Raw genomic sequence first — 72,089 nt, forward strand, 5'->3', positions numbered from 1 at the left:
CGATGAACAAAATTTGACTTTTGGATTTTTGAACTTTGACTCGCAAATTCTCGATCGATAAAAAGAATTGGAATGTGAAACTTCACAGATAGTTTTAGTGGATGATTCCTAACACAATTGCATATTTAGATTTTTCAAAATCAATCGAAATCAAGATTTGAGAAAAAAAAAAGTATGCTTACGAAGAACAGAACCTGTTTTCTTAATTTTTTTTTTTAAACGCTTATTCAACAGATAAATTGCAGATGTGATTGATAAATGATAATTGATATTTGATAATGAAAACTAGAGTGATTTTTCAACAAACTGAGGAATTTGATCTTTGTAATGAGGATAAAAGTCGACAGTTTTATATTCAATAGGACAGGAAAATAAAAAAAAAAAAAATAACACTGATTAATACTCCTAACCGAATCAGATAAGTTTAAAAAACTTGGAATCAATTTGTACAATATCGTGGATCCTGTCTGTGAGCTGAAGCTGACACATAACAAAAATTCATATGGCAACAAAAACCGAAAAAGTCTGATAGCGAATTTTAATTCTTTATATTATCAATTACTTTATATATAATGTTAATAAATTTACAAATAATGATTTATTAATAATAAAAGGCTATAATATCATAAAAAAATATTAATCTGTTTTCTTAATATATCTCTATTTATTTTCGTAATTATTTAACACATATTTATTTATTTTTATTTATTTATTTATCATTATTTTTGTATAGATTACAATTTATCTTATTAATAAATATAATTATAATAATAATACTCTTAATATTATAATAATAATAATAATAATATAAATCTATGATAATATAATAGTAATGATAATGATAACAATTACTATAAAATGTATAACAATGATATTGTTTATAACAATGATACTAATAATACTAATATTATTAATAGTTATCATGTTAATAATAATGATACTAAAAATGATAATAATAATCTTTTTAATAATGATTATGACAATTATATTTAAACTTGTAATTAAATTTAATATAATACAATTTATTAATTATATCATATTTACTAGTTATCTAATGTATAGGATATTTAATATTTATATAATTTATGTATTTACAATATACGTGTAATATTAATTATATACAGAAATCATACATATATATTTATTCCTATAGTAACTTAACCATTCTATAAATTACTTCACATTATTATATATACTTGTTTTCAAACTTATTTATATATATATATATATATATATATATATATATATATATATATTTATATATATATATATATATATATATATATATTCACATATACATAATTAATTAATTGTTCGTGAATCGTAGCGGATGGTCAGGGGTTTAAATGAATCTATGTAAACAGTTCAAAAATTCTGAGACTCGGTTTAATAGCTTTGCTTATCATGTCGTTTTCATATAAAGATTAAGTTTAAATTTGGTCGGAAATTCCCGGGTCATCACAGAAAACGGGGGGCAGAAATTCGGGCGCCGAAAACGGGGACAAAAACGGGGGGCCGAAACCTGGGGCCAAAACCGGGCGTCGAAAACGGGTCCGAAACCAGGTGCCGAAATCGGGCGCCGAAAACGGGGCCAAAACTTGGGGCCGAAACCGGGGACGGAAAACCGGGGGTCAAAAAAGGGGGGCCGAAACAGGGCTCCGATACAGGGTGCCAAAACCGGGTGTCGAAACCGGGGGCCGAACACGCGCGCTGAAAATGGGGGCTGAAAACGGGGTGCCGAAACTGGGTGTCGAAAACGGGGTCCAAAAACGGGGGCCGAAACCGGGCGTCGAAAACGAATCCAAAAACGGGGGCGGAAACCAGGCGTCGAAACCGGGGGTCGAAAACTGGGCGCTAAAAACGCGTGCCGAAAACGGGCGTCGAAACCGAGTGTCAAAAATTCGCGTCGAATAACGCTCCTTGAACTCGCACTCTGAAATCAAATCTTTTGAATTAAACCCATTTGGACCCATTTGGGTCCTTAAGTAATTTTCTATAATGTGATTGGACCCATTTGGGTCTTGGAGTAATCTTTGATATTGTGTTTAGACCCATTTGGGTCTCAAGTAAACCCAATCAACTCATTTTTTAGACTTTGGGTCTTGTTTGCCAGGTCTAGTTTAAAGGCTTAAATTGAACAGATAAAAGGCACGCATAAAGCTTTTTTTAGCTGCATTGTTTTTTTAAATTTTTATCTCTTTTTCTAATCACTAATTAATAATACAAAAATATTTAATTATTTTAATTAATTAATTACAAATAATGATGTAAGCATCATATCATTAGGATGTGCCATGTGTTCTTGATTATTTTTTAAAGTAAGGTTTTAATTATAAAATGATGTTATACAATTGTTATTTTACTAGTATGTAATAGATGTAGGTAGTGGATAGACTTTGTGCTACTATTGACCAGTTCAGCCCATTTAGCCTATTTACTTTTCAGCTATATTGGAAACTTTAACTGTTAACTTATGTAATCTTCAATTAATGGATTTTGTACATATATTTATTTCTTAATAATCTTTGAGTTTCTCTTCAACTTTTCTTTAAGTTGTTCATAATTGTTTTAATGTATTTTTTCATTCGATACTTTTATTAAGGACAGTCCTTATCGTTCACTTCTTTCACTGAACTTATCTTTTTCACATCAGCGTCACATCAGAAAAACACTTTAATATTCCTTTCACTAATACATCCCTATAATAAACTCCACCATCTAACTTTACTCATTTTTAATTATTTTTTAGTTACAAAATATATCAATAAATAAAAATAAACATTACATTAATTAAAATAAAACATTACATTGAAAAAAAAAAACAGTACATAAATTAAAAATCGATTACACAAATAAAACTACTATTACAGAAAAATAGAATGCGATAAAATAACTTAAACTACGATTAAAGAAAAACTAAAATACTAGTAATTAAACTTCGATCAAACGGTATAATATGCATTCTTACTATGATCAGTCTCGTGAGGAATGTCGTCCCAAATATCTTTGGTATACAACGTGATATGTGTCGAGTTTATTATTGCTTTTCCGAGTAGTTCGGCCCATTTATCATTGTCCTCAAGCCACTTGAACACCTCCTCGTCTTCATCCCGATATGCAAACTTGGACACCTCGCAATCAATGTTCCGTCTTTAAAAATCGAACAAAGTAGATACATAAATGTTGCTAACAACAACATTCAACGTATGGACAGTTCCACCGGAGTGTTGCTTCACATCGTCGGAAAAAAACTCACCGGCATTAACATCGAAGATAACAATGTTGGTAAAAACCATGTTTGTAAGATAAATTGTATAAAAAATGAGTGATATCTGAAATATGAGAGTGAAATACGAGATTAAAATATGAGAGTAAAAGTGAAGTTGTATAAAAAACGAGAGTGTTTGAGTTATATTTATATCGGGAATAAGTAGAATTTTAGAAAGAAAAAAAAATAAATTCAAACGGCTCAAAATTGAACCGTTTGAAATTGAGTTGGGTCCCACTTCCATCGTTACTGCATCATTGCAGGCTCCACGAACGCTAGCTGTGGCGATTCGCTGCCTATGGTTGTCACAGGGTGGCGATCGATGGCGGCTTCTATGACGATCGATAGGCTATGGCCTAATGAAATAATAATACATGGGTCCTTTCAAAGAATTTGACCCTACACAATTGTCCACTTGCATATGCTCTAAAAATTTGACCCTGCACAATTGTTCACTTGCATATCCTCTAAAACACTCCCGCTAATAGGCATTTTCGAGTCCATCTTACTTACTTAACATTGCACACCGTCTGTATAAACATTTTTACCTTTTGATAATGTTATTTAACCAATTAAATTTCGAAGTATATCTTGGGTAGTTATCAATATAACTCAAAATTAAATTAATTGTTGCCATACTCTTCATAGAATAAACCCATGAATTTGCATTAATTAATCAATGTATAAATCTAGGATGCATATATGTAAATATGTAACTAAACAACACTTTCAGACCATGCCACACTCATGTGCCATCCAAATAGCATGCCCATAATAAAACTGTAGAACTCGTCCCAACCTCTAAAACACATTTCTTACCGATATCTTATAAGACATATCTAATATCTATAGAATTTGTGGCTTAATTACAACCATGAAGTACATGTGCGGTTGCAAAAGTACTAACACAACGACCAACAATCCACAAAAAGTTTTTAACCGCTAAAATTGCCCTAGAAAATGAAAATCAAAAGTTATAATTAAGGTTGCGTCTAGAAATAACGATGATAAGGTGTAATTAAGCTAGGAAATATTTAAAACTTGGATATTCACATGTTCTAAGTTGGGAGTTTAAAGATACAAACCACATAATATGTTTGCATCACATGGTTCCAAAACAAACATTTTCAGTAGCATTCAACTAAACAAGAAGACAGTTAGAAGGCATAATCAATATTTTCTACATTGCCTAACTTAGGTTTACACTTACAAAATTTAAGGTGGTCCAGGGAAAATATCCTTAAAAATGAGGGCCAGATCACCATTAACAGCATCAAAAGCTACTATCTTCTCCACAGCATTCTCCCAATTGTTTCACAGTTTTAATTAAAATTATTGTGAAAAACAAATTGTCTCCAATTGAATGCAATATATAATATATAATCATGATGAATACAGCACCTTATAGTGGTCATCTTGAGCTGTTATCATTTTATTACAAACTCGGTTGATATCAATGCCTTTGATAGTATAATCCAAATAATTTCTTGAGGAACACCTGAAAGGTAAGATAATACTGAAGGCCTATAAAACAATATATAAATTAAAAAAGTAATTAACAATGGGCAGGTTCTGCTGGTATTAGACAAGTTGTAGTACACTTCTAGTTTTGGTTTTCTATAAGACAGGATGCATTTAATTTATTTACGTGGTAAACATGTCTAGGCAAAGTATCATAATCTTAATCGTAGAAACTACAAAATGATAAACAGAGTTTATATTTTGAAGTGACATGGTTGAAACATACCAGCACAATGGTGTCCTGCAAAAAGAGAATTTAAGTGACATTAAAAAAAAACTTTTTTTTTTTAACTCACATTGAATAGCTAATACCATTATACTAACTCACCATAGCTGAGAAGTGCATGTCCAGGAACCAGCCTGACATATACAAGATGACAGATGACATTAGTAGTGGTGCAAGAAAACTTAAAATGGACTAAAAATTTGAATTCGAATACTACTTTTAGGCCTATCTTTACCTATATAGATATACAATTTCATCAATGTTTTCACTATTGTCGTCGGGTCTTAGTATGCTCACCGTGTAATATTTGACTTTATCCGACTGATATTCATCAATAATTATAATTAGTAACTCATAGTACTTGGATATGACTAGAAGCTTTCATGCTTTAAAGTTGTTAATTTGTTACCTGAAATTATATATTTATCAACAAATATCTGGGTCAAGTGGGTGCAAATTAGAACCTGCAGCGTATGTTTACGAGTTTACAGTTGGTCAACAAACTCACCGAGTTTAAACTTGAAAGTTGTGGATTACTTCATAATATGCAACCATCTATATCTAAATCTTATTTATTAACATTAGAAGATTTTGATTTCAGCGCACTAGTTGAAGTGTAGGTGCAATGCAAGTGTATGGACTTGGACAACCTACAGGAATTCAGGGAATTAGCAGGTGATGGGTAAATGAGAGTTGAGATCAGTTTTACTTTTTTTGAAAGGAAATTTTACAAAAGGCAATCAATCCCACATCGGAGGACTGAAATATACAAAGGTGAATGGAGTGGCTATAGAACAAGAGGCCCAAGAGAGGAGTAACCATACCTTTCTCGGCCTTTTGGCTAAGATCAAGTGTAGTATCTGTTCTTATCAGTTTAATATCTGATATGTGGGCTATTGGCTCACGCGATATTAATCTTATTTTTATGGGGGGGTCTTTGAGTGTCGCCTTGGTCTTGCACTACCACCTTGGTTGGCGCACCCCTCCAATTCTAAGTCATAATTTTTCATCTTCAACATTATTACTGTAAAATTTATATATTATTTTCATAAGTGTTTGCTTAAAGGTTTTATTAAGTCTTTCATAATGGCACATATAGTTTGTCTCAATATACACCCAATAAGTTATTTTTAAACCTTTGGAGGATACATTGAGATAAAATGTTCAATTGTTCCACCAAGGAGTCCAACATCATCTAAAAGAGAAGGAAAAATTTACAAATACATAATGATTGACATGTTTACATTTATAAACCAACCTTCAGTTAGAGTACCCTTGCCAAATTCATCCAGCAAACATAATGATCTTGAAGTAGGATGCCTTGAAATATATTAATATGATTATGAATATCAATAAATTAACGAATGGTTACAGTTCCTTGCATTTCATCGTTGTGGACTGCTAAGAATTCACTTAACTTGGTGCAGATCAATCATAAATGTTGATTGTTCAGCTGTCATAAGCTTGCTTCCCATAGCGCTGAAAATTTTGTACTTGTCATTAATCATTGACAAATACCGAGTATATATTAGTAAAGCAATTCAAGATAATTATGACTGTATATTAAAAGGGTTGAATCTAACCTATCAGTTAAACTCACTGTCGCGGAATGTGCTGGTACAGAACTTCCAATGTGGGCAAGAAAAACAATCAGTGCTACCTGCAATGTTGAATGACAGTGAATCTGGTGACTGGTGCTTTCGAATAATTTTACGCACATAAGACTGAGAATGTTCATGAGGCTTTGTAGGACTGTATATGCAAGTTTATGACGAAAATATTCTGAAACCATACATAAAGTGAACTTCCAGGTTTTAGTTGGCTCAATTCTGGTGAACTTGTCATACCCATATTTTTTTAAATCTATTCTTTACATAATCGTTTCGAGCATTTATCCGAGCTTGTTGAGGAGCAACATGTACATAAGAAAGATACAAACCACCACCAAATAGAAATGAACCACCAAGGAACAAAGCCACAGTTGTCCAAAACCTCTTAGGAGTCTAACCTCAAAAGGTAAGATCAACTAAACGTGACCTAAATCTGAAACATAGACCAACAAAACAACACTTACGATTTTTGGCAGGAGAATATTTCATTAAATTCTCCAAATCAGTTGCTCAGTGGTGAAGCATCAACTTTGATCAATTATATTTTTGTATTGTTCGCAAAAGCTGCACATTGACATCCAGCAGCTTAAAACTACAGAGCAAAGAACACGACTGGGTTAGATTGAAGAGGTGACAATCTGGACCCAAACATGACAAAGAAACAGACCAAGAATTTTACTAAATTACAGACCCGTGCACATCTGGAGTGACGAATGAGAACCAAAACACGGTTGTACTATTGACCCACCCAGATTTGATTTCCATTGTAGCCACTCGATTTTATGCTTTTTGTATCGTCTTGAATCCACTAGAAGTTTTTTAGTTGAATGAGTAATCGCAGTTGTCCAACTTCTATTTTTGAATACTTTTTGGTTTCGGTTCTTCCAAATCAAATATGCACATGTCCATTCAACCGCTTGCCAAAAGAACGATCCCGTCTCTGTTAATGTAATGGGGCCAGTTTCCAGTACAAGTTTCTGCTAAGCTTAAGTTCATTAATCAAATACTTTTTTTCTTAAGTTTTTGTTAAACCTCCAATGCATCCTTGCAAAAGAATAGGGAATGATGTACTGTCTCAATGTCATCATCATAAAAATTGGGCACCGGATAGATCAATTCCTCTGTTGTATAATTCAAAACGTACGGGGATCCTTCGTTTCAATAATCTCCAAATAAAGACATTGAATTTTAAAGGAACTGTACTATATACAAGTTAAGTATATGTTATGCTACACTACATTTGTTCTCCGTAAGAAGTTTATGTTTCACATTTGATTTCAAACCTCTAGTACATTTGTAAAAGCTCAACTTATATGGGATTTTGAAAATATAACACCAGATCATTTTTTTTTTCCTTTGCTTCTAGCGATATGTACAGGTAAAGCTCAAATACATACGCGCACACACGCGCACGCGCACACATACACACACACACACACACACACACACACACATATATATATATATATATGGAGGGATCCACTAAGAACTATTCTATTGTGAGAACCTGAGAACTCAAATTAGAGCAAAAAAGTGACGCGGCCGAACAATTTTGAATGAAGTCGAACAAAAAATCAAAAGCACAAAATCAATTTTCGTTCTACATTTCTGTTCTACATATTTTTGTTCTAATTTCTTAATTTTTGTTCGAATTCCTCCATGTTCTACAAAAATGTAGAACCTAAAATTGTTCGAATTTCACAAAATTTGTTCGAATTTCCTGTTTTTGTTCGGTTCTACAATTATTTTGTTCGGTTCTACAAAATTGTAGAACAAAAATTAGTTCGAATTGAAGCATTTTTGTTCGAATCACACATTTTTTGTTCAAATTTCACCTTTATGTTCCAATTTCACCCGTTTTTTCAAAATCAACTTTTTTTTTTTTTTTTTGATTTAGCCCGATTTAGAGTTTAGGGTTGAGGGTTTAGGGTTGAGGGTTTACTGAGTAAACCCGAAAACCCTAAACCCTAAACCGTTCGTGTAAAAAACTCATTCTAAACCCTAAATCTAAACCCTAAACCCTAAAACCCTAAATCTAAACCCTAACTTAATTTGATGAAAATTGATGTAGAACAAGTGTAGAACAGCATGTTCTACATGCTGTTCTACATCATGTTCTACATAAAATGTAGAACCAAGCAAACAATGCATCTAAAAGACAAAAAATAAAAATTGTTCGACTAGAACAATTTTTGTTCGGCCGCGTCCCAATTTTTGCTCGACTAACTTAGTTCTCAGAGTTCTCATTCTAAAAATGGTTCTCATTTGATCTCTCTACTATATATATATATATATATATATATATATATATATATATATATATATATATATATATATATATATATATATATATATATATATAAGTTTAAAAATTTACAAGAATCAAGAAGTTTGCAATCAAAGTAGCATCAACATCAATGCAGCTGGAAAATTGGAATTATATATTTAAAAGATTTTTAATTCTTCACACTAATTGAAGTATAAATGTATGGACTTTGACAACCTGCAGGGAGATTTAGGCCTTTAGGGAATTAGCAGGTGATGGGTGATTGAGAGTTGACATCAGTTTTATGTTTTCTGAAAGGGAATTTTAAAAAGGCAATGAATCCCACATCGGATGACTTAAAAATACAAAGGTGAAGGGAGTGGCTAATAATAAAATATTGTAAATAAATTGTAAATTTTTAAAAAGAAATTGAAAAAATTAACCACGTTTGGTTAAAAAAAGGAAGAGATTTAGTCACATATGTATATACAAAATCACACATCTATACCTATTAAATAATAAATTTTACATTATAAAGAACGAATTTAATATTTCAATACGTACTCAATTGTTACTTCATATACTTACAGTAACAAAATGGTTGATTCTTGCTACTAACTTTTATGACCAAAATACCACGTAAAGTTTTTAGCCACTGAAATTGCTTCTAGAAATAACGGTAGGAAAGATTCAAAATTTGTATCCTCATATGTTATATGTTGCGTGTTTAAAAATACAAACCACATATATGTTGAGATTGAGAATGATATGGTTTCAAAACTAAAATTCCCCGTAACATTCACCTAAAGTAGAAGATAGTTAGAAGGCAAAATCAAAAATTTGCTACAGTACATTGCAACTAACTTTGTTTTCCACATGCAGAGTTTAAGGTGGTCCAGGGAAAAGATCTTGAAAAAAGAGGGCCAGGTCACCATTAACAGTATCGAAAGATAACATCTTCTCCACAGAATTCTGCCAATCAATTCATATATATGGTTATGGTTATAGTTTATATGAAAATACAAATTACAAATAATCACCAATTGAATGGAACACATAACCTTAGTGAATACAGCACCTTATAGTGGTCATCTTGAGCTGTTATCATTTCATTACAAACTCGGTCAATATTAATGCCTTTGATGGTATGATCCAATATTGATGCAGATCTCCTAATAACCTCTTGAGGAACACCTACAATAAAATACTGACAGCCTATAATAATATATTATAAAAATAAATTAATAAATTAAGAATGGGCAGGTTCTGCTGGTATAGTGGTATTACACAAGTCTTAGTACACTTGTAGTTTTGCTTTTCTATAAGACATGATACATTTAATTTCTTTAGATGCTAAACATGTTAGGAAGAGAGGATCGCCTGGACATTGGGAGATACAAATTTGAGAAAAAAAACAACTCTATTACTCACAAGAATAGATTTACAGAGTATTACAAAACTCTTATAAAAAAAAACTCTCAAACTCACACACACTCTCAAGGTTGTGATTACACTTCTCTGAGTGATTTGGGATGATTTACAATGAAAGTTTGCATCTCTATTTGTAGCAAAAATTCTATGGCGGTGGAATGGTGTGAACGAGGAAGGTGGGCGGCCGTCATCGTATTCAACTTTGCTACTTCCGTATGAGTTGTTCAAAGCTGCCTTCTTTGAATATCTAGAAACAAATCTTGATTACGGCATCTAGAAGGTGAAGCTGGAATATGGCTGGAAACCATCAATTCTCCCCCTCCAGCCGAATCCACGAACATTCCAGTTATGTCTCTGCATAACTCCAATTTCTCTCGAGTCACCACCTTTGTCAACATATCCGCAGGATTCTCCTTTGTATGGATCTTTACTAGTCTCAATAGTTGTCGATCAATTACCTCGCGTATCCAATGATAGCGAATATCAATATGTTTTGTACGGGAATGGTACATGGAGTTCTTGCTCAAATCTAGAGCACTCTGACTGTCACAATGTACCTTGTACTCCTTTTGCTTGATTCCAAATTTTTGAAGATAACGCTTTAACCACAACATTTCTTTTCCAGCTTCTGCGGCAGTAATATACTCTGCTTCAGTTGTGGATAATGCAACACACTTCTGTAGTCTTGACTGCCATGAAACAGCTCCCCCTGCAAAAGTGTAAATGAATCCTGAAGTAGATTTCCTACTATCAGGATCTCCGGCCATATCCGCATCTGTATAGCCTTCCAAGATTGGATCAGCTCCCCCGTAACAAAGACATAGATTCTTTGTACCTTTAAGATATCTGAGAATCCATTTTACTGCATTCCAATGCTCTTTCCCGGGGTTGGAGAGAAAACGACTCACTGTTCCCACTGTATGAGCAATATCGGGCCTTGTATACACCATCGCATACATCAAACTTCCAACTGCTGAAGAATATGGTACTGAAGACATCTCCCCGATCTCTTCCTTGGATGAGGGACAAGAACTCTTGCTTAACTTGAAATGGTTGGCTAATGGAATGCTAACAGGTTTGGCATTGTTCATATTGAAACGTGAAAGCACTCGTTCAATATACTTCTCCTGAGATAGCCATAACCTTTTATTCTTTCTGTCTCGGGTTATTTGCATTCCCAAAATCTGTTGAGCCTGTCCTAAGTCTTTCATGTCAAAAGACTTAGAGAGTTCTTTCTTCAGCTGGTTGATCTTCGTTGCGTCTTTCCCTACGATCAAAATATCGTCTACATATAGTAGAAGAGCAATGAAATCTTTTTCTGAAAACTTCTGAATGTAGACACACTCATCTGCTGCAGTTTTCTTGTACCCGTGACTCACCATGCATGAGTCAAACTTCTTGTACCACTGCCTAGGTGCCTGCTTTAAACCGTACAAACTTTTCTTCAGCTTGCGTACGAGGTTATCTCCTGAAACCTCAAAACCTTCTGGCTGCTCCATGTAAATTTCTTCATGTAAATCTCCATGAAGAAAAGCTGTCTTTACATCCATCTGTTCAAGCTACAAGTTTATACTTGCGACCAATCCAAGTATGACTCTAATTGAAGTCATCTTGACTACTGATGAAAATATCTCGTCAAAATCAATCCCTTTCTTCTGTTGGAATCCTTTGACTACAAGTCATGCTTTGTATTTCACCACTTTTCCACTACCATCCTTTTTCAGCTTGAACACCCATTTATTTTTCAGTGCCTTCTTCCCGCGTGGAAGTTCTACAATCTCATAAGTTTGATTTTTCTGCAGAGAATCCATCTCATCCTGCATTGCGAGCAACCATTTTTATTTGTCCTTATGAGATACTGCTTCATGAAAACTCTCTGGTTCTCCATCTTCAGTAAGTAGAAGGTACTCGGATTCCGGATATCTACTCGATGGAATCCGACCTCGTTCAGATCTACGAACTTCTGGAATATACTGAGGAGATCCACCATCATCTTCGCCTTGTGATGGTCCTGGAACGTCTGACAGATGGGGTTGTGGCTCCCCCTGCTCAGCAACATCATTTTCCTCATTATCTTCTACTTCTGGCATTTCTTCCTGCACTGAAAATTCATTTCTCATGAATGATTCCGTTGTTGCCTCTGGCACCTGAGCAGCAACATTTGACTTCTGAGATATTGTGGGCTTTTCAATATCTTATATTGACTGACTTTCATGGAACACCACGTCCCTACTTCTGATCACCTTTTTCTCCTTTGGATCCCATAATCTGTATCCAAATTCTTCATCTCCATAGCCTATGAATATGCATGGAGTGGTCCTTGCATCCAGCTTCTGCCTGAGCTCCTTGGATACATGTGCGTATGCCAAACATCCAAATACTCTTAAGTGAGAGTATGATGGATCCTTTTCAGACCAAAGTTTATCCGGAACTTCAAAATTCAGTGGTACTGATGGAGATCGGTTGATCAAGTAACATGCGGCTCTGACTGCTTCTCCCCAGAATGGCTTTGGCAGCTTAGCCATACCGAGCATGCTCCGAACATGTTCCATGATTGTTTGGTTCATTCTTTCTGCTATACAATTGTGTTGAGGGGTACGTGGAACTGTCTTCTCATGTCGGATGTCATATGATCTGCAATAGGCATCGAACTGCCTGGAAGAGTATTCACCTCCATTGTTGGATCGAAGACACTTTAACTTCTTTCATGTCTCACGTTCTACCATGACATGGAACTGTTTGAAGTAATCCAACACCTGGTCCTTCGTCCGCAAGAAATATACCCACACCTTTCGAGAAGTATCATCGATAAACATCAGAAAGTATCGGTTGCCGCCAATTGATTCAACCTCCAAGGGACCGCAAACATCAGAGTGTACCAGATAGAGTAACTCTGATTTTCTCGTTGAAGAGGAATTAAACGAGACTCTATGCTGCTTACTAAACAAACAATGATTGCAAGGATCTAGTGCAGCGTCCTTGTCTACATTGATAAGCTCCTTCTTTATTAGGGTAGACAACCATTTCTCACTCATGTGACCGAGTCTCTGGTGCCATAAATTTTGTGAAGCCTCCTTTTCTGCAACATTAATGCTGTCTGTGCAGATCTTCACATGAGTCTTGTACAGTGTGCCACAAATGTGTCCTCGAGCGACTATCATAGCGCCTCTTGACAATTTTCATGTGCCTTTACTGAAATGACTATCATAGCCCTGTTTGTCGAGAGCTATCCCAGAAAGTAAATTCAGCCGAAGATCTGGCACATGGCGGACATCCTTTAGAGTGCTTGTGCTCCCGGAACTTGTCTTTATCCTGACATCTCCAATTCCGACAATCTCAGCGGAACTGGAATTTCCCATCTTCACAACTCCAAAGTCACCAGCTTTGTATGTTGTGAAGTATTCCTTGTATGGAGTCACGTGGTAGGAAGCTGCAGTATCTACCACCCATTCTGTTTCTTCTCGTGAGACGTGAAGGCATGTCTCATCATGGGTTGAACAATAAGCGACTTCACCAGAGATAGTCACTAATGTTTCTCCACCCTTATTCTTCGGCTGTGAACTGCTTTGACCTTGTTCCTCTTTCAATCTATAGCAGTTCTTCTTCATATGTCCCTCTAATCCACAATGATGGCATTTATATGTTGGTTTTCTGCCATCAGCTGACCTGCCCCTGCTCTTGCTTCTGCCTCTACATTTATTTTTGCTACTCATTCGCTGTCTCCCCCGATTCTCTGTGACAAAGGCATGGGTCTGATCTGTGCCCATGTCCTTTCTCCTTGCCTCTTCACTGAATAGGGCATCCTTGACCATTGACATGGTAAGTTTGCCATTCGGGGCTGAGTTGCTGAGTGTTACTACCAGCGTTTCCCAACTATCGGGAAGGGAACTAAGTAGCAGTAGCGCCTGAACTTCATCGCCAAGCGGCATCTCTACAGAAGATAACTGGTTGACCAAGCTCTGGAACTCACTGGTATGCTCGGTAACTGAAGTTCCACTTTTGAGCTTCATGTTGACTAAACGCCTCATCAGCAGGGCTTTATTCCGAGCAGTCTTGGCCTGATACATGTCCTCCAACTTTTTCCAGAGGACATATGCGTCTGTCTCTTGTGCAACATGGTGGAAGACACTATGATCAATCCATTGACGGATCTGACCAATAGTTTTTCGGTTTGATTTCTTCCACTCTTTCTCTTTGGCAGAATCAGGGTTTATACCCTTCAATTCAATAGGATCGAACAAATCCTTACAGCTGAGGAGATCTTCCATCCGAGGTTTCCACAGCGTGTAGTTTGTGGCTGTGAGCATAATCATAGCTCCGGAAGATGATGTTGACTCTTCTGTGGACATTATCACCTTACAAATAATTTTTTAACACAAACGGGGTTGAATTGTAGAAACCAGAGATCATCGTTACGTCCGGAACGGTTGAAAATGGTGGAATAGACACTTCACGGCTTAAATTTCACTTACGGGGCAAAATTATAATTTTTATAAACTTCAGAGACCAAAAATGAAATTCTGAAAATTTCAGGGATCAAATTGTAAAATTTCAGTACTGCTACAATACTGTTACAGGAACTTGCTACAGTACTGCTACAGGAACTTGCTACAGTGCCGCCAGCTGCTACATTGAATTGCTACAGGACTGCTACAGTGATCGTCTTCTCCGGCGAAAATTCCGGCACCGGTCGTCTTCTCCGGCGAGATTCCGGCAAGTTGACCAAACTTTGACCGCGTTTTCTGGGCTTGTTATAACTCCGTTTAAGTCGCCGTTTTTTGCGTTGGACTCGGTTCGACGAGACGAATCCAATGGTACACTAAAAATTGAATTTTGAGAAAACTTCAGAAGACCCAAAAACTCAACCAACGTCTCTAACCAAGCTCTTGATACCACTTGTTAGGAAGAGAGGATCGCCTGGACGTTGGGAGATACAAATTTGAGAGAAAAAACAACTCTATTACTCACAAGAATAGATTTACAGAGTATTACAAAACTCCTGTAAAAAAAAAAAACTCTCAAACTCACACACACTCTCAAGGTTGTGATTACACTTCTCTGAGTGATTTGGGATGATTTACAATGAAAGTTTGCATCTCTATTTATAGCAAAAATTCTATGGCGGTGGAATGGTGTGAACGAGGAAGGTGGGCGGCCGTCATCGTATTCAACTTTGCTACTTCCGTATGAGTTGTTCAAAGCTGCCTTCTTTGAATATCTAGAAACAAATCTTGATTACGGCATCTAGAAGGTGAAGCTGGAATATGGCTGGAAACCATCAAAACATGTATAGGCAAAGTATCTTAATCTTAAGCGTAGAAATAGAAACTAATAAAATGATGAGCAGCATTTTTATTTTTGATGTGACATGACATGGTTGAACATACCGGCAAGAAGGGCACAGTAATGTCCTGCAAAAGAGAATTAAAGTGGCATTAACAAAAAATTTCTTCTAAGTTCTAACTCGGATTGAATAGCTAATACCAACTCACCATAGCTGAGAAGTGCATGTCCCGGAACCAGCCTGATATATACAACATAACAGATGATATTAGTAGTGGTGCAAGATAACTCAACAAGGATTTGGAATTTGAATATTAGTTAAGGCCTTGTCGATTTACCTATATAGAAATACAATTTCATCAATGTTTTTAGTATTCTAGTCGGGTCTTAATATGCTCATTGTGTAGTATCTGACTTTATCCGACTCATATTCATCAACGATTATAATTAGTAACTCATAGTGCATGGATATGACTAGAAAAGCTTTCATGCTTTAAAGTTGTTAACTTGTTACCTGAGATAAATCACTATCAACAAATATCTGGGTCATGTGAGTGCAAATTAGAACCTGCAGCGTAAGTTTACGAGTTTGGGGGTTAGTCAACAACCTCACTGAGTTTAACCTCGGAAGTTGTAGATACTTCACAATATGCACCCATCTATATCCAAAAAAATAATCTAAATCTTATTTATCTTATTTATTAACATTAGAAGATTTTTATCTCTAGGCACTAGTTGAAGTATATATGTAATGTATAGACTTTTGACAACCAACGGAGATTCAGGAAAGTAGCAGGTGATGGGTGATTGAGAGTTGAGATCACTTTTACTTTTTTAAAAGGAAATTTTGGAAGGCAATGAATCCCACATCGGTTGATTGAAATACATAGAGGTGAAGGGGTGGCTATAAAAGCAGCGGCCCAACAAAGGAATAAGCATACCTTTCTCGGCCTTTTGGCTAAGATCAAGTGTAGTATCTGTTCTTATCAGTTTAATATCTGATATGTGGGCCATCGGCCCACTCGATGTTAATTTAATTTTTTTTGGGGAAAGGCCTATCACAATAGCTTGCTATTGGGGTCTTTGAGCGTCGCCTTGGTGTTGCACTACTACCTTGGCTGGCGCACCTCTCCAATTCTTAGTCATAAATTTTTATGTTCAGCGTATTTAAACTTAAAATAAAAAGCTACTTTATACTTTAAGAAGGGAGTGTTATTAAAACGGTAATTGTCTGCTCAGAAAGTGAACAAGTTTTTCAAAATGGCAAGTTTTTAAGCTATTTGTTTTAAATACACATCAAGCTTACTTTTTAAGGAACTTTCGACGGGCAATTGTGTCTGCTCATTCATCTTGCAAGTTTTTTAAAAAGGCAACATTTTAAGCTGTTTCAAATATACATCAAGTTTACTTTTTAATGATTTTCAGCCATGGTAAGAGAAACAAACCCAAACCTTTGGAGGAGAATACAATGCGATAAAATGTTCAATTGTTCCACCAAGGAGTCCAACACCATCTATATATAAACAAGGGAAGAGGGGAATGCTTAGCAAATCATAAAAACATAATACCTATAAATATAACATCTTTTACATTTTTAAACTAACCTTCAGTTAGAGTCCCCTTGCCAAATTCATCCAGCAAACATAATGATCGAGAAGTAGCATGCCTTAAAATATTATAATAATCATTATGAATATCAATAATAAATTAACTATAATTATATCATCAGAAATTTCAACAAATTAACTAAGAATTCACTTAGTTACACCAAAATATACCTTAGCATCATTCCAACTTGGTGCAGATCAATCATAAATGTCGATTGTTCAGCTGTCATAAGCTTGCTTCCCATAGCGCAAAAAATTCTGTACTTGTCATTAATCATTGGAAAATACGGAGGATATATTAGTAAAGCAAATCAAATCAAGATCATAAGAGTGCATATTAGAAGGGTTAAAGCTAACCTATCAGTTAATCATTGATAAATATGGTAAAAATATAAGCAATCCGAAGATCATTATGATTGTATATTAGAAGGGGGTTAAAGCTAACCTATCAGTTAAACCCACTATCGCAGCATCTGCGGGTACAAAACTTCCAATGTGGGCAAGAAAAACAATCAGTGCTACCTGCAATGTTGAATGACATTGAATCAATCTGGTGCTTTCGAATAATTTTACATACACAAGACTGAGAATGTTCCTGACACTTTGTTGGACTCTATGTGCAAGTTTATGAAAAGAATATTTTCTAAACATACAGAAAATTGAAACAACCTGCTTTATATAAATGCTTTTTCCGGAATAATTAGGCCCTGTGATGATATGAATACTCCCTGAGAAACGTAATTCAGAGAACCAACAAATGAATAAACATGATGTTTGTGAATTCTTAGAAGCTAAGTAAACAAAGAAACATTCAATAAAAATGACGCGCCATATACCATGATCTGTTAGTACATAATTTGTAATCCCTAGTTCCATGAACGTTAATGTATTATTCGATCATGTAGTAACCTGTAATATTGTTAAACGTTGATTGTCGATTGCTACTTTATATATATGTAAACGTTTAAATGTAATGTGTAATGTTACTCGACAGTCGGCCGACTGACATAGTCAGTCGACCGACTGTCAACCACAGTCGACCGACATAAGATCTGGGATATTTAAGCCAAGTTAATCTCCACTAATTTGGTTAATCACTTAATTAATTTTACACACACAAACAGTTCCAGGTCCGGTCTCTCTTAAACTTTCATGTCCAAATACCACAGAATGTCAGTCTAGACTTCGTGTTTATCAAGATCTAATCTTGGTTTGACTCGTACGAACCCGAAAACCCATAGATATTCGTTTAAGCTCGTTCTAGTGTTATTCCGCCTCTAGATCGTGTTAGGTTGATTCTAAGGTCCCTTTTCAGCGTCTACAAAGTGGTATCAGAGCCATGGCTTGCTGAATCAATTGTTTTAAACGAGTTCTTGTTATATTTTTGGGTCAAAAATTTGGTTTTGGATTGAATTTTGCATACTTTTACGTTAAACTTTTGGTTTTAATTGCTTTAGAGTGTTTACAGAAGTCATTCTAAGTTGTTTAAGGTGTTGGTCAGTGTTTTTAGTTCGTAAATTGAGCTTGAAATCGTTTAGAAGTCAAAAAACCTGATTTTTGGATTCTAGACCTGACAGAAATGACTGTCGACCGACTTACGTGTCAATCGACCGAGTTATGATACAAATCGACCGGTTGTAGTTTATTTCGACCGATTGTAATTAGTTCGACCGATTGTCCTAAACCGACCTACTTTAGTTCTAAACCGACCGAGTTAAACCCTAAACCGACCGACGGAAATTCTAAATCGACCGATTGAATGAACGTCGACCGATTGAGAAAAGTAATACCAATTGACTTAATATAAACAGAACTTCGACCAATTAATCTTTGACAGTCGACCGACTGTAATTGTTCATCGACCGACTGTCATTCAATCGACTGACGTTGGATCAGATTAAACCTTAATTAATTTTAACGATGTTTGATCAGGCAATGGCAATTACTTCCGGCGTTCAAAATATTTTACTATCTGATAGTGAATCAGGCAGTGCCAATCGTGCTCCTAGACTTGATAATACAAATGATTACATTAGATGGAGGTCTAGGTTTATGAATTACATTAGAGGCCTTGATCCTAGAATGTGGGATTTGATACAACATGAATATAAAGAGCCTTTAGGTACTGATGGTACTAGTAAAAAGTATGAAGATTATAGCGTGACCGAAAAAGAAACATATGCCTTAGAATGTAGATGTTATGCTCAATTGACTCAGGGTTTAGATGGTGATATTTATCATCAATATCAGATGCACTTAACATCATATTCTCTTTGGAATGCCATAAGGATAGGTGTAGAAGGAAATAAGGCGTATCGTGAAAAGAAAGCTAAAGTAATCAAAAGTGAATGGAAAAGGTTTGCTGCTCTAAGTCATGAAACTTTAGAGGAGACAATCATTCGTTATCGTCATCTTGTCTCTGAATTGGGTAACTTAAGTGTAGAAGTTACAGAACAGAAAGCTATCAAACAATTAAAAGATGGTTTACCACACAAGTGGGATGTGTTTATTGAACAGGTAGAAGACAGAGCTTTGTCTGCTGGTGAATCACTTACCCTAGATAAATTCACATCAAAGTTGATGGTAAAGGACTTGGATATGGAAACCAAGAAGAAACGCCTTGAGGGTCAGCAGAGTCCTATAATCTGCAAAGCTGGTGCTTCTGGATTGAGTAATGTTCATGTTCCCTTGCAAACAGCTTTTGTTTCTAGTGATAGTGCTGTAAAAAGATCACAACCTGCTAAAAATGTGACGTTTCAAACCCAAGTAAATAAGCCTATTAGTACAGGTCAGTCCACTATTAGACAGGAACCAAAAATTGTAGTTCTCAACACTGAGAATCTAAGAACTAGGCCCCTTGCAGTTGTAGAGGAAGATATGGCTTTAGTTGCTTTGGTAGTTAATTCTTATAATGAAATGGTTGGTGGTCAAATTGGTAATGCTCATTTAGAAGCAGAAGATTATGAGCAGATTGACGAGGATTAACTTGAAAAGATGGATATCCTCTGGGCTATGGGTAGTGTGATTAGAAGAGCAAAGAAGTTTCTGAAAATGACAGGTCAACGGAGCTTAGGTGTTACTAGAGATACTAAGTTAGGTTTTGATATGTCAAAAGTGAGATGTTTTAATTGCAATGAGTTAGGACACTTCAAAAGAACATGTACCAGGCCACAGAAAACTGGTTTTCACAATCCATTTCACAATCAGCATAATAAGACAAAAGTTAATGTGCCAGGCCAATAACTTGCACATCCATCCATTGACCCTTTGATCCTGATGGATCTTTGGACTTGTCAACAACCTTTGTCTCGGTTTTAGGTTTCCAAATGATACGTTTACCAACAGATTTCTTATAATAGTCATTCGTTTGAAAATTTGTGTTCATCTTTGACTGTACCTTTGGACAGTATTTGCTGATGATGAAAATCATGCTAATGTTGTTAGAATGCCTAAGACCGAAGAAGAAACTGAAAGTGAGAAACAAGAGAGAGAGAAAGCTGGTTGTGTTGGTACTGCGAATGAATGCATGTGTTACGTCTGCAAGATGGAAGCAAGAATTGAGCGAACTTTTGTCTTATTATGCTGATTGTGAAAAGGCTATAATGATGTACTTAAATCAACTTGAATGTGCTAAGAGAGAAAAGGAAGAGTTTGAGATTAAGTATGAGTCAGAAAAGGCTAGAAATGACACTTGGCAGCGAATGTCATATGTCATTGACTATACTGTCTACAACAAGAATGATGGTAAAAAGGGTTTACGTTATAAAGAGTGTCCTCCTCCTCTTAAGAATGAGTACATTAATAAACCTTCTGATTCTTGCCTTAGTGAAATCCTAAGTGTTCAGCCTGTAGAGAATGAAAAATCAGCCAGTACTAAGCCTGTTGTTGAAGGCTTAGTGGAGGACAGTAAATCTGACTCAGAGAATGAAAAAGTTTCTGAGATTGTAACACCAAAATCCAAACCTATCACTATCCTGAAAAATCCATTGAATGCTAGTAAGGCTAGTGAAAGCAGAGGACCCACACCTAGAAAACAAGTAAACTCTAGGAACTCTAATGGAAAGAAAACATTTCAGACACCTGTTAAGTATCAGCAGGGACTCAACCTAGATAAAGAATATGTTCTTACACAAGCACCTGAAGAACTATTTAATAAGAGGAGCCCTAATACTAACAATGTGCCTAAATATGTGCACCCTAACCGTCGACCGGGCTTGAAACATCAAGTTGAGAATCCTATGTCACCCAAGAAACAGTCTTTGCCCAATAAGAATCTGAGTTCAAACGCACCTACTCAAGGAACTCAAAACTGTAATAAATGTGGGAAAAAAGGTCATTGTGCTGTTAACTGTCAACAGGGTTGGAAAACACCAAACAGAAAATCTGACACTGATACAAAAACTAAACACTATGCTTCTAGTACCAGTTCCAAAGGTACTTCAAGTAATAGTCCAAAAAGTTTTTATAGACCAAAGTCAAATTCTGTTGTTAATTCATCCCCAAGGGTACAGTCAAAGATGAACACAAATTTTCAAACGAATGACTATTATAAGAAATCTGTTGGTAAACGTATCATTTGGAAACCTAAAACCGAGACAAAGGTTGTTGACAAGTCCAAAGATCCATCAGGATCAAAGGGTCAATGGATGGATGTGCAAGTTATTGGTGTCGATGGGAAACCCACTGCCATTCAGGCATGGGTGTCCATCTCAAACTAACTTCTTTTCTTGTTGTGTAGGTCGCCTATGATCCGAGTAGAAATACCTGGATTATTGATAGTGGGGCATCCCGGCACATGACAGGAAACATGTCCTTACTTTCTAACGTCAAGTTAGTAAATGGAGGATCTGTTTCTTTTGCAGGAGATGAAGGAGGTTTTATTACAGTTCAGGGTGTGATTTCTAATGCTAATGTTAGTTTTGATAAAGTAAATTTTGTGAAGCAGATGTCAAATAATCTGTTGTCAGTTTCTCAAGTAGCTGATAAAAAGCATAAGGTTGCTTTTGATGATCAAAGATTCTACATTTTGAAGAAAGAGTACGTAATACCGGAAGATATGATTCTTATGACAGCTCCCAGAAATAAAGATTTGTATATTTTGGATATGTCCACAGTCCATGTTAAAGCTGCAACAGGTCATCAAGCTTTCATATCCAAAGCTACAGAACAAGAGTCAATTTCATGGCACAAGCGTATGGGTCATTTGAGCTTGAGAAAGATGAACAATCTTGTTCATAATAATCTGGTTGAGGAAGTAAATGTTAAGAGTTTTCAAATTCCTGAAGGATGTCTTCCATGTAAGAAAGGCAAACAGACTAAAAAGTCACATGCAACAAAGAAACATCATTCAATTGTTGTTCCTCTAGAGTTGTTACATATGGATCTTTTTGGTCTGATTAATCGAACAAGCATCTCTGGAGATTCATATTGTTTGGTAGTGACTGATGAATACTCACGATACTCTTGGGTAGTGATGTTAAAGAAGAAGTCTGACACGTTTAAAAAGATAAAGTTGTTGATTTTGAAGCTGGAATCTCTGTACAAGTTAAAGGTTAGGAAGACTCGAATAGATAATGGTACTGAATTCAAGAATCAGCAGATGGAGAGTTTCTGCAACGAGAAAGGCATTCAACAACAGTTCAGTCCAGCTTATACTCCGCAATCAAATGGTGTTGTTGAAAGACGTAACAGAACGTTAATTGAAATTACGCGAACAATGTTAGCCGACTCAAGTTTACCAGTTAACTTCTGGAGTGAAGCTGTTGCTACAGCATGTTATACAATGAACCGATTGTTAGTAGTCAAGAGGCATGGAAAGACTTGCTATGAATTGCTACATAAAAGGAAGCCTAACATTAAACATTTCGAACCCTTTGGTGCACCGTGTTCAATCATGATACTAGATACTGGAGGAAAATTTAATCCTAAGGCTGTTCCTGGTATATTTCTTGGTTATGGGAATCCAAACAAAAGAGTTTTCAACACTGTATCTAAACGTGTTGAAGAACATTTCGAAGTAGATATTCAAAGAAATGCTGCTATTCCTGCTGGGAAAGGTTTTTCATGGCAGTTTGATTATGAAGATTTGTTTGATTCTTTTGGTCTTCCGTCTGTTGCTACTGATGATGAAGTTATTGCAAAATTGATGAATGAAATGCATACGTCTCCATCATAAATGGTTCCGCAATCACAAACGGCACCACAACCACACACAGTGCCGCAACAACAAATTATTCAAGATGATGAAGAATCGGGTGATTATCAAGATGATCCATCTTATGATGGATCTGATTCTGAAGAGGAGTCACAACCTATAGATAGTGGCAAAAGTGTTCATAATCTGCCACAAATTGTAGAAGTTCAGGAAGAACAACCAGAACCTGAAGGTGTTCGTAGATCATCACGAACAGTTGTACTACCTTGACACTTAGATGATTTTATTGTTGATTCGAAAGGAGTTTCTGGAGCACCATCAAATGATGCCTCAACGTCTGAAAATCAGAAGGCTTCAAGTGAAAATGTTATGCAAGCTTTCTATTCTTCGCTAAATAGGTCAGGCAAACTCTTTTTACATGCATATTCATGCTTTGTGTGTCAAATTGAACCAGACTCTGTTGAGGAAGCTCTACTATATGATGATTGGGTAAATGCTATGCAAGAAGAGCTTTTACAATTCAAGCATTTAGGAGTATGGAAACTGGTGAATCCGCCTCATGGTTGCAAACCTTATGGGCTTCGATGGGTATGGAAGAATAAAAAAGATGAGCAAGGTATTGTAATCCGAAATAAAGCTAGACCGGTTGTGAAGGGATATCAACAGATCCCTGATATAGATTATGATGAAGTATTTGCACCAGTTGCTAGACTTGAGGCAATTCGAATATTTTTGGCATTCGCATCATTTAAAGGCTTCAAGGTCTATCAAATGGATGTCAAAAGCACTTTTTTGTATGGGACTCTCAATGAGACAGCGTTTGTTAAGCAACCACCCAGTTTTACAGATCCACACTCTCCAGAAAAGGTATATCGTCTAGAAAAAGCACTGTATGGGCTTCATCAAGCTCCAAGAGCGTGGTATGGTACGTTGTCCAACTATATGATTGATAATGGTTTCAGAAAAGGTGTCATCGATCAGACACTTTTCATCAAAGAAAATGTGACGACCCGGAAATTTCCGACTAAATTTAAACTTTATCTTTATATTATTCTGATACGATAAGCAATGTTTGTTAAGTTAAATCTCAAGGATTTTAAACTATGTTTATACATTCATTTAAACCTCGACCAAATTCTAATGATTCACGAACCATTAAATGAACATATATGAATATGTATGTATATGTGTATATGTTATAAATTGAAAATGTCAACAAAGTATTTAAAAGTATAATGCTTTATATGAACGTATTTGTTTCAATATGATTATCGACAAAATTAAAAAAAATATATTAAATGATTGAATTATCAGAAACATTGAATTATGATTACAAGTCTCTGTTGAGAGGTCCACTATGATTTGAGAAATCTATTCCTCTTAACGATATTCGGAATAATTTGTAAAGCTATTTATAAATAAAAATAAAAAGTGTCATTTACGAAAGTTAGACAAAAGCTAGTGGAGAATTGGTTTTCATAATATTCTATTAATCTATTTTCAAACGTACAAAAACGTTTTCAGTTTAAAAAGAACTTTATTATTAAAACGTATATAACTTTTATAAATATCTAGAATCACTTTTGACAACTCATTACTTAACCAGTATAATAAATATAACGATATTTATATTTTATTTCATTAAATATATATAACGATTTAAATTAATATTATATATATTTATACGCGTATTATACATACATAGTTTTTATACTCTTACTATACTTTAACTTTACCTTTACTTTACTTTTACTTTACTTTAACTTTAATAATTTACTTTAATAATTCATACTTTAATAATTCACTTTAATAATTCATACTTTAATAATTCACTTTAATAATTCATACTTTAATAATTCACTTTAATAATTCATACTTTAATAATTCACTTTAATAATTCATACTTTAATAATTCACTTTAATAATTCATACTTTAATAATTCACTTTAATAATTCATACTTTAATAATTCACTTTAATAATTCAAAAATCTATTATAAATAGAATTCAATAGGTTTCATTATTTCATAGAAACTTGAAAATATATTTCTCTAAACTCTCTCAATTGATTTACATATATATATATATTTGCTCTGTATTATTTCAAGATATTATTAGTATACATAAAATATTACGACGGAGTGATGTCCGAGTGATTTCAAAATAGTTTTTTTGAATGAGTCGAAGCTAAGGAAATTATGGGTTATAGCTATGGAGGTGATGGGTATGGTTCATGGGTATGCTCGTGAGGTCAATCTAGTGTTTATCATCTCCGTTGCGTCTACGTACTTTCCTGCAATATTGAATCTCAATATTGATACGTGAGCACTCATAACTTAACTTTTATATATCAATAGTGTATCCCTGACTAGTGCTCGAGTATATAGGATTATGCATACTTGTACATTCGATATTGTCCTTAGATAGGTTTGTTGAATCCTGAATTAGATACATATGCTACTGAGATAGGGTATATGATATGCATGTCATTGGAAAGCTAGCGAAAAATTAAAAACTTTTCATTTAGATATCGAATGGTTTCGATGAACGGATTTGAAGTTATAGTCAACTGAATTTTAGTATTATTGTTAAAATGATTATTATTACTATCGTCGTTATTATTTTAATAGAAATATCATTGTTATTATAAAATATCATTATTACTATTATGTTAGTATTATCATTTTATCATAATAACATTTTTAGTAAATATAAATATTGTTATTTTTTTATAGAATAATAATAATTATTATTATAAAATAATACAACTTTTACTTATTATTATTATGATCAATATTATTTTATCAAATAAATAGGGGATACAAAGATATTTTTCACCACGCGTAATATAATTACATTAATAATACTTACCACTATAGTTTTAAGATATTAAGTGAACTTTATAAATTTTACTACTTAAGATATATAAAAGTATATTTTATCATATATAAACGTTAATATAAATTTTTATTAATAAATAACTTTTATTATTATAAAATCTAATAAATATATTTAAATATATAAAACGACTATAGTTAAGTTATAAACACGTATAAATTTTAGAAGTCATTTTGGGTCAAGTTGACTTTTGTTGACTTTTGCATATTAGTCTCGAGCATTAGGATTGTGGTACACTATGACTTGACCAAAAATTGTTAGACAAATATTGACCAACATATAAATATATATAATTAATATAGGTTCGTGAATCCGAGGCCAACCTTGCACTTGTTAAATGACGTTATATGTATTTTTACTACGAAATACAGTATGGTGAGTTTCATTTGCTCCCTTTTATATATATTTTTGGGACTGAGAATACATGCGCTGTTTTTTATAAATGTTTTACGAAATAGGCACAAGTATTAAAACTAATTCTACGTGGGTTTAAACCAGAAATATACCCTTAGCTTGGTAACATTAAACTACTTGTCTATGTACGGTAGGCGCGAATCCTAAAGATAGATCTATTGGGCCTGACAAACCCCATCCTGACTATGGGATGCTTTAGTACTTCGAGGTTATTTTAAACACACCTGATCTGGTGTACTTCAGAGGGTAAAACATGAACGTTAAGGCTTGTTACCGGGTGCCTACAATTTATAGAATACTCTTATACACTTGCGAGTGTACATATATTTATAAACGGAAATCTTGTGGTCTATTAATATATTGAAATGATTGTTATGATAAACCTATGAACTCACCAACCTTTTGGTTGACACTTTAAAGCATGTTTATTCTCAGGTATTAAAGAAATCTTCCGCTGTGCATTAGCTCATTTTAAGGATATTACTTGGAGTCATTCATGGCATATTTTGAAAGACGTTGCATTCGAGTCATTGAGTTCATCAAGATTATTATTATGTCAATTATAGTTGGATGTATCATGAAATGGTGTGCATGCCGTCAACTTTCGTTGTAAAGAAAGTTTGTCTTTTAAAAACGAATGCAATGTTTGTAAAATGTATCGTATAGAGGTCAAAATACCTCGCGATGTAATCAACTATTGTGAATCGTTTATAATGTATATGAACGGATCCTTTCAGAAAAGGGCAAGCATATTATACTAGTACAGGTGTACATGGATGATATTATCTTTAGATCTACAGATAAGACGATGGTGGATGATTTTGAGGAGGTAATGCAGAAACGGTTCAAGATGATTTCAATGGGAACTATCAAATTCTTCCTTGGTATTCAGGTTGTACAAACAAATCAGGGTATCTTTTTACATCAGACGAAATATGTATCAGATATTCTGAAAAGATTCAAAATGGAAGATGAACGTCCTGCAAGGACTCCACTATCGGTGAATCACGGGATTACACCGGATAAAGAAGGTGCTAAGGTTGATCAAACCTTATATAGGGCCATCATTGGTTCTTTGATGTATCTGACAGCGTCTCACCCTGATATCATGTTCGCAGTTTGTTTATGTGCTCGCTATCAAGCAAATCCGAATGTACATCATTTGTTTGTGGTGAAAAAGATAATGCGTTATTTAAAGCAAACTCCGAATTTGGGCCTATGGTATCCTTGTGATAATGATTTTGAACTGACGGCTTATAGTGATTCCGACTATGGTGGATGCAAGAAAGATTTTAAGTCAACATCAGGAGGTTGTCAATTCCTTGGAAACAGACTAGTTACATGACAGTGCAAGAAGCAGACAGCAGTAGCCTTGTCCACTTGTGAAGCTGAATACATTGCTGCAGCAAGCTGTGCATTTCAGGTTGTGTGGATACAACAGCAGCTTCGTGACTACGGTTTGAATATTTCTAACACTCCTATTTTTGTTGATAATACTACTGCCATAGCTGTTAAGAAAAATCCTGTGAATCACTCTAAGACCAAACACATAGGGATTAAATACCATTTTATTCGAAACTGTTATGAGAAAAGACTAATCGATGTTGTCCAAATTGGCACAACTACGCAAAGGGCTGATCTTTTCACAAAAGCTTTTGATAAACCACGTTTTGATTTCTTGTTAACTGAGTTAAGTGTCAAAATATTGTCAGATGTCGTTCCTGACGAAGAGACCAAAGAGTAACCTAATTTTATATGTTCTGCATGTACAGATGTATATACTGTGTGATTATATTTTTCTGATTGTTTCTGTGTGTTTAAAATCCAAAAAGCCAAAAGGATTTTAGGTTTTTAGTATTTTAGGGGGAGTAATGATTTAATGATGCAACATCAGAAATTCAGAAAATTAAAAATTAGAAAGGTTTAAATGTGTTTCTAAATTAAAAAACGAGTTTGATCTAAATGTAAAAAATTGAGATACGGACTTAATCATAGAATGAGATGATCATAATCACAATCATGTAAATATATTGATATGGAATTCATGGAAAGGTTTATAGCGGTTGAGGGTAGTCACTTAACTACCACAGGTGCATACTTTAAAGAAAATTGTTCAGGAAATCAACAAAAGGTGAGGGTATCTCCTATCATGACGTATAATCTAGAAACACATGATGTAGAATATCCCCAAGCAAATTCCAAATTGCTGCACCATTGAGTCTCACGACTAATTGGGATATTCAAGCGATCAATAAGTGTTGAGAATGTTCTGATTGACTGTGCATACCGACTTCTATCAAACTTTAATTCTTGAATCGTACCTAAGCTCCAAAATAGTAGGTTTATCTCAATGAGAGTGTCTTTCCTATGAACAGGTTGAAAAGTGTGGTTCTATATTACAGACAGTCCATGAATGAATGAGTTAAGTTAAGTGTTACACAAATGAAGAAAAGAGATCTTCATCGCAAGGAAGTCAATTCGAGAACTAAATCAAAGTCAAGACTGCAATGTGTTATTAAAAAAAAAATGGTGGCACATTGCATATCAGGTTATTATATCATGAAAACAGAAGTGAAATCGTGGAAGACGAAAATATCAAGGTCAAGATAATTGAAATGTCCCGTTCTTATTGATTAAAAATGTTCCATATTAATTGATTTCGTTGCGAGGTTTTGACCTCTATATGAGACGTTTTTCAAAGACTGCATTCATTTTAAAACAAACCATAACCTTTATTTCATCAATAAAGGTTTAAAAAGCTTTACGTAGATTATCAAATAATGATAATCTAAAATATCCTGTTTACACACGACCATTACATAATGGTTTACAATATAAATATGTTACAACAAAATAAGTTTCTTGAATGCAGTTTTTACACAATATCATACAAGCATGGACTCCAAATCTCGTCCTTATTTAAGTATGCGACAGCGGAAGCTCTTAATAATCACTTGAGAATAAACATGCTTAAAACGTCAACAAAAATGTTGGTGAGTTATAGGTTTAACTTATATATATCAAATCATAATAATAGACCACAAGATTTCATATTTCAATACACATCCCATACATAGAGATAAAAATCATTCATATGGTGAACACCTGGTAACCGACATTAACAAAATGCATATATAAGAATATCCCCATCATTCCGGGACACCCTTCGGATATGATATAAATTTCGAAGTACTAAAGCATCCGGTACTTTGGATGGGGTTTGTTAGGCCCAATAGATCTATCTTTAGGATTCGCGTCAATTAGGGTGTCTGTTCCCTAATTCTTAGATTACCAGACTTAATAAAAAGGGGCATATTCGATTTCGATAATTCAACCATAGAATGTAGTTTCACGTACTTGTGTCTATTTTGTAAATCATTTATAAAACCTGCATGTATTCTCATCCTAAAAATATTAGATTTTAAAAGTGGGACTATAACTCACTTTCACAGATTTTTACTTCATCGGGAAGTAAGACTTGGCCACTGGTTGATTCACGAACCTATAATAATATATACATATATATCAAAGTATGTTCAAAATATATTTACAACACTTTTAATATATTTTGATGTTTTAAGTTTATTAAGTCAGCTGTCCTCGTTAGTAACCTACAACTAGTTGTCCACAGTTAGATATACAGAAATAAATCGATAAATATTATCTTGAATCAATCCACGACCCAGTGTATACGTATCTCAGTATTGATCACAACTCAAACTATACATATTTTGGAATCAACCTCAACCCTGTATAGCTAACTCCAACATTCACATATAGAGTGTCTATGGTTGTTCCGAAATATATATAGATGTGTCGACATGATAGGTCGAAACATTGTATACGTGTCTATGGTATCTCAAGATTACATAATATACAATACAAGTTGATTAAGTTATGGTTGAAATAGATTTGTTACCAATTTTCACGTAGCTAAAATGAGAAAAATTATCCAATCTTGTTTTACCCATAACTTCTTCATTTTAAATCCGTTTTGAGTGAATCAAATTGCTATGGTTTCATATTGAACTCTATTTTACGAATCTAAACAGAAAAATTATAGGTTTATAGTCGGAAAAATAAGTTACAAGTCGTTTTTGTAAAGGTAGTCATTTCAGTCGAAAGAACGACGTCTAGATGACCATTTTAGAAAACATACTTCCACTTTGAGTTTAACCATAATTTTTGGATATAGTTTCATGTTCATAATAAAAATCATTTTCTCAGAATAACAACTTTTAAATCAAAGTTTATCATAGTTTTTAATTAACTAACCCAAAACAGCCCGCGGTGTTACTACGACGGCGTAAATCCGATTTTACGGTGTTTTTCGTGTTTCCAGGTTTTAAATCATTAAGTTAGCATATCATATAGATATAGAACATGTGTGTAGTTAATTTTAAAAGTCAAGTTAGAAGGATTAACTTTTGTTTGCGAACAAGTTTAGAATTAACTAAACTATGTTCTAGTGATTACGAGTTTAAACCTTCGAATAAGATAGTTTTATATATATGAATCGAATGATGTTATGAACATCATTACTACCTCAAGTTTAGTAGGTAAACCTACTGGAAGTGACAAGAAATGATCTAGCTTCAAAGGATCTTGGATGGCTTGAAAGTTCTTGAAGTAGGATCATGACACAAAAACAAGTTCAAGTAAGATTTTTACTCGAATTAAGATAGTTTATAGTTATAGAAATTGAATCAAAGTTTGAATATGAATATTACCTTGAATAAGAAAGATAACCTACTGTATATAACAAAGGTTTCTTGATCTTAGATGATTACTTGGAATGGATTAGAAAGCTTGGAAGTAAATTAGTAAACTTGAAGGGATTTTTGAAGTGTTCTTGAAGTGTTCTTCCTATGATGATTATAGCTTGATTCTTGAAGTGATTTTTGATGAAGATGATGATTAACTACTGGAAAAATACGTTCATAATAGTGTGTGTGTGTGTGTTGAGAGAGAATTAGAAAGAGAATTGGAAGTGAAATGGAGTGAATGATGAGTGGTAATTGGTGAGTGGTGAGTGGGGTTAAAAGGAGTTCTAGTTAGTTGACTAGCTCATGGTAGAAGTTAAAATTGATTAGTCATACATGACATAATCAAGAGTGGAATCCCATGCTAGTTCCTATTGGTATATACCCATAGTAAGTACGTTTTGAAGCTGTGTATAATACGGGTAAGAATACGACTAGAATTCTTGATGAAAGAAAAGAATGGGAAAGTAACTGTAACCATTTTCGTTAAGTATGAGTGTTTTGATATATGTCTTGAAGTCTTCCAAAAGTATTTTAATACATCTAAATACACTACATGTATATACATTTTAACTGAGTCTTTAAGTCATCGTTAGTCGTTACATGTAAGTGTTGTTTTGAAACCTTTAAGTTAACGATCTCAATTAATGTTGTTAACCCATTGTTTATTATATCTAATGAGATGTTAAATTATTATATTATCATGATATTATGATATATTAATATATCTTAATATGATATATATACATTTAAATGTCGTTACAACGATAATCGTTACATATATGTCTCGTTTCGAAATCCTTAAGTTAGTAGTCTTGTTTATATGTATATAACTCATTGTTAATATACTTATGGAGATACTTACTTATCATAATCTCATGTTAACCATATGTATATCCATATATATATATCGTCATGTCGTTTTTACAAGTTTTAACGTTCGTGAATCGCCGGTCAACTTGGGTGGTCAATTGTCTATATGAAACATATTTCAATTAATCAAGTCTTAACAATTTTGATTGCTTAACATGTTGGAAAAATTTAATCATGTAAATATCAATCTCAATTAATATATATAAACATGGAAAAGTTCGGGTCACTACAGTACCTACCCGTTAAATAAATTTCGTCCCGAAATTTTAAGCTGTTGAAGGTGTTGACGAATCTTCTGGAAATAGATGCGGGTATTTCTTCTTCATCTGATCTTCATGCTCCCAGGTGAACTCGGGTCCTCTACGAGCATTCCATCGAACCTTAACAATTGGTATCTTGTTTTTCTTAAGTCTTTTAACCTCACGATCCATTATTTCGACGGGTTCTTCGATGAATTGGAGTTTTTCGTTGATTTGGATTTCATCTAATGGAATAGTGAGATCTTCATTAGCAAAACATTTCTTCAAATTCGAGACGTGGAAAGTGTTATGTACAGCCGCGAGTTGTTGAGGTAACTCAAGTCGGTAAGCTACTGGTCCGACACGATCAATAATCTTGAATGGTCCAATATACCTTGGATTTAATTTCCCTCGTTTACCAAATCGAACAACGCCTTTCCAAGGTGCAACTTTAAGCATTCCAAGGTGCAACTTTAAGCATGACCATCTCTCCAATTTCAAATTCTATATCTTTTCTTTTAATGTCAGCGTAGCTCTTTTGTCGACTTTGGGCAGTTTTCAACCGTTGTTGAATTTGGATGATCTTCTCGGTAGTTTCTTGTATAATCTCTGGACCCGTAATCTGTCTATCCCCCACTTCACTCCAACAAATCGGAGTCCTGCACTTTCTACCATAAAGTGCTTCAAACGGCGCCATCTCAATGCTTGAATGGTAGCTGTTGTTGTAGGAAAATTCTGCTAACGGTAGATGTCGATCCCAACTGTTTCCGAAATCAATAACACATGCTCGTAGCATTTCTTCAAGCATTTGTATCGTCCTTTCGCTCTGCCCATCAGTTTGTGGATGATAGGCAGTACTCATGTCTAGACGAGTTCCTAATGCTTGCTGTAATGTCTACCAGAATCTTGAAATAAATCTGCCATCCCTATCAGAGATAATAGAGATTGGTATTCCATGTCTGGAGATGACTTCCTTCAAATACAATCGTGCTAACTTCTCCATCTTGTCATCTTCTCTTATTGGCAGGAAGTGTGCTGATTTGGTGAGACGATCAACTATTACCCAAATAGTATCAAAACCACTTGCAGTCCTTGGCAATTTAGTGATGAAATCCATGGTAATGTTTTCCCATTTCCATTCTGGGATTTCGGGTTGTTGAAGTAGACCTGTTGGTTTCTGATGCTCAGCTTTGACCTTAGAACACGTCAAACATTCTCCTACGTATTTAGCAACATCGGCTTTCATACCCGGCCACCAAAAATGTTTCTTTAGATCCTTGTACATCTTCCCCGTTCCAGGATGTATTGAGTATCTGGTTTTATGAGCTTCTCTAAGTACCATTTCTCTCATATCTCCAAATTTTGGTACCCAAATCCTTTCAGCCCTATACCGGGTTCCGTCTTCCCGAATATTAAGATGCTTCTCCGATCCTTTGGGTATTTCATCCTTTAAATTTCCTTCTTTTAAAACTCCTTGTTGCGCCTCCTTTATTTGAGTAGTAAGGTTATTATGAATCATTATATTCATAGATTTTACTCGAATGGGTTCTCTGTCCTTCCTGCTCAAGGCATCGGCTACCACATTTGCCTTCCCCGGGTGGTAACGAATCTCAAAGTCGTAATCATTCAATAATTCAATCCACCTACGCTGCCTCATATTCAGTTGTTTCTGATTAAATATGTGTTGAAGACTTTTGTGGTCGGTATATATAATACTTTTGACCCCATATAAGTAGTGCCTCCAAGTCTTTAATGCAAAAACAACCGCGCCTAATTCCAAATCATGCGTCGTATAATTTTGTTCGTGAATCTTCAATTGTCTAGACGCATAAGCAATCACCTTCGTTCGCTGCATTAATACATAACCGAGACCTTGCTTTGATGCATCACAATAAATCACAAAATCATCATTCCCTTCAGGCAATGACAATATAGGTGCCGTAGTTAGCTTTTTCTTCAATAACTGAAACGCTTTCTCTTGTTCATCATTCCATTCAAATTTCTTCCCTTTATACGTTAATGCAGTCAAGGGTTTTGCTATTCTGGAAAATTCTTGGATGAACCTTCTGTAGTAACCAGCTAGTCCTAAAAACTGGCGTATGTGTTTCGGAGTTTTCGGGGTTTCCCACTTTTCAACAGTTTCTATCTTTGCCGGATCCAACTTAATACCTTCTTTGTTCACTATATGACCGAGGAATTGAACTTCTTCCAACCAAAATGCACACTTTGAAAACTTAGCGTACAATTCTTCCTTCCTCAATACTTCTAACACCTTTCTCAAATGTTCACCGTGTTCTTGGTCATTCTTTGAGTAAATAAGTATGTCATCAATGAAAACAATGACAAACTTGTTAAGGTATGGTCCACACACTCGGTTCATAAGGTCCATGAACACAGCTGGTGCATTAGTTAAACCAAACGGCATGACCATAAACTCGTAATGACCGTAACGTGTTCTGAAAGCAGTCTTTGGAATATCATCTTCTTTCACCCGCATTTGATGATACCCGAAACGTAAGTCAATCTTTGAATAAACAGACGAGCCTTGTAGTTGATCAAATAAGTCGTCGATTCTCGGTAGTGGGTAGCGGTTCTTGATGGTAAGTTTGTTCAACTCTCGGTAGTCGATACACAACCTGAATGTACCATCTTTCTTCTTGACAAACAAAACAGGAGCTCCCCACGGTGATGTGCTTGGTCGAATGAAACCACGCTCTAAAAGTTCTTGTAATTGGCTTTGCAGTTCTTTCATCTCGCTGGGTGCGAGTATGTAAGGAGCACGAGCTATTGGTGCAGCTCCTGGTACAAGATCTATTTGAAATTCAACGGATCGATGTGGGGGTAATCCCGGTAATTCTTTCGGAAATACATCGGGAAATTCTTTTGCAATGGGAACATCATTGATGCTCTTTTCTTCAGTTTGTACTTTCTCGACGTGTGCTAGAACAGCATAGCAACCTTTTCTTATTAGTTTTTGTGCCTTCAAATTACTAATAAGATGTAGCTTCGTGTTGCCCTTTTCTCCGTACACCATTAAGGGTTTTCCTTTTTCTCGTATAATGCGAATTGCATTTTTGTAACAAACGATCTCTGCTTTCACTTCTTTCAACCAGTCCATACCGATTATCACATCAAAACTCCCTAACTCTACTGGTATCAAATCAATCTTAAATGTTTCGCTAACCAGTTTAATTTCTCGATTCTGACATATATTATCTGCTGAAATTAATTTACCATTTGCTAATTCGAGTAAAAATTTACTATCCAAAGGCGTCAATGGACAACTTAATTTAGCACAAAAATCTCTACTCATATAGCTTCTATCCGCACCCGAATCAAATAAAACGTAAGCAGATTTATTGTCAATAAGAAACGTACCCGTAACAAGCTCCAGGTCTTCTTGTGCCTCTGCCGCATTAATATTGAAAACTCTTCCGCGGCCTTGTCCATTCGTGTTCTCCTGGTTCGGGCAATTTCTAATAATGTGGCCCGGTTTTCCACATTTATAACAAACTACATTGGCATAACTTGCTCCGACACTACTTGCTCCGCCATTACTCGTTCCGACACCATTTGTTCCTTTCGTTCTATTAACCCCTGGTCCGTAGACCTCACACTTCGCCGCGCTATGACCATTTCTTTTACACTTGTTGCAAAATTTGGTGCAGAACCCCGAGTGATACTTTTCACACCTTTGGCATAGCTGCTTCTGATTGTTGTTGTTATTGCGGTTATTATTGTTGTTGGAATGATTGTTGTAGTTGCTGTTGTTGTTGTTGTTGTTGTTGTTGTTGTTGGGCCGTTTGTTGTAGTTGCAATTGATGTTGCGATTGTTGGGATAATTGTTGCGATTATTGTTGTAATTGCTGTTGTTGTTGTATTGGTGATTCTTATCACCGTTTTCCTCCCACTTTCTTTTGACTTGCTTCACATTGGCCTCTTCAGCAGTCTGTTCTTTAATTCTTTCTTCAATCTGGTTCACTAGTTTGTGAGCCATTCTACATGCCTGTTGTATGGAGACGGGCTCGTGTGAACTTATATCTTCTTGGATTCTTTCCGGTAATCCTTTCACAAACGCGTCGATCTTCTCTTCCTCATCTTCGAATGCTCCCGGATACAATAGGCACAATTCTGTGAATCGTCTTTCGTACGTGGTAATATCAAATCCTTGGGTTCGTAACCCTCTAAGTTCTGTATTGAGCTTATTGACCTCGGTTCTGGGACGGTACTTCTCGTTCATCAAGTGCTTGAATGCTGACCACGGTAGTGCGTACGCATCGTCTTGTCCCACTTGCTCTAGATAGGTATTCCACCATGTTAACGCAGAACCTGTGAAGGTATACGTAGCGTACTTCACTTTGTCCTCTTCAGTACACTTACTTATGGCAAACACCGATTCGACCTTCTCGGTCCACCGTTTCAATACGATCGGTCCTTCGGTTCCATCAAATTCCAAAGGTTTGCAGGCAGTGAATTCTTTGTAGGTGCATCCTACACGATTTCCTGTACTGCTAGATCCAAGGTTATTGTTGGTATGTAGCGCAGCCTGTACTGCGGCTATGTTTGAAGCTAGAAAAATACGGAATTCCTCTTCATTCATATTCACGGTGTGTCGAGTAGTCGGTGCCATTTCCTTCAAAATAGTCAAATGGAACAAGTTAATCATACAGAATATTAAGAGTAGTTAATAGTATTTCGTAGCATAATATGAACTCATTTATAAAAGCTTTTTCTTCATATTAGCGTTAAGTTTAAATTCGGGTAGTACCTACCCGTTAAGTTCATACTTAGTAGCTAATATACAATTCAACTACTACAATTCTATATGAAAAACTGATTATAATAATATTTCGCGTTCAAACTTTTACACAATATTTTACAAACTTACAATACCGCTTATTTTACATATAGCATGAAATATAGCACACAATAAATTTGATACAAGATGGTTGTGAAGATAATTCTAGCTAGTACACAAGTCGTTCAGCAAAGGTAATAAAGACACGTAATTCATACGTCCAGAAACAAGTCATGCATTCTGGTTTTACTAGGATTACTTCCCATCCTTGGTCTTGTGGAACATAACCATTATGGCCGTTGATAAGACAGCGTGTTGTAACGTCGTCAAAGGGGCGAGGGTTACGTAATGTCCAACAGTCCCGTAACAATCTAAAAACCTCATTTCTTACCCCAATTACTGACTCCGTCACTTGTGGGAACGTTTTGTTTAATAGTTGTAGCCCGATGTTCTTGTTCTCACTTTGGTGAGAAGCGAACATTACTAATCCGTAAGCATAACATGCTTCTTTATGTTGCATGTTAGCCGCTTTTTCTAAATCACGAAGTCCAATATTCGGATATATTGAGTCAAAATAATTTCTTAACCCATTGCGTAAAATAGCATTTGGGTTCCCCGCAATATATGCGTCAAAGTAAACACATCGTAACTTATGGATTTCCCAATGTGATATCCCCCATCTTTCGAACGAAAGCCTTTTATAAACCAAGGCATTCTTGGAACGTTCTTCGAATGTCTTACAAACTGATCTCGCCTTAAATAGTTGTGCCGAAGAATTCTGACCGACTCTAGACAAGATTTCATCAATCATGTCTCCGGGTAGGTCTCTTAAAATATTGGGTTGTCTATCCATTTTGTGTTTTTATACTATAAAATAGACAAGAGTTAGATTCATAAAAAAAAATACTTATTAATACAAGCAATTTTTACATATATCATAAAGCATAAGAACACTATATTACATATATTACACCACACGAATACAACTATCTTATTCCGACTCGCTTGTTTCTTCTTCTTCGGTTTTGGTTCGTTTTGCCAAGTTTCTAGGGATATATGATGTTCCCCTAATACGTGCCGTCGTAATCCACATTGGTTTAGAAAAACCTGGTGGTTTAGAGGTTCTCGGGTCATTGTTACAACTTAAGGACTTCGGGGGTTGACGATACATATAAAGTTCATCGGGGTTGGAATTAGATTTCTCTATTTTTATGCCCTTTCCCTTATTATTTTCTTTTGCCTTTTTAAATTCAGTTGGGGTAATTTCTATAACATCATCGGAATTCTCGTCGGAATCCGATTCATCGGAGAATTGGTAATCCTCCCAATATTTTGCTTCCTTGGCGGAAACACCATTGACCATAATTAACCTTGGTCGGTTGGTTGAGGATTTTCTTTTACTTAACCTTTTTATTATTTCCCCCACCGGTTCTATTTCTTCATCCGGTTCCGATTCTTCTTCCGGTTCCGATTCTTCTTCCAGTTCCGACTCTTCTTCCGGTTCCTCTTCGGGAACTTGTGAATCAGTCCACGAATTATTCCAATTTACATTTGACTCTTCATTATTATTAGGTGAGTCAATGGGACTTGTTCTAGAGGTAGACATCTATCACATAATATCAAACGCGTTAAGAGATTAATATATCACATAATATTCACATGTTAAAAATATATAATTTCCAACAAAATTTGTTAAGCAATCATTTTTCAAGTAAACACGGTCGAAGTCCAGACTCACTAATGCATCCTAACAAACTCGATAAGACACACTAATGCAAAATTCTGGTTCTCTAAGACCAACGCTCGGATACCAACTGAAATGTCCCGTTCTTATTGATTAAAAACGTTCCATATTAATTGATTTCGTTGCGAGGTTTTGACCTCTATATGAGACGTTTTTCAAAGACTGCATTCATTTTAAAACAAACCATAACCTTTATTTCATCAATAAAGGTTTAAAAAGCTTTACGTAGATTATCAAATAATGATAATCTAAAATATCCTGTTTACACACGACCATTACATAATGGTTTACAATACAAATATGTTACAACAAAATAAGTTTCTTGAATGCAGTTTTTACACAATATCATACAAGCATGGACTCCAAATCTCGTCCTTATTTAAGTATGCGACAGCGGAAGCTCTTAATAATCACCTGAGAATAAACATGCTTAAAACGTCAACAAAAATGTTGGTGAGTTATAGGTTTAACCTATATATATCAAATCATAATAATAGACCACAAGATTTCATATTTCAATACACATCCCATACATAGAGATAAAAATCATTCATATGGTGAACACCTGGTAACCGACATTAACAAGATGCATATATAAGAATATCCCCATCATTCCGGGACACCCTTCGGATATGATATAAATTTTGAAGTACCAAAGCATCCGGTACTTTGAATGGGGCTTGTTGGGCCCGATAGATCTATCTTTAGGATTCGCGTCAATTAGGGTGTCTGTTCCCTAATTCTTAGATTACCAGACTTAAAAAAAAAGGGCATATTCAATTTCGATAATTCAACCATAGAATGTAGTTTCACGTATTTGTGTCTATTTTGTAAATCATTTATAAAACCTGCATGTATTCTCATCCCAAAAATATTAGATTTTAAAAGTGGGACTATAACTCACTTTCACAGATTTTTATTTCGTTGGGAAGTAAGACTTGGCCACTGGTTGATTCACGAACCTATAACAATATATACATATATATCAAAGTATGTTCAAAATATATTTACAACACTTTTAATATATTTTGATGTTTTAAGTTTATTAAGTCAGCTGTCCTCGTTAGTAACCTACAACTAGTTGTCCACAGTTAGATGTACAGAAATAAATCGATAAATATTATCTTGAATCAATCCACGACCCAGTGTATACGTATCTCAGTATTGATCACAACTCAAACTATATATATTTTGGAATCAACCTCAACCCTGTATAGCTAACTCCAACATTCACATATAGAGTGTCTATGGTTGTTCCGAAATATATATAGATGTGTCGACATGATAGGTCGAAACATTGTATACGTGTCTATGGTATCTCAAGATTACATAATATACAATACAAGTTGATTAAGTTATGGTTGGAATAGATTTGTTACCAATTTTCACGTAGCTAAAATGAGAAAAATTATCCAATCTTGTTTTACCCATAACTTCTTCATTTTAAATCCGTTTTGAGTGAATCAAATTGCTATGGTTTCATATTAAACCCTATTTTATGAATCTAAACAGAAAAAGTATAGGTTTATAGTCGGAAAAATAAGTTACAAGTCATTTTTGTAAAGGTAGTCATTTCAGTCGAAAGAACGACGTCTAGATGACCATTTTAGAAAACATACTTCCACTTTGAGTTTAACCATAATTTTTGGATATAGTTTCATGTTCATAATAAAAATCATTTTCTCAGAATAACAACTTTTAAATCAAAGTTTATCATAGTTTTTAATTAACTAACCCAAAACAGCCCGCGGTGTTACTACGACGGCGTAAATCCGGTTTTACGGTGTTTTTCGTGTTTCCAGGTTTTAAATCATTAAGTTAGCATATCATATAGATATAGAACATGTGTTTAGTTTATTTTAAAAGTCAAGTTAGAAGGATTAACTTTTGTTTGCGAACAAGTTTAGAATTAACTAAACTATGTTCTAGTGATTACAAGTTTAAACCTTCGAATAAGATAGCTTTATATGTATGAATCGAATGATGTTATGAACATCATTACTACCTTAAGTTCCTTGGATAAACCTACTGAAAAAGAGAAAAATGGATCTAGCTTCAATGGATCCTTGGATGGCTCGAAGTTCTTGAAGCAGAATCATGACACGAAAACAAGTTCAAGTAAGATCATCACTTGAAATAAGATTGTTATAGTTATAGAAATTGAACCAAAGTTTGAATATGATTATTACCTTGTATTAGAATGATAACCTACTGTAAGAAACAAAGATTTCTTGAGGTTGGATGATCACCTTACAAGATTGGAAGTGAGCTAGCAAACTTGAAAGTATTCTTGATTTTATGAAACTAGAACTTTTGGAATTTATGAAGAACACTTAGAACTTGAAGATAGAACTTGAGAGAGATCAATTAGATGAAGAAAATTGAAGAATGAAAGTGTTTGTAGGTGTTTTTGGTCGTTGGTGTATGGATTAGATATAAAGGATATGTTATTTTGTTTTCATGTAAATAAGTCATGAATGATTACTCATATTTTTGTAATTTTATGAGATATTTCATGCTAGTTGCCAAATGATGGTTCCCACATGTGTTAGGTGACTCACATGGGCTGCTAATAGCTGATCATTGGAGTGTATATACCAATAGTACATACATCTAAAAGTTGTGTATTGTACGAGTACGAATACGGGTGCATACGAGTAGAATTGTTGATGAAACTGAACGAGGATGTAATTGTAAGCATTTTTGTTAAGTAGAAGTATTTTGATAAGTGTCTTGAAGTCTTTCAAAAGTGTATGAATACATATTAAAACACTACATGTATATACATTTTAACTGAGTCGTTAAGTCATCGTTAGTCTTTAGATGTAAATGTTGTTTTGAAACCTTTAGGTTAACGATCTTGTTAAATATTGTTAACTCAATGTTTATAATATCAAAAAAGATTTTAAATTATTATATTATCATGATATTATGATGTACGAATATCTCTTAATATGATATATATACATTAAATGTCGTTACAACGATAATCGTTACATATATGTCTCATTTCAAAATCATTAAGTTAGTAGTCTTGTTTTTACATATGTAGTTCATTGTTAATATAATTAATGATATGTTTACTTATCATAATATCATGTTAACTATATATATAACCATATATATGTCATCATATAGTTTTTACAAGTTTTAACGTTCGTGAATCACCGGTCAACTTGGGTGGTCAATTGTCTATATGAAACCTATTTCAATTAATCAAGTCTTAACAAGTTTGATTGCTTAACATGTTGGAAACATTTAATCATGTAAATATCAATCTCAATTAATATATATAAACATGGAAAAGTTCGGGTCACTACAGTTGTTGGGCCGTTTGTTGTAGTTGCGATTGATGTTGCGATTGTTGGGATAATTGTTGCGATTATTGTTGTAATTGTTGTTGTTGTTGTATTGGTGATTCTTATCACCGTTTTCCTCCCACTTTCTTTTGACTTGCTTCACATTGGCCTCTTCAGCAGTCTGTTCTTTAATTCTTTCTTCAATCTGGTTCACTAGTTTGTGAGCCATTCTACATGCCTGTTGTATGGAGGCGGGCTCGTGTGAACTTATATCTTCTTGGATTCTTTCCGGTAATCCTTTCACAAACGCGTCGATCTTCTCTTCCTCATCTTTGAATGCTCCCGGACACAATAGGCACAATTTCGTGAATCGTCTTTCGTACGTGGTAATATCAAATCCTTGGGTTCGTAACCCTCTAAGTTCTGTCTTGAGCTTATTGACCTCGGTTCTGGGACGGTACTTCTCGTTCATCAAGTGCTTGAATGCTGACCACGGTAGTGCGTGCGCATCGTCTTGTCCCACTTCCTCTAGATAGGTATTCCACCATGTTAACGCAGAACCTGTGAAGGTATGCGTAGCGTACTTTACTTTGTCCTCTTCAGTACACTTACTTATGGCAAACACCGATTTGAACTTCTCGGTCCACCGTTTCAATCCGATCGGTCCTTCGGTTCCATCAAATTCCAAAGGTTTGCAGGCAGTGAATTCTTTGTAGGTGCATCCTACACGATTTCCTGTACTGCTAGATCCAAGGTTATTGTTGGTATGTAGCGCAACCTGTATTGCGGCTATGTTTGAAGCTAGAAAAGTACGGAATTCCTCTTCATTCATATTCACGGTGTGTCGAGTAGTCGGTGCCATTTCCTTCAAAATAGTCAAATGGAACAAGTTAATCATACAGAATATTAAGAGTAGTTAATACTATTTCGTAGCATAATATGAACTCATTTATAAAAGCTTTTTCTTCATATTAGCGTTTTATAAGTTTAAATTCGGGTAGTACCTACCCGTTAAGTTCATACTTAGTAGCTAATATACAATTCAACTACTACAATTCTATATGAAAAACTGATTATAATAATATTTCGCGTTCAAACTTTTATACAATATTTTACAAACTTACAATACCGCTTATTTTGCATAAAGCATGAAATATAGCACACAATAACTTTGATACAAGATAGTTGTGAAGATAATTCTAGCTAGTACACAAGTCGTTCAGCAAAGGCAATAAAGACACGTAATTCATACGTCCAGAAACAAGTCATGCATTCTGGTTTTACTAGGACTACTTCCCATCCTTGGTCTTGTGGAACATAACCGTTATGGCCGTTGATAAGACATCGTGTTGAAACGTCGTCAAAGGGACGAGGGTTATGTAATGTCCAACAGTCCCGTAACAATCTAAAAACCTCATTTCTTACCCCAATTACCGACTTCGTCACTTGTGGGAACGTTTTGTTTAATAGTTGTAGGCCGATGTTCTTGTTCTCACTTTGGTGAGAAGCGAACATTACTAATCCGTAAGCATAACATGCTTCTTTATTATTGCATGTTAGCCGCTTTTTCTAAATCACGAAGTCCAATATTCGGATATATTGAGTCAAAATAATTTCTTAACCCATTGCGTAAAATAGCATTTGGGTTCCCCGCAATATATGCGTCAAAGTAAACACATCGTAACTTATGGATTTCCCAATGTGATATCCCCCATCTTTTGAACGAAAGCCTTTTATAAACCAAGGCATTCTTGGAACGTTCTTCGAATGTCTTACAAACTGATCTCGCCTTAAATAGTTGTGCCGAAGAATTCTGACCGACTCTAGACAAGATTTCATCAATCATGTCTCCGGGTAGGTCTCTTAAAATATTGGGTTGTCTATCCATTTTGTGTTTTTATAGTGTAAAATAGACAAGAGTTAGATTCATAAAAAAAATACTTATTAATACAAGCAATTTTTACATATATCATAAAGCATAAGCACACTATATTACTTATATTACACCACAGGAATACAACTATCTTATTCCGACTCGCTTGTTTCTTCTTCTTCGGTTTTGGTTCGTTTTGCCAAGTTTCTAGGGATATATGATGTTCCCCTAATACGAGCCGTCGTTATCCACATTGGTTTAGAAAAACCTGGTGGTTTAGAGGTTCCCGGGTCATTGTTACAACTTAAGGACTTCGGGGGTTGACGATACATATAAAGTTCATCGGGGTTGGAATTAGATTTCTCTATTTTTATGCCCTTTCCCTTATTATTTTCTTTTGCCTTTTTAAATTCAGTTGGGGTAATTTCTATAACATCATCGGAATGCTCGTCGGAATCCGATTCATCGGAGAATTGGTGATCCTCCCAATATTTTGCTTCCTTGGCGGAAACACCATTGACCATAATTAACCTTGGTCGGTTGGTTGAGGATTTTCTTTTACTTAACCGTTTTATTATTTCCCCCACCGGTTCTATTTCTTCATCCGGTTCCGATTCTTCTTCCGGTTCCGATTCTTCTTCTGGTTCCGACTCTTCTTCCGGTTCCTCTTCGGGAACTTGTGAATCAGTCCACGAATCATTCCAATTTACATTTGACTCTTCATTATTATTAGGTGAGTCAATGGGACTTGTTCTAGAGGTAGACATCTATCACATAATATCAAACGCGTTAAGAGATTAATATATCACATAATATTCACATGTTAAAAATATATAGTTTCCAACAAAATTTGTTAAGCAATCATTTTTCAAGTAAACACGGTCGAAGTCCAGACTCACTAATATATCCTAACAAACTCGATAAGACACACTAATGCAAAATTCTGGTTCTCTAAGACCAACGCTCGGATACCAACTGAAATGTCCCGTTCTTATTGATTAAAAACGTTCCATATTAATTGATTTCGTTGCGAGGTTTTGACCTCTATATGAGACGTTTTTCAAAGACTGCATTTATTTTAAAACAAACCATAACCTTTATTTCATCAATAAAGGTTTAAAAAGCTTTACGTAGATTATCAAATAATGATAATCTAAAATATCCTGTTTACACACGACCATTACATAATGGTTTACAATACAAATATGTTACAACAAAATAAGTTTCTTGAATGCAGTTTTTACACAATATCATACAAGCATGGACTCCAAATCTCGTCCTTATTTAAGTATGCGACAGCGGAAGCTCTTAATAATCACCTGAGAATAAACAAGCTTAAAACGTCAACAAAAATGTTGGTGAGTTATAGGTTTAACCTATATATATCAAATCATAATAATAGACCACAAGATTTCATATTTCAATACACATCCCATACATAGAGATAAAAATCATTCATATGGTGAACACCTGGTAACCGACATTAACAAAATGCATATATAAGAATATCCCCATCATTCCGGGACACCCTTCGGATATGATATAAATTTCGAAGTACTAAAGCATCCGGTACTTTAGATGGGGTTTTTAGGCCCAATAGATCTATCTTTAGGATTCGCGTCAATTAGGGTGTCTGTTCCCTAATTCTTAGATTACCAGATTTAATAAAAAGGGGCATATTCGATTTCGATAATTCAACCATAGAATGTAGTTTCACGTACTTGTGTCTATTTTGTAAATCATTTATAAAACCTGCATGTATTCTCATCCAAAAAATATTAGATTTTAAAAGTGGGACTATAACTCACTTTCACAGATTTTTACTTCGTCGGGAAGTAAGACTTGGCCACTGGTTGATTCACGAACCTATAACAATATATACATATATATCAAAGTATGTTCAAAATATATTTACAACACTTTTAATATATTTTGATGTTTTAAGTTTATTAAGTCAGCTGTCCTCGTTAGTAACCTACAACTAGTTATCCACAGTTAGATATACAGAAATAAATCGATAAATATTATCTTGAATCAATCCACGACCCAGTGTATACGTATCTCAGTATTGATCACAACTCAAACTATACATATTTTGGAATCAACCTCAACCCTGTATAGCTAACTCCAACATTCACATATAGAGTGTCTATGGTTGTTCCGAAATATATATAGATGTGTCGACATGATAGGTCGAAACATTGTATACGTGTCTATGGTATCTCAAGATTACATAATATACAATACAAGTTGATTAAGTTATGGTTGGAATAGATTTGTTACCAATTTTCACGTAGCTAAAATGAGAAAAATTATCCAATCTTGTTTTACCCATAACTTCTTCATTTTAAATCCGTTTTGAGTGAATCAAATTGCTATGGTTTCATATTGAACTCTATTTTACGAATCTACACAGAAAAAGTATAGGTTTATAGTCGGAAAAATAAGTTACAAGTCGTTTTTGTAAAGGTAGTCATTTCAGTCGAAAGAACGACGTCTAGATGACCATTTTAGAAAACATACTTCCACTTTGAGTTTAACCATAATTTTTGGATATAGTTTCATGTTCATAATAAAAATCATTTTCTCAGAATAACAACTTTTAAATCAAAGTTTATCATAGTTTTTAATTAACTAACCCAAAACAGCCCGCGGTGTTACTACGACGGCGTAAATCCGGTTTTACGGTGTTTTTCGTGTTTCCAGGTTTTAAATCATTAAGTTAGCATATCATATAGATATAGAACATGTGTGTAGTTAATTTTAAAAGTCAAGTTAGAAGGATTAACTTTTGTTTGCGAACAAGTTTAGAATTAACTAAACTATGTTCTAGTGATTACGAGTTTAAACCTTCGAATAAGATAGTTTTATATATATGAATCGAATGATGTTATAAACATCATTACTACCTCAAGTTTAGTAGGTAAACCTACTGGAAGTGACAAGAAATGATCTAGCTTCAAAGGATCTTGGATGGCTTGAAAGTTCTTGAAGTAGGATCATGACACAAAAACAAGTTCAAGTAAGATTTTTACTCGAATTAAGATAGTTTATAGTTATAGAAATTGAATCAAAGTTTGAATATGAATATTACCTTGAATAAGAAAGATAACCTACTGTATATAACAAAGGTTTCTTGATCTTAGATGATTACTTGGAATGGATTAGAAAGCTTGGAAGTAAATTAGTAAACTTGAAGGGATTTTTGAAGTGTTCTTGAAGTGTTCTTCCTATGATGATTATAGCTTGATTCTTGAAGTGATTTTTGATGAAGAAGATGATTAACTACTGGAAAAATACGTTCATAATAGTGTGTGTGTGTGTGTGTGTTGAGAGAGAATTAGAAAGAGAATTGGAAGTGAAATGGAGTGAATGATGAGTGGTAATTGGTGAGTGGTGAGTGGGGTTAAAAGGAGTTTTAGTTAGTTGACTAGCTCATGGTAGAAGTTAAAATTGATTAGTCATACATGACATAATCAAGAGTGGAATCCCATGCTAGTTCCTATTGGTATATACCCATAGTAAGTACGTTTTGAAGCTGTGTATAATACGGGTAAGAATACGACTAGAATTCTTGATGAAAGAAAAGAATGGGAAAGTAACTGTAACCATTTTCGTTAAGTATGAGTGTTTTGATATATGTCTTGAAGTCTTCCAAAAGTATTTTAATACATCTAAATACACTACATGTATATACATTTTAACTGAGTCGTTAAGTCATCGTTAGTCGTTACATGTAAGTGTTGTTTTGAAACCTTTAAGTTAACGATCTCAATTAATGTTGTTAACCCATTGTTTATTATATCTAATGAGATGTTAAATTATTATATTATCATGATATTATGATATATTAATATATCTTAATATGATATATATACATTTAAATGTCGTTACAACGATAATCGTTACATATATGTCTCGTTTCGAAATCCTTAAGTTTGTAGTCTTGTTTATATGTATATAACTCATTGTTAATATACTTATGGAGATACTTACTTATCATAATCTCATGTTAACCATATGTATATCCATATATATATCGTCATGTCGTTTTTACAAGTTTTAACGTTCGTGAATCGCCGGTCAACTTGGGTGGTCAATTGTCTATATGAAACATATTTCAATTAATCAAGTCTTAACAAGTTTGATTGCTTAACATGTTGGAAAAATTTAATCATGTAAATATCAATCTCAATTAATATATATAAACATGGAAAAGTTCGGGTCACTACAATAATGATGGAATCGAGAAGAGAAGTCTTTGTATGAATACTATTGAGTGTGAAGATTACCAAGAAGAACTTAAATCATTCATACTTCATCAAAACCATTCTATTGGACTTATTATCATTGTCTCTGATATGGGACTGTGCCCATTAAGGCCTAGATAGCGAAAGATGTTTTCAGAGGGATATTCTAAATACTCACTCATTAAGAAAGCTACGTCTTTCATTCCGTTTCCTCCAATAACTTTAATACTAAAGAAGGAATGAGATTGATAGCAGTTGGTTACATAAAAGGTTGAACGATTGACAGAATATTCAATATACTATGAGATCCATCAGAATCATATGAATTGAAAAGTATACGTTACGATAGAAGCTAATGGCTGACAGGGATATTCCAAAATTACTATGAGAACCTTCCTGTTCAATTAGACCTAACGTATGTGCTTGTGGTAACGGAAAGCGTCAATAGACTTGTGCTCAATTACCTACCTAATAAATCGTGCGATCTCAAATGATGACTAAGTCAGTGATTGAATCTAACATAGCAATATGTTAAAGTAATTAATTAACTTGATCATTAAAATGTCTAAGAGGAAAGTCTGTAAAAGTTTAATGAAGATAGATACCATGTTAAGATCAATTTCTCACAAAATATTTTCTTTTACTTGTGAAATTTTTGTTTGTACATATTGTTGTCTAAATGTTGATTGATCATGAATATATTTTGATAATTTAGCTTTCTTAGGTTTATGACTTACAGAAACTGCTTCCTGTAAATAACATGTTTTTATGCCATACAATCTTGGATCTTTCTTAACCTTGATCATTGACTTTCTGACCTGAATTGTTCTTCATTTGCACTTATTATTGTGATAAGTTTAAAATCCTAAAAACTACAAAAAGATTTTTAGTGTGTTAATATTTATTTTGAAAAATACAAAAACATTTTATTTGTTTGCTTGTGTGAATGTGTGTATATTTCCATGAAGTTACAAATTGTGTCTCAATGTCAAAAAGAAACGAAATACACATCTCAAATTTTAAACTTGTTTAAGTTTTCAAAATGTAAATATTTTGCGTGTAAAATCAGCCCAGTGGATGTGAATAGAGGGAGTTATCGGGGTTTCTAAAACAAAAAAAATAAATGTTAAAAAAAAAAAAGACAGTCGACCGATTTGGACTATAAGTCGGTCGATGTTAAACAAAAATCGCCCGACTTACTGGCTTGTCACATATGTCGGTCGTTTGTCACATATGTCGGCCGTTTGTCACATATGTCGGCCGACATAACTTCATAGTCGACCGACGGTCAACCTGGGTATAAAAAGGCCTCAGACGGCCGAAGTACCCCATTTCGTGCGATTGAGTCATTTTACCAAAAAATTCGAACTTTGCAAGGAGGCGTTTTTGATCGTAATTTTCATATACATCTTTGACTTGTGATTCCAGCGCCATTAACTATTCGAGGTAATTCCTTCTAGATCGAAAGTTATTGATGTTTTTGTTTATTTTTTCATTTTCTATTTGATTTGTACAATTTAGAACTTGTTAGTGTTGATTGTTGATTAGAACATGTTAATCGGCCTCCTCTGTACCATTATTAGTCATTGACTGAAACAAAACACCATAAAATTTATGAAATTGAATTTGGATCTGAGTTTTGCTTCGTTAAACAATCGGCCGATTGACTTCCTAAGTCGACCGACTTACTTTATGTCGGGCGATTTACTAAGTCGATCGATTTATATCTATGTCGGGCGATTGTTCTTGAAAATCGATCGACTTATCTTATATGTCGACCGACTGTAAAATCTTTGTAATTTTCTTATGATTTTTAACGCTTTTCGATTCTTGTATATATGTTTGTATAGCAGAATCAATGGCTTAATAGGGTAGTCCAGTGAACGAAGAAGTGCATGAGGAAGAGGTGATTCTGTCCAAGAATCTTCCGGGTTTGACGGCAAGCGAAAACGCCAATCTAGTGGCGTGTTTAAACGAGGAAGGACCTGAAGCAAAGGAAGGCTTCGTTGATATTATCAAGTTTTTGAAAAGGCCCAGGATTCATACTGCAATCACTATAGAATGCAAGGCGTACTATTCGCACCAACGAGAATTCTGGAACAATGCTTCTATTGTCACTGAACAGGGAAAGAAGGTGATACGAAGCAGCGTTGGTGGTACAATTGTGAAGATCTCGGCTCAGACAGTTTGTGAAGACTTAGGCTTTCCCGATAATGATACTATGCCAGTCACAATTAATAGAACTAAGGTCAGAAGGTGTTTAGTGAGATGTGGATACTCTGGTGATCCGATGAAAGGTGCAGTTAAGAGAACTCGATTCTGTCATCAATACAAATACCTAACTTTGGTGTTGTTGAGATGAATGAGTCCAATGGTAGGCGGCTTTGCAGCTCTAGTTCTTCATGCGGACTTCAATTTCTCTGAAGTGATTTTTAGAAGTATGTTGGTGAACGTGAAAAAGAAAAGCCACTTAATGTTTCCTAGGTTCTTGCAGGTGATGATTGAAAAACAAGTGCAAGGATTGAATAAGGTTAAGCAGGATGAGATTAAACTGAATCATCTGAACGACTTGACTTTCAACCGAGTCAAGCAAAAGAGAGGTCCGGATGAACCATTCAAGAGACTGGTTGGCCACCTCGCCAATGAAAACTATGTATGTCCACCAGGTGCTGCCTGTCGTCATGAGAACAGTACGTCTGGTAATGAAGATGATATCGTCGCAGTTGGTGAAGACGATCAAGAGGTTAATCAGCCACCGCCAGTTGTTGCATCTGAACAGATACTGGTTTATGAAGACGATGAAGGAGATGACTTTGACCCTGATCAATTCGAGCTGAGAAAGCGAAAACAAGCTGAGGGTCCTTCAGTTACGACAAAGCCGAAGCAGAAGCGAATAAAGTTCATTAAAAAGGCAAAGAGAACTGAGTCATCTTCAGCTGCTGAACAACGACAATCACAACAATCACAACAACAACGACAATATCCAGCTGCTGCTACTCAAGAAACACGTGCTGAAACTGATACAGGAGTTCATGCTGCTGCATCCACGACTGTTATTACACAAGATACTGCAGTTACTCTATTAAGCGAGAAGGTTGTCAATATGGCTTCTGAATTTGAAAAGTTTAAAGAAGAAGCTAATGAACGAGAAAGAAGAAAGGATGCTGAGATTGCTAAACTGACCAAGCAGGTTGAAGATCAACAGGTTGAAATGAAGAAGTTAAAAACTAAGGTTGATGCTCAAAATTTGCTCATTGTAAAGGCCGAGTCTGCAGCGAACAAGGCACTGACGAAAGTGCTTGAGTGGAAAAATAATTTCGATATTGAGGCTGTTGATCTCGAACAGGATATAGATTTTGGTAATTTTGACGATCAATGCGAGGATGAGCTAGGTTTGGATCCTGCTAAAGGCACAAGCGAGAACCCACTGTCAGTAATTCCTTTAAATATTGATTAATCTTTACGTGATTTTTTAGCAAAGCAGGATCGTCTGAATCACTCAGCTGTATTTGATAATTTAGAAGAAGGGGAGATCCCGCCGGATCTAAGCGCTGAGGAGCAGGCCGAGCTAGTGCGTCAAGAGCAACAAGCAAGTACTTCAGCTGACACGACTGCTAGCTCATCTTTTGAGAATCGTTACGATTCTAGTGATGATTTTGAGGAAATTGTCGTAAAAAATGAAAACGACAACGATTTTGATGAAGTAATTATCGAAGATGAACCAATAGGTGATTTTCCGGAGTACGGACGTAATAACGATAAAGATCTACCTACGTTTCAAGATTACTTCAAAATGAGTGAAGAGCTTCTAAACCGTAAATGCGAAGAAAAAGAAAAGACCGAAGATTTGCCTCCAGGGTTTTTACCGGTCAAAATAAATGAAGAAAAGGTAGAGGTTCTAGAAGCTGAATGGAAGATCCTATTGAGGATTAGAAAATATTGTGAGAAGCCAGAGCAGGAACCTGAATGGCTGAACTACATTAATAGGCCGGCGAATCTTTTGGCAAAAGGAAAAATCATTGCTTGGGCCTACATCAAAGACTTTAATATATACGCAATAAAGAAGGAGTACGGAGTGGACTACAACAAATATGGATTCGAGTTCAAGACTCTACCGTACTTTGAATTTATGCAGGTGGCTAGGCTCAAGATGTTATATCGGGATTATGACGGAATTCCTGATATTATTTGCAAGAAGATAAGACGATCGTTCTTGTCAAAGAACTTTGAGGGATTCAGCCCTCAATTTCCCACGATCACTTATCGAACAAACAAGAAAACAGGCGAACGAAGAAAGATTGTTAAATACCAGCCGGTAAAATATATGAGAAAGGTTCCTGTGATGAAAATGCCGCAGAACTTTAGCCCACGTTTTCGCTGGTGGTACTACAATGAACGCTCAGAGGAAGCAGTCATCGTTTTGGACAAATCGAAGGAAGATGAGACTGATTCGATACGGGTTATAGATCCCGTTTGGTTGAGAAATTGCTGTGAAGCTGACATCTTCACATTGCACTACAATCGGATGCTGTACAAGCCAGAGAATAGAGTTCAAGCACAACAGTACATTCGTGTTTCAAAGGTTTGCTATTTGAACAATATGGTTACAGATCCGTACAGAGATTGAAGCAGATCGAAGACTTATGAGGAACTAGGTCTTAGGGGGAGTTTGTTAGTACATAATTTGTAATCCCTAGTTCCATGAACGTTAATGTATTATTCGATCATGTAGTAACCTGTAATATTGTTAAACGTTGATTGTCGATTGCTACTTTATATATATGTAAAAGTTTAAATGTAATGTGTAATGTTACTCGACAGTCGGCCGACTGACATAGTCAGTCGACCGACTGTCAACCACAGTCGACCGACATAAGATCTGGGATATTTAAGCCAAGTTAATCTCCACTAATTTGGTTAATCACTTAATTAATTTTACACACACAAACAGTTCCAGGTCCGGTTTCTCTTAAACCTTCATGTCCAAATACCACAGAATGTCAGTCTAGGCTTCGTGTTTATCAAGATCTAATCTTGGTTTGACTCGTACGAACCCGAAAACCCATAGAAATTCGTTTAAGCTCGTTTTAGTGTTATTCCGCCTCTAGATCGTGTTAGGTTGATTCTAAGGTCCCTTTTCAGCGTCTACATGATCAATAAATAATCTTGGTATCATTTGGAATAAATGTGTCAACTGTCATTTCCTGCAAAACATGTCTGATAACAGATTGCACTGAATGTTATTGCCTAAATATTGACTTGGGCAGTCCAGTATGAGAGGAGTGATTTTTGGGAAGAAAAAAAAAATATTCTGACCTTCCATTCCTAATATCAAGCACAGGTTCAGCACTCAATGTGGGTCTTACATAATTATTCTGACGAGCGACCAGTGCCAATGATAAAAGGCTATCGAGCCATGAGCAAGATTAGTGAATAAATACTAGAAAAACAGGTTACAAAAGGTCGAGAAGGAAAAGGAACAGCCAGCTAAAAAAGTATCTGACCAGTCAAGTTCAGCTGCAAAATTGACCCCCTTGAGTAGATGCGTTGAGAACTCAAGAATATGTGACACCAAGTCCCTTGTAATGGCTCTCTCTATATCTTGGAAGGATTTGAGTAAATACAAGAAAGAAACAAAAATTGATTAATACAATGCATATATTAACTTAAATCCTGAGAGTTGAATTTTTTATGCCAGGCGAAAGAAGATGTGTTAAGAAAACTGAACGGTTCCCAGCCTCTTATGATTTTCATTAAAAACAGTTGAAAGAGACAGGGTTTATTTTTTAGATTACGTACCTAGAATTTTGTGATATATGTCTCCTAAAAGGCTGTCCAATTCTCGTGTTTTTGCATTGCGGTAGTAGAACTTTCTTACGTCACTGTCTTCATCGGAGAACTGGAAAACGAAACTCGGGCTTGATGAATTAGAGTTGATTAAATGCATCTACATATATGCTAATGTTATATTAAGAATAAAATGTAACCATCTTACTGCGAATTCGTAGTCTTCAAGGTTGTCTAGAACTCGTTCCTCTAGCCTTTCTTCAAATATGCACATCAGGTATCCTATTCGGAAACAGAAACATAACTAAAGCATATGAAGATACAATCTCAATTTCAACACTAAAGAAACAACACTTTAGTTACACATCCTTCAACATATGAATTTTTTAAATTGGAGAGTGGCAACAATGTTTATTTACTTATATTGTTACTGTGACAAAAAGTAGCTCCTACACTGCAAGAGATTTTAGGGAGAAACTAGGAGTCGTGGTATCATCAATGTTTTTTTACTTATGTTGTTACACTATTCGTATACCTATAATAATATTTACTTGGTTATAGTTACAACAACAACAACAACAACAACAACAACAACAACAAAAACCCAATACCACATGAGTGGTGTATGGGGAGGTGATATGTAGACAATCCTTCCCCTATCCGAGAATAAAGACAAGTCATTTCTCCACTCAGAGTGAAACACTCTCAAGAGATTACTTGGTTATAGTTATTTTCTATATAGGATCTATGACTATCGTATAGATATACGAATAAATAGTATAAATATTTCCTATTTATACTATTTATTCGTATATCTATACGATAGTCATAGATCATAGTTTTAATTTCAAGCTGTGTAGGAAAACCAGAAGAGCAAGTAACTAACTCCTAAAAGCTAAAATACATCTATCGTTGATAAAGATAAGGGAAGGATCTTTGCTTTGAGGCTCGCTGATGGTTCTATTTGGCCTATATGGAGGAGCAACAAATGCAAGCCTAGCCTGGACGAATATCGTCTTTAAAAGAAATGGGAAACCAAGACACATCAAATAGATTTACTACCTATACATTATATAGTTATAGTATGCTGATTACATATATTTTCAAAATTTAAGACTAAATATTGGAGGGGTGTGGCGAAGGCATAGTCTTCTTTTTTCTCTCAAATAAAAGTCTCATTGGCGGAATGCTAAACGTTTGGTAATTTCTCCTCCGACCAGGATAAAAGATCCCATTGAAGCGGCTGAAGGCGACACTCAAAGGCCCCAATAGCAAGCTATTATAATGGGCCTTTCCCCATAAAAAATAAGATTAATATCGAGTGGGCCGATGACCCACATATCAGATATTAAACTGATAATATTAAACTGATAAGAACAGATACTACACTTGAGCTTAGCCAAAAGGCCGAGAAAGGTATGCTTATTCCTTTGTTGGGCCGCTGCTTTTATAGCCACTCCCTTCACCCTTGTATTTTTCACTCACCCGATGTGGGATTGTGAGCTACTTTTTCCTTTTGGTTCCACCACAAAAGCTACCCTTTTAGTATCAGTTTTCACCAATAATTCTACACTAAGCTAAAACTTCAGACCCTTTTCTAATTGTACCTGATTGAGTTAATTTTATTTCAAACTTAAAAGAGTACAGTAGTACTTAAGTTTAGATAGAATATATATAAACATATGGGTAAGATCTTATATTAGCGCTTCAAGACTGGCATCATATCCAATATGTCAGACATGTATGATAGTAAAAGTTTAAGATGATTAACTTTAGCCCAATTGAACTACATACATTTTGGTGTTGGATAGTATCAAACATGACAAAGAAGAATGACAAACCTATTCGATTAATATAAACAACTTGTGGGAGCAATCGATCTCTCGACATGTAAGGAAGACGTGCGAGTTCTAATGATGATACCTGCCCGAGGAATGGTGTAATCATTACTCACAACTTATATTGATAACACATATTTACTTCCAATATCGACGCCATTACAGCATTTGTAAAGTTAGGATTAAACCTCCTCCAAAAATTCTGGCAATTCTTCATATATTTGCCTCAGTTCATCCAACTGCATTTGTTTATGAAGAAAAGGCTTGTCAAGAAAAAGAAACATGCACTTGAAAGGCAAAATATGCAGAAAGAGAGATATATAATGTGTGCTTAAGATAACCCAATCATAAAGTCCTAACCTCTTCACAAAAACCATCTTTCACAGATGTCTCGTAACCTTTGTCTTTACTTCTATTTACATCAATAACACCAATTATCTACAAAAGAATAAACATATATAAAAAATAGTGAAAGTTTAATATAAGTCAGTAATCCATATCATCTAAAAGCAGTCATCATTACTGGCGATATGCTAGAGAAATATGCTTATTATTACACAGTGTTACAACCAAAGACCTTTAAAAGCAGTCATCATTAATTAACTTTTATGCGGAAAGCAAAAATAGGCGGAATTGCATAATAGAAAATCTTTTTAAAGTTACTACACCTGTGCCATGCTTGTTCATAACTAAATATTGAACTCTTCATCTGCTTTACAGAAGGCACCTCGCTTTCACCATCTGTATCACTAGCGAGAATGAATACACAATCCACAAGCTCAGGGTGCATAAAGAATACAAGAAAACCTACCATTTTGTTGTAAAGCAGTTAATAGATATTCATCACTCTTGGTACTTGTGTATATGATCAATGGCTTAACCTGATACTTCACTGGGACAAGGCAAAGTAAGAAAATGAAGAGTTGTTAAGCTGCAGTAAGCTGTCTAATGACCCACACTGAAAAGCTGATGATATGAAATAGAAGTAATCAAATATCATAAGGAAGAGGAGAGGAAATGCAACTAAAATCTTATTGACGAGTTAACGAAATTCCCTTCACCTTGTAAAAAATATTGTATGTAAGAGGGAAAGCAAAAGTATGTTTTACCCATATCAATCAAGGGAAACTCTCCTACAAAATTACAAGGGAAGACTTAGTCTCCAACTCTAATTACAAAATTTTAGTAATGTGTTAACTCTACTACACTTATCTTCATATCATATTAAAAGGGAAGACTTAGTCTGCAGGATAATGTAATTATAAGATTATTATGTACATTATTGCTGGTAAACAAATAAAATATGATAATGATTATCAGTATATTAGTGTGGATAACGTCAATATCAGTTTAATTCCGCATACACAAAATACTGCTATTTGTTTACATAAGAAGCTTTACCTATGACCCTGCATTAGGCATGCCATGTACACCTGCATAGACAATTTATATTAAATTATTAACGCCACATAAGTTTAGGGAAAACATTACACAATGAAATTTTATATTAATATAAGCAAAAATAATATTCGAGGATCCCCTCAAGACAAATTAGCCTGTGCTTCCAAATACTTTCCATTTCTGTTCCTTAGTGACAATGAAGAAAGGAATAGTTTCTCAAAGTAAAACAGTTTTTAGATGGAAAAGCCTGGATTGCAAGATATCATTTTGGTTCTAGAAAACTTAATTAACTAATTTCTGTTATTTCATTAGTTATAGCTATAGAAGGGATGATGTCCACGTGGCATTGCATTACTGAACGATAACTGAACTTTGCAGTCGAATACTTTTTCAATGTTACTGAATTGCTGAAATATTGTTTCCTTTAAATAAACTATTAATATTTAAGTGCTACAGTAAGCTCTAATTAGCTAATTTCTCTTATTTCATTAATAATAGCTATACTAGTTATAGCTATAGTAGGATGATGTCCACGTGGCATTGCATTACTGAACGAAAACTGAACATTGCTGTCGATTACTTTTTCTATGTTACTGAGTTGCTGAAATATTGATTCCTTTAACTAAACTAATAATATTAATTGCTACAGTAAGTTCCAATTAGCTAGATACGGACTTGCAACAATTCTTCAAATCATATATATCAATTATCAATCAAATAAGGTTACAAAACGCGATCGATAAATCATACATTAGTAGCGTTAACGCCTAATAAATCGAAGTAATTACTGCTAATACATACATGATATTATGAAAGGATTGAGATATTACGAGGACGATGACGAAGAAAACGTGAACAGGTAAAAATTAGGTTACAGAATATGAAAATGAATGCAAGCAATTTAACTGATCCGATAAATAATGGAGTATGTGATATGGTGATATACAAGTTACAGAGAATGTATTAATGGCGTTGATTAACGCACCTGAGGCACAGCTTCTGTTTCGTCTACCTCCTCCTCCTCCATAGCACAATTCGAGCGTGTGTGTTTTCGCGCGAAGGTGAATCGGTGTTGTTGTTGTTGGAAGCGAGCCAAACACACACACCGTAGACGACATAGGTTATCCTCACTCACTACACCAACACTTTGAGGTTGGTTAGCCTTTAATTTTATAAATCCTTAGTGCACAATAATATTTAGGCGACAGTGTCGACCATATATCGTTCAAGCGGTATAACCGACCATATATCACTTAAGCGGCAAAGCCAACCATATAATAGATACAACACAAGTGCACTAAGAACTTAAACACAAACCGAGGCTTAATCGGGAAACTTAACAAAGAACACTTTTATTAATATAAAGAAACAATTACAATATTATGGACTCAACTCACACTATTACTTCTTCACAACTTCTACTTCTAACTCTTCTTCACTTCTTACTTCTTCTCTACTTCACACTTCACTTACTCGCACCTTACACAAATGAACTACTCATCACCCATATTTATACTACCCCATGGAACATTCTAGAAACTAGATATTTCCATGAATAAATATCTAGATATTTTCTACACATACAAATATCTAGATTTTTCCTATCAAATACAAATTTCTAGATTTTTCCTACCATATTCTAAATTCTAGATATTTTCTTATACATATTAATATATAGATATTTTACATATATATATATATATATATATATATATATATATATATATATATATATATATATATATATATATATATATATATATATATATATATATCTACTAATACCAAATTTGCATTGTATTTTAACACTCCCCTCAATGCAAATTTTCTTCCAACGATGTCTTGCAGACCATTCCAAGTGCTTCTCTGAATTTTGTAAACTTCGGTTTACTTAGGCTCTTGGTGAATATATCTGCAACTTGTTCATCTGTCTTTGTTGGCATCATCTTGATTTTCCCTTCAAGGACCTTCTCGTGAACATAATGATAGTGCACTTCTATATGTTTTGTTCTTGCATGAAAGACTGGATTCTCTGCTAGTCGTATAGCTGGTAGGTTATCGCAAAGAAGATTTACTTGATAATCTGTTGATTGATGAAGATCTTTCATTAGTTGTTTCAACCATGTGATTTCTTGTGTTGCTGATGATGCCGATCGATATTCTGCTTCAGTGCTTGACAAGGATAATGTTGGTTGTCTCTTGCTGCACCATGATATTACTCCTGATCCAAGACTAAACATGTATCCAGTTGTTGACCGTCGTGTATCATAGTCTCCAGCGTAATTGGCGTCACAATATCCAGTCACCCGACATTCTTTTGTTCTCTTATATAAAATGCCAAAGTTAATAGTACATTTAACATACCTTAAAATGCGTCGTACAACTTTAAGGTGAGGCTTCTTCGGATTGCTCATGTATCGACTAACCACTCCAACTGCATAAGATATATCTGGCCGGCTTAGTGTGAGATAAATAAGACTTCCGACCAACTTTTGATACATGGTAACATCTTGAAGACTTTTTCCTTCATCTGCTCGTAGTTTTGTATTCGGATCCATTGGGGTTGAGATAGGTTTGCAATTAAGCATTCCGTACTTTTGTAAAAGATCTCGCGCATATTTTTGTTGTCCCAGAAATAATCCTTCTCTTTTCTGCTCTATTTCGAGTCCAAGAAAATGTTTGAGTTCTCCAAGTTCCTTCATATGAAATCTGATAGACAGATTCTCTCTTATTCTTTGGATCTCCTCATAGTGATCTCCCTTGATGATTAAGTCATCCACATATACTAGCACTATGGCTAGTTTTCCTTGATCTTGTTTCACAAATAAACTAGAATCTGAAGGAGCAACTGTGAAACCACTTTGTACCAAGAACTCGCCAATCTTCCCGTACCAAGCTCTTGGAGCCTGCTTCAAGCCATATAGTGCCTTCTTTAATTTGCATACATGCTCAGGATGGATCTTGTTCTCAAAGCCTCTTGGTTGCTCCATATAAATGTTTTTGTCAAGTTCTCCATGTAAGAAAGCATTCTTGACATCCATCTGCCACATCTTCCAAGATTTGATGGCGGCTAAAGCAAGTAGAGCTCGAATTGTTGTGATCTTCGCCACTGGACTAAACGTTTCTTCATAATCCAGCCAATATTGTTGAGAAAAACCTCGAGCAACAAGTCGAGCTTTATACCTTTCAATGGAGCCATCTGATCGAGTCTTCACCTTGTAAACCCATTTACAAGATATTAGTTTTACATCTTTTGGCTTTGGAACTAAACTCCATGTCTGGTTTTCTTTTAGTGCATTGATTTCTTCTTCCATCGCTTTCCGCCATTCTTGACTTTGTGCTGCTTCTTCATAAGTGGAAGGCTCAATAGGTATTGATTCATCCACATGAGCAGCATTGGCATACCTCGGATTAGGTTGCCTCGGCCTTGTTGATCTCCTTAATTCTTGTGCATGCTCCTCGACTTCCTTTTGGCTTGGACGAACCTCCTCGGATATAGATTGATGTACACCAATTTTCCATGGACTTTTTTCCTTAGAGTACGACCCTTCTCCTTCTTTTATTGGATCCAATATCTGCTCTTTAGGTTCTTCTGGACCTTCTTCTAATCCATGAGATTCTGGAAGCTCTATATTTTGAGGTGACCACCATGAAGAAGCTTCATCAAATACCACATTTCTTGAAGTATGACACTTTCCAGTATTTGGATCACAACATCTCCATCTTTTTCTTGATTCATCATAACCGACAAAAATGCATCGAATTGCCTTCTTATCAAATTTGCTTCGGAGATGATCTGGCACGAAGACGTAGCATACACATCCAAAAACCTTGAGATGATTGACGGTTGGCTTGATCTTCCATAATCTTTCATATGGTGAAATATATCCCAACTTTGTTTGTGGGAGTCTGTTAATCACGTATGAATCCGTCCTCATACATTCGGCCCAAAATCTTCCTGGTACATTCTTACCATGAAGCATACTTCGACAAATTTCAGCAAGATGACGATTCTTACGTTCTGCCACTCCATTCTGTTGTGGAGTGATATTGCTTTAAACATACATATATTCCGACGCAATATCATTTATATTTCATCAGCTTTTACCGAAACGAAGACATTCAAATGTATTATTCACGAGAAAAATGACAAAAGTAAACACGAGCTTGAAGTTTGATAAAACAACGATAAAACGACGGATTTAAACCAAATATGTATCAAGATAATGTTTACCCGAATGCAAGTTCAAGATGATCGAAGAGAAGAGTTCAAATGAAAAGTTCCAAGTCGATATACGTAAACACGGGATCAACATAGAACAAAAAAAAAAACTGTAAACTACTCCTACGCGAAACGTGTGAAGGTCTACGTGAAACGCGTAGTATTTAAGTCTTACGCGGATCGTGTGGGTGTCTACGCGAAACGCGTAAGATCCTGTCCAGATCCAGATTCAAATACAAATGGGACGGCTGCTTTTTAGTTTAATATAACTTCTTTTTTCAGTGGTACAGCAAGAAAGGCAGTGTGCACTCAATTTACCTACTACTTTTGATCAACTTCTCAGATGTTATATACGAGTACTACTTACACAGAAAAAGATATACATACAGTGAGAGGAGTTAGTACACAGTTCAAGAGATCCATATAACATACATATTTACAACACAGTACACATCAATATTATTTTCTAGTAATCTTTTGTACTCTGTATTAATTTTAGTTTCAAGGTTCAAATTTTAGGATAGTTTCAGTTTTAAGGGTGTATTGTTCGTGATTAAGGGTATTATTGTACGCGCTAAAGGGGTGTGTTATTGTAATTTTCTACCATTTAAAGTAAATGAGAGTGAAGACTTTCGTAAGTATATTCCATTAAAATTATCGTTATCAATTTTTATCGTTATTATTATGTTTGTACATTTATATTTTCATGTTTACCTTAGTATAATGAGTAACTAATTTCCCTAGTGTTTGCTTAGATGTAGAGCCCCTAGTGAAATGGATTGTTATCATTTGTAAAAATTAAAATGTAACTTTAGTATTTTTAACATTGAGCCTAATTAAAAGAACCATTATTATGTATTTGGATATTTAACCCCTGTCACTTAATTTGTTAGATTAAAATAACGAAAGTTATTTTTATTTATATAAATTAAACTTCAACATTAAAAGTGATCTAGACGAATTTACGAATAATTTACTAACACTAAATTAAAAGTAAAGTTCGGTGGTTTGGGTAATATCACTAGTCATATAATAGTGAAATTGTAAAAAGGGAAACCGTTATGATTTGGGTTTTGGCGAAGGTCAAAACTGGGTTGGGTCTCAATTTAAATACTTAAAGACTAGTAACTATTTAAATATAATCCAATGAAAATTAGATTTAAATTAGTTAGCCAAAACTTTATATTTATTCGAAAGGAAAATATAAGTTTTATACTAAACATTTTAATACGAGCTTAAACTTAAAACAATCCATGGATCTAGAGGTGACACATTTAAGTAAACACTCTCATTTATATTGCTGATTATTATTATTATTATTTACGTTTATTTATTCAGTAAAGTAAAACTTAAAAAAAATTACACAACTTTATAATTCAGTTTATTCGTTACTGTTTTGTCACATCGATCATATCATACGCGAATCGCGTATAATTCTATACGATACGCGTACGATTTAAAACATACGCGGAACGCGTACACTATTACGCGAAACGCGTAAGTATTAATACGAGTACTGTAGCGAATTAGGTTAAAATTTAGGGTTTTAAATATTTTATTATTATATTTAAGTTATTAATTTATAATTAGTATTAATTATTATAATTTATAATTAGTAATTAGTTTATAACTAGTTAATTATTATAATTCCTATTAATTTATATTAATTTAGTTAAAACATGTTATTTAGTTAATTTAAATAAATTTATATTATAATTGCTCAAAACAAAATTCTAATCAATTAGTTTTATTAAAAGTTATTATTTTATTAATTATCATCTAGTAATAAACTTATTAGTATAATTTCAATTAATTCACTTTTAAGTTAATAATTATAAATAATGTATTCGTATAAATTAATAAGTAGTTCAATTAAATTAGGATTAAGTTATATTTTATTATTATTATGTAGTATTATCAATTCCTAATCCAAAACCCCCTTTAAATAAGTTTAACTTCAAAGACTATTAAAAAAAATTTTAATTTGAACACTGTCTCCCTGTGGAACGAACCGGATTTACCAACAAACTAAACTACACGGATAGGACCAGTTGCCTATATATGTTTGAAACCAACCTAAATTCGTTAAAATACCATATATACAATAAATCAATTCGTGTAACAAAACAACTCAAATCCGTTCATAAATAAAGGTACTGTTTCAACGCATCAACTTTTTGGCGCCGCTGCCGGGGAACAGTTACGTTTAAAAGATTTTAATAGACTTTAGGTTATTCGATCCTTTTATAGGAATTCATTCCTAGAAAAGCTTTTAATGTTATGATAGAAATTAATGCATGAAATTACGTTCCTCCAACACTGAATTAACTTCTCCATATCCTGAACCTGAAAGAGAATTTCACGAACGCTTAAGAGCTCAAGAAGTAGAGTCTTTCGCCGAGGATTTAGATTCACTTTTATTAGATTCTAACTCTGAACCAGATATTCAACAAATCATAGAACCAGATATGGCTGTTACAAATCAAACGATGGAAGCATTAATGAAGGCGACAAGAACAGGTCAAGGCCACACAATTATCCAACCTACGATGACTGACGGCTTTGAAATAAAAGGTCAATTCCTTCACATGGTGACTAATACATGCCAATTTGGTGGAGCTCCAAATGAGGATGCTAACGAGCATCTTCGTAAGTTTGTAAGCATTTGCAAACTATTCAAAATTAAGGAAGTCTCCGATGAAGTCGCCTGTTTGAAAATCTTTCCATGGTCCTTAAAGGACGATGTAAGAGATTGGCTAGACTCATTACCAGAAGGTTATATCTAAAAGTGGAATGACATGATGGACAAATTTTTATCAGAATTCTTCCCTGCTTCAAAAGCAGCAAAATTGCAAAGTGATATAAATCACTTCAAGCAAAAGTTTAACGAAACCCTTTATGAAGCTTGGACCCGATTCAACAAAATGCTTAGGGTATGTCCTCAACACGGGTTGATTACATTCCAAAAAGTCCAAATATTTTATAAAGGAGCAAATGTTGCTACTAGAAAAGATATCGATGTTGCAGCTGGTGGTTCGATAATGAAGAAAACACCGGAAGACGCTCACACAATCATTGCCGATATAGCAGCACATTCCCATAATTGGCATCAAGAGATAGAATTCTCTAGATCATCAACCGTTGCTAATATCGAAAGCAATGATGAAATTGCTTCTTTAAAAGTACAAATGGCAAATCAAGCAAGACAAATTGAGAAAGTAACCAAGGAAATGCATGCTATCAGGGTAGGATGTGAAATGTGCCAAGGCCCCCATCTTACTAGAGATTGTGATAAAACAACGATGGAAGAGCAAGCAAATTTCCTAGGTTACTTGCGAAAAGGTGAAATGAATTTCAACAATTTTCCAGCGATAGAAGCAAATAACCGAAAATATCCTCAAATTAACAACTATCAAACAGGAGGACCTTCAGGTTTAAATAATAATAACTATCAAAGAGGAAATCCGGTTTACCAAAATAACTGAAATTTCCAAAATCAAAATCAAAATCAAAGAAATGCACCACCAGGTTACAATAACCTAAACAACCGAAATCAACCTCAACGAATTTATCAAAATAATTTCCAACACAATCAACCACAACCACAACCACAAGCACTTATACAACCACAACCCGAGAAGAAATCCGGTTTAGAAGATCTCTTAAGAGATTTTATGGTTAAGCACGAGCAAACTGCGGAAATTCAAACTCAACAAATTCGAAATCAACAAGCTACGATTCAGAATTTAGAAAGAGATGTTGGAAGAATCTCACAGTTACTATCAGAGAGGCCACCAGGCGCTCTCCCCTCAAATACTCAAGTGAATCCCAACAACAATCAAACAAGGAATGAGCATGTAAATGCTATAACTACTAGAATTGGTTTAACTGTTAACCCAGGAACTAGTAAGACCTCAGAAGTTCCTTTATCTCCTCCTATTTTGCAAGAACCTGTTGATGTAGATGAACATGTTGAGAAAGAACAAGGAAAAGATGATCCACCTGAGATCATATCGAAAAAAATTGAAGAACCACCATTGAAGGTGCACAAAGCACCTATTCCATACCCGAAGGCATTAAAGAAAGACAAACTCGCGAGCCAATATCAAAAATTTGCAGATATGATCAAACAAATTAGCATTAACATGCCACTCGCGGAAGTTCTTAGGGGTATGCCAAATTATGGAAGGTTTATTAAGGATCTCATAGCCGATAAAGGTAAATATGAAGAAGTTTCAACCACATTCCTCAATGAGGAATGCTCAGCAATTTTGCAAAAGCAAAAGATGCCACCGAAACTTGGAGATCCTGGTAGTTTCATTATTCCGTGTCTGATGGGAGATTCAGTAATGTACGATGCATTAGCTGACTTAGGCGCAAGTATCAATCTTATGCCACACTCCTTATACTTAAAACTAAACCTAGGTGATCTAAAACCAACTAGGATGTGTATACGCCTAGCAGATAGAACTTTTAACTATCCTATTGGTATTGCCGAAAACCTACCAGTTAAAGTCAATCATTTAATCTTTCCTGCCGACTTCGTTGTCCTCGAAATGGAAGAAGATAGCAAGGTTCCCCTAATTCTAGGGCGACCATTTCTAAATACCGCCGACGCAATTGTGCGTGTTAAAGACAAAAAGCTTAGTCTAGGTGTAGGGGAAGATAGAGTTGCCCTAAACATAGATAAAGCTATGAAACAACCTATCTCTTTCGATGACGAATGTTATAAGGTAGATATTGTTGATTGTTGTGTCGAAAAAGAATTACAAGAATTACTAAATGTCGACACCTCGAACTTCACCTCAATGAGTGAAGGTGATGAATTCGATGTAGAACTTGAACTTGATGAATTATTGAAAGTAGTAATCGATGAAGATTGCTGTGAGGAAGAAATTCTCAAGGAAGATGAACCCTTTGAAGAAATTACTGATGGTAACAGGTTCCGAATAAAATCTTCCTTGGAAGAACCGCCAACCTTGGAGCTTAAAGAACTCCCGGAACATTTGGAGTATGCTTATCTCCAAGGTACATCACAATTACCCGTTATAATTTCATCAAAACTTTCCGATAATGAAAGGAGTAGGTTAATGTCCGTTCTAAAAACTCATAAGAAAGCAATTGCTTGGAAAACAACCGATATTCCAGGGATTAACCCCGTTTATTGTACTCATAAGATTCTAATGGAAGAAGATTTTAAACCCGTGGTACAAAGACAACGAAGGTTAAACCCTAACATGAAAGAAGTTGTCAAGAAGGAGGTTATCAAGTTACTTGATGCCTGGTTAATATACCCTATATCCGATAGCCCATGGGTTAGTCCTGTACAAGTAGTACCCAAGAAAGGAGGTACAACTGTCGTTCTTAATGATGATAATGAACCTGTTACTACAAGAACAGTCACTGGCTGGAGAGTCTGTATAGATTACCGTTGTTTAAACGACGCCACAAGGAAAGATCATTTCCCACTTCCTTATATTGACCAATTGCTAGAACGTTTAGCGAAAAAAGAATACTATTATTTCCTTGATGGATTCTCCGGTTATTTTCAAATTCCCATTGATCCAAAAGGCCAAGACAAGACAACATTTACTTGTCCATTTGGTACATTCGCATATCAATGAATGCCGTTCGGATTATGCAACGCGCCAGGCACCTTTCAAAGGCGTATGATGGCAATATTTCATGTCATGATAGAAGGAAGTATGGAAGTCTTTATGGACGATTTCTCTGTTTTTGGAGACTCCTTCGATTCATGCCTTTCCAACCTCGAGCGAATGTTAATTCGTTGTGAGGAATCAAATCTTGTTTTAAATTGGGAAAAATGCCACTTCATGGTGAAGGAAAGCATTGTTTTAGGACACAAGATTTCTCGAGATGGTATGGAAGTAGACAAAGCTAAGATCGATGTAATCTCAAAGCTTCCTCCTCCAACTAACGTTAAAGGAATTCGTAGTTTCTTAGGTCATGCGGGATTCTTTCGACGATTCATAAAGGATTTTTCCAAAATCGCTCGACCCATGACTAAACTTCTCGAGAAAGACAGTACATTCGACTTCAATGACGAATGCTTACAAGCTTTCTCCATTCTAAAAAATAAACTTACGAATGCACCCATTATGGTATCACCCGACTGGTCCAAACCTTTCGAACTAATGTGTGATGCTAGTGATTTCGCGATGGGAGCTGTTTTAGGTCAACGTCAAGATAACAAATTTCAACCAATCTATTACGCAAGTAAAACACTTACCGGAGCTCAGTTGAATTACACGACTACTGAGAAGGAGCTTCTTGCAGTAGTTTTTGCTTTCGATAAGTTTAGATCCTACTTAGTGTTATCTAAAATAATTGTTTATACTGATCATTCAGCTTTAAAGTACTTATTCAAAAAGCAAGATGCTAAACCTAGACTGATTCGTTGGATTCTTCTCTTACAAGAATTCGACATTGAAATTAAAGATAAAAAAGGAGCTGAAAATCTCGCTGCAGTTCACTTATCCCGTCTTGAAAATCCTAACTTAGAAACACTCGACGAATCTGTTATTCACGATACTTTTCCGGACGAGTTCCTTATGAGAATTGAAATAGAAGAATAAATTCCATGGTTTGCGGGCTATGCTAATTATCTAGCCGCAGGAATTCTCGTTAAAAATCAAACTTATCAGCAAAAGAAGAAATTCTTTGCTGATCTGAAGTTTTACTTTTGGGAAAGCCCTAACCTCTTTCGTATAGGGGCTGACCAAGTTATACGTCGATGTGTATACGGTAAAGAAGCGCAACAAATTCTAGATCACTATCATGAAGGACCAGCTGGTGGACATTTCGGACCAAGCTATACAGTCAAAAAGGTTTTTGACTCAGGTTTTTACTGGCCTACAATTTTTAAAGATGCATACAATATGGTAAAAACTTGTGATTCTTGTCAAAGATCTGGAAATATCTCCAAGAGAGACGAAATGCCACAACAAAGCATCCTAGTATGCGAAGTATTCGACATTTGGGGTATTGACTTCATGGGTCCATTCCCCGCTTCTAACAAATGCAAATACATTCTCGTGGCAATCGATTATGTTTCTAAATGGGCTGAAGCAAAAGCCCTACCCACTAACGATGCTCGAGTTGTTGTCAACTTTCTTAAAAATCTTTTCTCGCGTTTTGGGATTCCAAAAGCATTAATCAGTGATCGTGGAACTCATTTTACAAATCAACTACTCGAGAAAGTGCTTAAAAAGTACGGAGTTAATCATCGTTTTTCAACTTCTTACCACCCTCAAACGAGTGGCCAAGTTGAAAACACAAACAGAGGTCTTAAATGAATTTTAGAAAGAACGGTTAAAAATAATCCAAAAATCTGGCATCGAAAGCTAGATGATGCACTTTGGGCATTTAGAACTGCATTCAAAATGCCCATCGGCACTACACCTTTCCGATTGATTTACGGTAAGGCGTGTCATCTACCTGTCGAAGTTGAACACAAGGCATACTGGGCTCTGAGAGAATGTAATACCGACCTTGTAAAAGCCGGAGAAAACCGATTCTTACAACTGAATGAATTAGATGAATTAAGACTACAAGCGTATGAAAACTCTAAAACATACAAGGAGAAAACTAAAAGATGGCACGATGCACGGTTAAAAGAAAAGAAAGAATTTGAACAAGGGGATAAAGTATTAGTATTCCAATCACGTTTTAAGTTTTTACCTGGGAAACTTAGATCCCAATGGACTGGACCATATATAATAAAACAAGTTTTTCCATCTGGATATGCAGAATTATATAGCAAAGACGGTGGAACTTTCAAAGTGAACGGTCATCGACTCAAATTATACTTTGAAGGAATCAATACTACGGAAAGAGACGAGATCACATTCTACCCTAAGGACAAGTAAATTCAGGGTAACTTTAAGGTTTTTTAACTCCATTCTCAAACTTTATTTTCATCTTTAAAAGTGGGGTTTGTTCGGTCTTTCCCTGGCAGACACTAAAGAACTAGTCTTCTCCCTCCATTCTACCTTTTATTTTTATTTTCTTTTCGTTTTTATTTATTGTTTATTTACAAGATGCACAATCAATATGTCTACAACCACTTCTTTTTGATGTGCGATAAAATTTTACCAAGAGATGTGGTGTTAGATATAAAAAGAAGATGCGATCAGGCGAGTAAAGAAATAAGGCAAGAACTTAACGAGAAAAATTATGCCAAAGGAAAATCAAAATTAGCTATGAAATGTCGAGCGTGTCATCTAGGCAAATGTGTAAAATGTGGAAAACCAGCTCATTATGGAAATTGTCCAAAGAACCAGACGGACTCTAATTTCGAGTACGTAACCTTATGCCGGGAAGGGCCTTTTAAATGTTCAAAGGAAAACCTTTTAAACCAGTGAGGTTATGCCTACGAAGCCATGGGGGGCGAAATGGTACGAATCCATTATGAGGCAAGTCGACATGGTTTCACAATCTAATTCTTTTTCTCGCCAATTGTGTTTTTGTGCATTTTTGTGTTTTTGAATTTTTGTGTGTTTATGTTTTGATGTGTTTTAGTTTGTAATTGTTTGTTGTGTTTTTATTAAAAAGGGTCTACCATTTGAAATTGATGAACCTTGAGTTTAACATGTTTTCATTGAAAACGATAATGCTAAGTGTAGTAACTGAATTGTCGTTCTTCAAATTGCACGAAATTAATTGTTGGATTCATAATATATCTTTTAAATAGTAAACCACAAAAACAGAAGAAAAATTAGAACTACTAAAAAAATTTACCTTTTTATCAATAACCGTAAAGATATATAACTTGTAAACTTTTGTCGTGGGTAATGATAGGTGTAACAACCGAGATTATCTCTACCTAGTTGATAGGAAATAAAGTTTTAAGTTTGAAAATTAGTTGATTTAAAAGTATATTTTAAAATTTAAAATTTTTTTTTTAAAAAATAGAGTGTATTTTAAATTCATTTAATTTTTATTTTTCATGTACTTGTTTTTAATTTTAAATATTGATTTTCTTTTAATTTTAAAATAAAAAAAAATAGAGTGTTTTGTTTTTAAGTTGTTCTTGAAAAATATTAAAACTTTAACTTTTAAAGTATTAAGTTATAAATTGAAATTAAAAATTTATAAACGGATAAAGACTAGGTATACCAACCGAAATTTCCGTTACATCAAATATAAATTTAAAATTGATATTTTGAAATTTAAGTACTTATATATATATATATATATATATATATATATATATATATATATATAATAAATAAATAAATAGAAAGTTTTTGTTTTATTTTTATTTTCTTAAAATATTAAAAACCTTAACTTTTAAATTATTAAATTTTATAAATTAATTTTTAAAATTTATAAACGGATAAAGACTAGGTATAACAACCGAAATTTCCGTAGCTACAATTATAAATTTATAAAAGAAATTTTATAAGTTTGATTAATTATAAAGTTGAAAAAAAAAGAGCCAAATACTTACGCGGATCGTGGGGATATCCACACGAAACGCGTAGATTTAAAAGCTACGCGAAACGTGTAGTACTACGCGAAACGCATAGAGTTTAAAATCAGTCCAGATAACTGATCGACCAGCTTCTCCTCCACACTCTCTTATTATTGTTTTTGCTCTCTATGGACGAAGAAGAAGCACAAAAAACCCCAAAAATCACACCCAAACACTAAATTAACACTATCAATCTCCTCCAATTCATCTACCTTTCAACATGCCGAGATTGGTAAGGGTCCTAAACCCGTTTTTACCACTTGTTTTTCAATTTTTTCATTTATTATTTTTATGGCTTTAATCCGAATTAATGCATGATATTGTTGAATTTGGCTTGATTAATGCTATATCTATGTTGTTAGTGTGATGTTAAACCCGATTAGCATAAGAATTTGATGTTTAATTGATTTTTGAAAAGTTAGGGTTTATGTAAATTGGGGAAATTGAAGAATTGCTATTGAATTGTGTTATTTTGGGTCTAATTAGATGTTTTGATAGTAGTAGAAGTTTTGAATATAAGTTTGATTGTTCGAATTTGTGATTTTAATTTTCGTCTAAATTTGATAATTTTTTTTTTAATTGTCATTAATCAAGTATGAATTGTAATGATGATTAGGAGCTGGAATACACACAATGTGATTGAATTGGATTATATATGCTTAGCTCATTGCGTATTTCCACTTGTGAATTAAACTTTGTTTTTGAAACTTGATTTATGCTTATGAATTTTGTTTTATTGTTGTTTGTTTTAATTTTTAGAAGTAAATTGTTGTTGAAATATTGATTCCTGTGGTGTTGAAACAAACTTGTTTGTCAAGGATGAATTATT

At 34.7% G+C, this 72,089-nt stretch overlaps 1 protein-coding gene, 1 long non-coding RNA gene, 2 other non-coding genes and 2 pseudogenes across 4 annotated transcripts; 2 read left to right on the top strand and 4 right to left on the bottom strand.

The window, feature by feature from the left end:
- Positions 1-4,483: 4,483 nt before the first annotated feature.
- Positions 4,484-7,390, bottom strand: LOC139888124 (DNA mismatch repair protein MSH5-like). The gene is made up of 10 exons (XM_071871158.1): positions 7,313-7,390; positions 6,890-7,018; positions 6,599-6,675; positions 6,429-6,494; positions 6,274-6,335; positions 6,152-6,210; positions 5,265-5,336; positions 5,016-5,030; positions 4,670-4,792; positions 4,484-4,570 (listed from the first exon to the last, which is right to left on the bottom strand). Exons 1-10 carry the CDS (start codon positions 7,388-7,390, stop codon positions 4,484-4,486), a joined length of 768 nt encoding a protein of 255 aa, XP_071727259.1.
- Positions 5,836-6,001, top strand: LOC139895460 (U2 spliceosomal RNA; annotated as a pseudogene).
- A 2,386-nt stretch (positions 7,391-9,776) lies between the features above and the next one.
- On the bottom strand, positions 9,777-56,575 carry LOC139888125 (DNA mismatch repair protein MSH5-like; annotated as a pseudogene).
- Positions 16,543-16,737, top strand: LOC139895443 (U2 spliceosomal RNA). Its single transcript, XR_011775890.1, has one exon. It is a non-coding gene; the product is annotated as a U2 spliceosomal RNA (small nuclear RNA).
- LOC139895463 (U2 spliceosomal RNA) lies at positions 55,525-55,723 on the bottom strand. The gene has a single exon (XR_011775908.1). It is a non-coding gene; the product is annotated as a U2 spliceosomal RNA (small nuclear RNA).
- Positions 56,576-56,834: 259 nt separating the features above from the next.
- LOC139894363 (uncharacterized) lies at positions 56,835-58,651 on the bottom strand. The gene is made up of 4 exons (XR_011774947.1): positions 58,528-58,651; positions 57,543-57,574; positions 56,953-57,033; positions 56,835-56,882 (listed from the first exon to the last, which is right to left on the bottom strand). It is a non-coding gene; the product is annotated as an uncharacterized lncRNA (long non-coding RNA).
- Between the last annotated feature and the right edge of the window lie 13,438 nt (positions 58,652-72,089).

The sequence above is a fragment of the Rutidosis leptorrhynchoides genome, chromosome 2 (genome assembly GCF_046630445.1).
Source record: "Rutidosis leptorrhynchoides isolate AG116_Rl617_1_P2 chromosome 2, CSIRO_AGI_Rlap_v1, whole genome shotgun sequence".
Classification (NCBI taxonomy): domain Eukaryota; kingdom Viridiplantae; phylum Streptophyta; class Magnoliopsida; order Asterales; family Asteraceae; genus Rutidosis; species Rutidosis leptorrhynchoides.

Excerpts from the sequence above, each read along its gene's own strand:
- LOC139888124 (XM_071871158.1), bottom strand. The coding sequence starts at position 7,390 with ATGGAAATCAAATCTGGGTGGGTCAATAGTACAACCGTGTTTTGGTTC. Across the intron at positions 6,495-6,598 it reads ACAGTGAGTTTAACTGATAG|CGCTATGGGAAGCAAGCTTA; the intron begins GTTAGATTCAAC and ends CAAAATTTTCAG. Across the intron at positions 6,211-6,273 it reads CAAGGGTACTCTAACTGAAG|ATGATGTTGGACTCCTTGGT; the intron begins GTTGGTTTATAA and ends CTTCTCTTTTAG.